Source organism: Vipera berus (assembly GCF_964194415.1).
Source record: "Vipera berus genome assembly, chromosome: 2".
Classification (NCBI taxonomy): Eukaryota; Metazoa; Chordata; class Lepidosauria; order Squamata; family Viperidae; genus Vipera; species Vipera berus.
Window position 1 is genome coordinate 272416207 of NC_138203.1, and position 69905 is coordinate 272486111.

A 69905-nucleotide genomic window follows, 5' to 3' on the forward strand; every position below is an offset into this window, starting at 1 on the left:
AGGACAGGCACAGTATTGTATTTATATTTCCTAACTGAGTTTTCAAATTCAGACAATGGCACAAGGACTATTCAATCCATTCTGCATTACCCGGCTTAATGGGTCAAACTACGTATCCTGGTCTACACAATGTAGTTTGCTATTACAAAATCAAGGTCTTTGGAAAATAGTCCATAATCCTCCTGATGTAACTGCCTGGGATCCAACTAATGAAGAAGATAACAAGAAGATTGTAGACTTCAATAAAGACAATGATAAGGCTTTATCTATCATTGGGCTAACATTAGGAGACCAACAGCTAGTCCATGTGCGTGGAGAAGAATCTGCTGCTAAATGTTGGGCTAAGTTGAAAAAGATTTTTGTTCGGGACAGTGTTGGTGCTCATATAAATCTTACCAGAAAGCTATTTAGAGCTAGACTGGAAAAGAATGGCGATATGTTAGCTCACCTTAACTTTATAAAAGCAACTTTGTTGGAACTGCAAGAAAAAGAACTTATTTTCTCAGAGCTTCACCAGGTTTACATCATTTTATCATCATTGGATGAGAGCTACGATGCCTTTGTATCGTCCTTGGAGGTTTTGTCCAAAGAAGACCTAACTGTTTCTTCAATAACTGGAAGGTTGTTGGAAGAATCAAGATGTCGTATGGAGAGAAAACAGTTGAGAGAGCCATTGCAACAAGAAATAAAGAAGACTGAATCTGCTTATATTTTAAGGAAATGCTTTAATTGTGGGTTAAAGGGACATATTGCTAAGTTTTGTCAGAATAGTAATTGTCAGAGAAAGGAAAGCCATAGAAAGAATAAAAAGCTGATTAATGTAGCTGTAGCTAATAGAACTACTAATAACCACAATTGGTGGGTGGTAGATAGTGGAGCTACACACTGTATTTCAAAAATAAAAAGGGATTTTGAGAATATAAGGTCTAGTAAAAAATATATTTCTATGGCTAATGACTGGAGAGTCAAGGTCTCTGGAGAGGGTAAGGTTTACTGTTCATTTTTAAAACAAAATTTGGAAATGCTATATGTTCCCAGATGTGATTATAATCTATTATCAGTTAAGGCATTATTGGAAGCAGGTTTTAAAGTTACTTTCCAAGGGGAGGAATGTCTTATTCAAAAGAATGAAGTGAACTTAATAGCTAATATGAAAGATGGTTTGTTTGTAATTAGCAATGATCCTATTATAATGGCTACTACTTGTACAAATCAAAAACCACATGATGAATGTATTCATTTATTACATAGAAGATTGGGTCATGTGAATTTTAATACACTAAAAAGAACTGTAGCTTTGTCTAATGGGTTTAAGTTAAAGGCTTGTAAGAAATATCTGCAGTGTAACGTATGTGGTAGAGAAAAGAGCAGGGCAGCACCAGCTAATAGGTTAGATGGATTTAAAACCACAACTCCATTAGAACTGGTATTTATGGATTTGATAGGTCCTATGAAACCCAGTTTAGGGGGTGCTTGCTACATATTAAATATTCTAGACCATTATAGCAGATATGGGTTCTGTTATCTCCTTACGTCAAAAACTGAAACTATACAAACAATATCTAATTGGCTCAAGTTTGTACAAAGGAAAACTCAGTTAAATGTAAAAACCATAATAACAGACAATGGAACTGAGTTTGTTAATAAACAGTTTAATGAGCTGTTAGTTTCAGAGGGAATAGAGCATAGACGTACAGCTCCTTATAGACCTCAGCATAATGCATTTGTTGAACGGAGGGGCCAAACATTGCAAGCTATGATTAGATCTATGATTGAAGATTCTGGTTTACCTGATAGCTTATGGGGAGAAGCAGCAAAATGTGCTAATCATATTTTAAACAATGTGGTTAGTTCAGCTACAGGTAAAATTCCTTATACCTTATGGTATAAGAGAAAACCAAATCTTAGTTATATTCACACATTTGGGACACCTGCTTGGGTACATATTCCAAGTTCAATAAGAAATAAAGGAGAACATAGAGCTAAACAATTATTTTTTGTTGGCTATGAGTTAAACCATAAGTCTTATCGGTTCTGGGAGAAAGGTACTAAAAACATTTATTGTAGTTCTAGCGCTGTTTTTCAAGAACAGTCAGGCTGGGAAAGGGTAGAAGATATTGTATATATTCCTCAACAAGATTTAACTAACTCCTCAAATGAAAGTAATAAAGAAGAGGAGGAACCTGCTAGAGAGATCAAACAAGAACCACTGATAGTGGAGACAGGAGAGGAAGAAGATAATAATGTAAATGTACCTATAAGTCCAATAATTCTCAGAAGGTCTAACAGGGAAAGACGACAGCCTGATCGTTTCGAGGCAGGTTTAATTTGTCAAATAGACATTGAACCTTCTAATGTTGAAGAAATAAAAATGTATCCTGAGAATGAAAGAAAGAATTGGAAAGTAGCTATGGATAAAGAAATAAAGTCTTTGCAAGATCTTAATGTTTATCAAGAGGTTAAAATACCTAAAACAGAAAAGTTAATTGGATGTAAATGGGTTTTTAAACTGAAAGAAAGTGTTACAGGAGAGGTAATACATAAAGCAAGATTAGTTGCTCAAGGATTTGCACAGAATAATAGTGATTATGATGTAGTATTTTCCCCAACGTTAAGAGCTTCCACTCTTAGGGCTGCTTTAGTTTGGGCAGCAAATAAGAATTATAGTATAAAACATGTAGATATTGAAACTGCTTATTTGCATGCAACATTAAACCATGATATATATATGAAAGTTCCATCAGGAATAGAAAGTAAGGTAGGGTACTGTTGGAAACTGAATAAGAGTTTGTATGGTTTAAAACAGTCAGGTTATGAGTGGAATAGATGTTTAGTAAAAGAGTTAAATAGTTTGGGATTTAAAGCTAGTATTGCAGATCCTTGTTTATTTATAAAACAGCAAAATAGTGAATTATCATTGTTATTATTATTCACTGATGATATTGCTATTATAGCAAAAGATGAAACAGAAACTGAAAGAATAATTTCAGGGTTAAAAAGAAAATTTAGAGTAAAAGATCTAGGAGCTATTAGTCATTATCTAGGGCTGGATATTGTCAGGACTAGTAAAGGATTTAAACTGTCTCAATATTGTGCAACTGAAGATAATATTGCTGACCAGTTTACAAAAGCTCAGGGTGCTATAAAGCATAAATCTGTTTGTGATATGTGTAATTTGAGATTGTAAAAATATATGTATAATATGCCACCCAAAAGGGGAGATTGTTAGAGATTAAACTTGATTTGGGTGACAATATTATATAATGGAGTAAAAGCACCTTTAAGGAGTTAAACGGCCTAAGGGTGTGGCTGTAATTATTCCACATAAAAGAGAGTTAGATGTTACACATAGTTGCTCTTGTATATGTGTTTGATGTTAGTGTTTGGATACCTCTTGTTCTCTTGTTTGCTAACTTGATATTTATTCTCTCAAGAATCAACTGCTTGCTACAGTGTATATTGTTTTTGATATTGGTAAGCAGCTTTTGTATTTTGATACTATGTTTTTATGGACTGACTTTTATGTGCATGATACTGGATTGATACTTGGACTATTTCTTACTGTGTTTCTTTTTGTTGTCTGAGTAAAAATAAGTTATAAAACTCGTGTTAGTGCATTACTGTTTGCCTAAAAGTCCCAGTACAACTTCCACTGTGTATTAATAATACTCTGTTAAACAAACCATTTTTTCAACAACATATTCTAACAGCTTCTGCATGTTTTCATTGTGAAGGACAACTCTAGGCTGGGGCCCAAAATGCTGACCCCAGGGACCTCTTGCTGTCCCTAGAACTACCCAGAAGGATGGGATGGATGGATGGATGGATGGATGGATGGACAATGAGAGATAATTCTGCCCTTTCTCTGCACACAGACATATATCAAGGCTGAAACGGGCTACTTCCTGGAACTTACCACCAGTTGCTGAATAGCCTCAGAGCATAATAAGATATGCTGTGTCTCTGGATCCACCTTGTACTGTAACAATGAATATGAGACACTTGGAGGAATCAAGAACTGGATTGGATTTTAAAAGGCTCCATCTCTGGATATGGGAATACCCTTGAAATTGATTGTGATAAATTGATTGGAGGGAATATCGGTCCTTGGAATATATCCTTTTGTATCCTTGAATTTTTCTATGTATTACACTGCAGCATTGACTCCTCCGGAAATGAAAACTGAGATTCGGGAGAGGATGATGAAGTGGGGGTCCCAGTGGGAAGATTCCCAAGGCAAGAAAACAGAATTTGGGGCAGATCCTCTTCCAACCGTACAATGAGCAAACTGGGCTGCCATTAATAAACTCATCCCTCATTTCTTCATTTCAGATATGTGCAATTCAAGATGGAGGTTTACATTTTCAAAGGATCCCACATTGAGTAGATCCACTGAAAGGAGTGAGATTTACCTGAGTCTTGTCAGAGTCTTACCCCAACCCAGAAATACCTCCCAAACTCAAATTTGCTTACCATTGCAAGAGACAATTGAAGTTCCAAGCAAGCAGAGATCCCCCTTGATCTGTGAAGAAACAGACATCAGAGAGTTGTGACAGTTTGAGGAAAGCTGACCGCAAAAATCACCTTTCCTCCGTGGGAATACCAATTTTTCTCCAGGGACTCAGCTGTGCCTCAGAGCTCTCTTTGAATCCTCTGGATCTTTCCCTTAGCTGTAGAATATCCAGCACTCTTTTTGTATTTGTGAGATCCTGTGGCTCCCCAAAATCACAGATGGGGGGGAGCGTCTGTGCAAGGAGCCATCATGAAGATAACCCCAATTGTTCCTTGCTCTAGGCAATGCCTCTGCAGGAGTGGCTGTCAGAGCATCCTCCCCACTTCTCCCCCATACTCACCTCCTATCCCATGATTCCCAACTTGGATCTGAAGATGGGCTGCAGTTTGGAATCCACCATGAGCTACAAGAACACCAAAGAAGCCCCTTCAGGCAGTTGATCACCATCACCCTTCACGAAACAGCTGTGCCACATGGGCCACCCGGGGGCCCCATGAACTGCCCTGCCACAGCATTCTGCACCAGTTCTACCTTCCAAATTGTCTTCAAGGGTAGGCCCAAGCAGAGCCCATGGCAATAGTCAAAACCTGAGATGACCAGGGCACGGTTTTAAAAAATGTTCACTTTTTCTGCATTTTTGTTTAGCCATCAGACATACAGGTTGTGGTCAAATAAAGTCCGTAGATAAAGGACTTTACTGACAATTTCTTCCTTGCTACTTTTCCTCCCTTTCTGAATTGTAACTCTTTGTTTTGGGAAGGGGGAGGGTCTCTTCCGAAGGAGCCTTACCGGCTCTGCAAAAGATCTGACCCTGTTTTGGCCTTCTCTCTTCCTCAAGTAGAGACTGCAAAGGTCTCTCCAGGATGCTTTCATCTGGAGGGCGACTCTGAGCAGCCACCAAATTTGGGGGGGCCTAAAAAGCTTCCTCTAGGATTCTGTGGCCGGACAGTGGGGGTCAGTCCGGGTGGGGGAGGGCTGGGCTCAGCTACCTTCCCAGGGGCAGCTCCTCCCTTTCAGGGGCAGCCAAAATCCAGCTTTTCCCCAAAGGTTTCCCTGGAAGATCCCTCAAAAAGGGTGGATTTAGGGAAGCTGGATTCCATCCCCTGCCAAGAGTGTCTTTTTCCTCTTGTTTTTCTCTTGTCAGCCCTACTTTTTCCATCCAGGGGAGATTTATTTATTTTATTTTTATTTTAATTCTATTTATATCCCGCCCTTCTCCGAAGACTCAGGGCGGCTTACAATTTAAGCACAAACCAATGGGCTTAGCAATAGCCTTCATTCTATGTATATGCCTGCTTATTAGGGCTTTCGGGGGGGGCCCCAAGCGGCATTATTACAAAGTCAGCTTAATTGCCCCCAACAATCTGGGTCCTCATTTTACCTACCTCGGAAGGATGGAAGGCTGAGTCAACCTTGAGCCTGGTGGGACTCGAACCTGCACTAATTGCAGGCAGCTGGTGTTACTTAAGGACGCATTAGCCCACTGCTCCACCAAGGCTCCTTGCACGTTCAATATGTAAAATGTCTGTGTGTTTTTCTGAAAAAGGTTCTAGTCCCTTCACCTTTTGTAGAAAACCCTGGGAGTTTGTGAGAATGTCGGGGCCTCTGGCAGGAGCTTTTTACAAAGCCTGTCTAGCAGAGGGAGGAAGGAGAGAGATTGGATTGGGGCAATCTGGTTTCAAGCCCCCCAGGGCTCCTGGGCAAATTGGGGGCATTCGGTCTCCCTCCAGTTTCTTTCCCAAGGTTGTTACTGATAACCTCCTGGGACAGGTGCCCGGACAACCTGGAGAAAGGGCAAAGGATGTTAATGCCTTAAGCCAGTGATGGCGAACGTTTTAGAGACCAAGTGCCCAAACTGCAATCCCAAACCCACTTATGTATCATTGGGTGCCGGGCAGGAGTGGCTCGTTGGGGGTGTGTGGCCCATTGGGTTGTCCTGGCCAGTTGGGTGTGTGTGGGTGCGGTGGTAAAGGCAGACTAGGTGGGACTAAAAACTTCAATCAATTCCAACTATGGGAGATCTTTTTTCTGCAAGAAGTTGAAATTGATTTATTTAAAAAAAAATTTGCACACAGTGGTGGAGGCCTAGTGAAAAGATTTTATAAAACCCAGCTGAAGGCCTAGGACTGGGGTGAGGGCATGCGTGCTCACAGAGAGGGCTCTGCGCGCCACAGGTTTGCCACCATGGCCTTAAGCAATAAATAAAGCCACAAATACAGGGAGGGCAGAGGCTGACCTGAGACTAGAGAAAGGCCCAGTTGCATCCTCAGATACAATCCTCTCCGGACTTCGTTTTGATCTGCAAGAGAAGAATTGATCAGAGATGAAAATAAAGGTAAAGGTTTCCCCCGCACACATATGTGCTAGTTGTTTCCACCTCTAGGGGTCGGTGCCTTTCAAAGCCAAAGAGCCAGCACTTGTCCGAAGACGTCTCCGTGGTCATGTGGCCGGCATGACTAGACGCCAAAGGCGCACGGAACGCTGTTACCTTCCCACCTTAGTGGTCCCTATTTTCCCAGTTGCATTTTTACGTGCTTTCGAACTGCTAGGTTGGCAGAAGCTGGGACGAGTAACAGGCGCTCACTCTGTTACGTGGCACTCGGGATTCGACCCGCCAAACTGCTGACCTTCTGATCAACACGCTCAGCGTCCTAACCCACTGAGCCACTGCATCCCTTGAGATGAAAATACATACACACAAACATCAAGATGCTCCCCCCCTCTAAACCCCTGAGAGAGCCAAGACAGAAGCAGCCAGCAGAAAACAGACCAAGAGGATTTTGGCTTCTCTGCCAACTGACCTCCGAATGTGGGGGGTCCTGGTGGGAGAGCCAGGGACAGGGACACCTCCAGTCTCCTTGGTCCTGCAACAAGGAACAGAGTAGGAATGACCCAGTTGATCCCACAGGAAGATTCATCCAAAATCCACAGGACTGTTTGGAGGTTCCCAGAAGTCCCTCCAGACCAGTCTAGATTCCCCTTCCGCCTTTCAAGGGGTTTTGATCTCCGATGGAGGGGGGAGAGCTGCAGGGAAGAAGGTGGAAAGAGAGATCAAGGTGGGGCCCTGGAGCCGGCTTCTGGCCAGGAGAAAACCATCAATGGCAGGAGGGGCATCTTTTACGTCCCCAGGATGCTTTGTTTGCTGCTCTCAGAGCTTCCTCGTTTTCATGTGGACTAGCACTGATGCTGTTACCAAGTCTAAGGAATGAAGCGTCTGCAGGGAAAAAAACCAAGCTCCGAGACCACCAAGGACCCCCTCATTTTCTCCCTGAGTCACAAATATTCTCCCTTATTCTTGAATGCCCCTCTCCCAGCGGGGGTGGGGGGTGCAGCTGCCATGCCACGGCTGGAGTTGTGCGCAGGAAAATGTGGTGACTTTTTCTGTATTTGGGGAAGACGGAGAAGGAGGGGTGGTCTCTCATGGGGAGGGTGGAAGGGAAGGCCCAGCCCCATTCCAGAGGGGCTCAGTCAGGGACCAACTTGCTCCCTGTCCTTCTTACAACCCCGAGTCAACCCTGGCTTGGCGCACAAGGTTTTCGCTAAGTCTAATCCTAGCGCCAGTGATTCACACGTTCCTGCCGGCCACTCCCTCCCCTTTCTGCTAGCGGGGAAAGAGAGTCCAAGCGGAGCGGGAGGGAGCAGCTGCAGCGGCGGCCCCTTCTCTGAATGCGGCCAGAATGGCTCAGTCAGGGACTCGCTGCCCCAACTTCCTCCCTGTCCTCTTTACAACCGCTGGACTTGGCACACCAGGCTTTCTCGAAGTCTTCGCCTTTCGCCAGTTATTCACAGCTTCACTTCCCTTTCGGCTAGTGGCGAAAAAGAGTGTCCAGGCGGAACGATAGCGCCACTTCTGTAAACGAAGCCCGAAAGCGCCAAGCCGGGGAACGGGACGAGAAAGCGCTTAAGTTCCCCGCGACGTTTTCAGCACCGCGGAAAATGCAAAAATCGCTCGAGACCAAACTCGACGGAATCAGCTGTAGGTCAGCCTAGTAGGGGTTGAGGGGCAGCAACCTCGCCAGAGGCCGCGCACAAGCCATTAGGTAAGGCGCGCGAGCCCTTGGGGAGGCAGGGCGGGAGCGCGGTCCGGCCGCTGGGCTTCCTTTCCATCTTGTCCGCATCGCTGCAAGGAATTGCGTTGTTTGGGGACGGCGACGCTCGCCCATTCACACGCTGTCCAAACGCTGGTCATTTGCTACGGGGCTCCCGCTGGGAAGGGAAGAGAAGGGAAGATTTGTGAGGGGAAGATGCCCTATCGGGGTGGACATAAGGATCCTCCTCCTGAAAAGTGTTACCCCAAGTATTCGAGCCAGTCTGTCCCAATAACCTGCGAAGCCTTTCCAAATCCCAGGCTGGTTGTAGTCAGGGTGACCTTCGCGCATCTGGAAGGCACCGAGAGAGCGTTTTTTGTTGAATTGGAGGCATGGGCTAGTCGTGGTTAAGGCACTTGTAGGCGAAGCAAATCACAAAAGCCCCCAAATCCTTCTAAATGCAGCCCACGGGCGAGCTTCCCAAGTTGGTTTAATTTAGTTTGGACGTGGCAATAGAAATAAGCTTTTTTCCTCCTCAGCGGATCGGTGCCGTGAAGAGGCTGGGCTTCCCTCGGGGGAGGGGCCTTTCATTCCTGTACAAGGGGGAAGGGGAACTCTGTGCTTTTGTGTGCGCGTGTGTATGTGTGTGTGTGTGTGGCCCATCTGCAAAGCTGCCGAGGAAGGAGAAGCGGGATACTGGTTGGGTGGGGGAGCGGCAAAAGCGGGGGGGGGGGAGAGAGAAACGGCTCCGCCTTTGGTTCCCCCTCCTAAAGCACAGGGGCGCTAGAGAAAGTTTGGAGTTGGGTAAGGAAGCGCAAAATTCAGGAAGGAAAGCGGGGCGGCGGGCGAACGGGAGACCTGCCGACGTTTGGGGAGGTGCGCGCCGGGGAAAAGGCCGGGAGAGGAGGGGGTCCGGGCTGGGGGGGGGAGGGATGGGGTGGTGGAGAAGGACGCTGTTGCTTTCCGCTTCTCTCCCCTGCCCTGCCCCCCCCGCCTGCCCTCCTTCCTGCCTTCCTCCCCTCCGCCTCGCCTTCCCCGCTCCCGCGTTTTCCCTCTCCCCGCCTCGGATTCGGGGTGATTCCCCGGGAGAGGGCGATGGGATTCCGGCGAGCTTTCAAGCCTTCTCGGCGGTCTCCGGCACGGCTCAGGAAGCGTTTCTGCGCCGCCCGGCCGGAGCCTTTGCCTCCTTTCCTCCCCCAAGCAAGGCGTCCATTTTCAAGTTGCAAAACCAAGCGGGGTGAAGCGGGCTGTCGGGAAAGACATTCAAGAGGGTCACCCTGGAGAGGAGCGGGAGCGGGAGGAGGAGGAGGAGGTGATCGACTCGCCCGACCCAGTCCGGGCCGGCCAGCCCCGTAAAGTCCGAGCTCGCACCGCGGGCGGAGAGGCAGGAAGCCGATAGGAAGACGACGCCAGGAAGCTCCGCCTCCTCCTCCTCCAGCGGCGACACCCCCGGTCGGGCCCCAGTGGTGGAGGAGGCAGTGGCGGCGGCGGAAGGCGGCCGCAGCACAGGCAGCCTTCCTAGCAGCGGCAGAGACAGAGGCGGTGGCGGCGGCGGCGGCGGCGGCGGCGGAGCGATCGGGGAGCCGGTAACTCAAGTTCCCCGAGAGGTTTTCAGCACTGGAGAAAATGCAAAATCGCTCGAGACCAAACTCGATGGAATCAGCTGTAGGTCAGCCTAGTAGGGGTTGAGGGCTACTTTGTGGCACACACACACCCCATCCCCGGCTTAACCCCCCCCCCCCGGCCAGACTCGCTCCCTAGGTAGCGCTCTGCTTCCTCCGTCCCTCGTGGGAACTGATCACTCCCCACTCCTCCAACGCCCATCGTCATGCGGGCAGAGATCCGCGGTGCAGGGATTTCTCTGGGCTCTCGTGCAGCCCTCCAAGGGGGCGCCCAGCCCCACTGCTCGGGCGGCTCCATCCGCGGGTGGGTTCTGGCGGAGTGGATCCCGCCGCTTACATTAACTTCATTTTCTCCATGGAAGTTTTAAATCCCCCGCCCGTCAGGGGCAGAGGGACCCTGGCCGGTGCCTAATTTAAAGGTAGGAACTCAACCGTCTAAAAGCGCAGCAGAGCCATCAAAGGACCCGCTTGGGGTCCGCTTCCCCTTCCGAAGGTCCCTCTCCCCGTCCGTGACTAGACCCCCACCTCTGCCCTCAACCCCCACAGCACGTTGGGCCCTCCAGAGCCCCGCCCTGCCCTCCTGCTCCCCGTCTGAGCGCGGCAGATAGCAGCCTCCCCTCGCTCAGGGTCTCACCGCGATGCATCACGGCTGCCTCGCCCGACCGAAAGCCTGGAAGAAGAACCGGAGAACCGCCTCGCAGCTGCCGACTGCAACGACTCCACGCTTCCCGGTGCCACAGAGCTCGAAAGTGCTCTGATCTTCGCGAAGTTGTAGGCGTTTTTAGGCGTCGGCTCACAAGAAGCGGTGGGGCTCCTGCGCAATTGGCCAGAACCGGCGAACTTCTCGACAGCTCCACGCCGCAACAATAAAGCCCTGCCGCTCTTCCCTTGGGTTGGCCGTCTGTCAGATTGGCTTGTCTGGATCCGTGTGGAAGGACTCAAAACTGTTCGGCGTTTTATAGAGCTCCTCAAGCTCCTCCCCCTCGTTGCGAGACGAGAGACGGTGAAAGTGGAGAGCGAGAGAAGAGAAGCAGGACCAGCTCCGTTCTGCTGCCACTGGCACCGCCCGGCCGGAGTTTTTGCTTTCAAGCCTTCTCGGCGGTCTCCGGCACGGCTCAGGAAGCGTTTCTGCGCCGCCCGGCCGGAGTTTATGCTTTCAAGCTTTCTCGGCGGTCTCCCGCACGGCTCAGGAAGCGTTTCTGTGATTCCCCGGGTGAGGGCGATGGGATTCCGGCGAGCTTTCAAGCCTTCTCGGCGGTCTCCGGCACGGCTCAGGAAGCGTTTCTGCGCCGCGCGGCCGGAGCCTTTGCTTTCAAGCCTTCTCGGCGGTCTCCGGCACGGCTCAGGAAGCGTTTCTGTGATTCCCCGGGAGAGGGCGATGGGATTCCGGCGAGCTTTCAAGCCTTCTCGGCCACTTCGGCGCCGCGCGGCCGGAGTTTTTGCTTTCAAGCCTTCTCGGCGGTCTCCGGCACGGCTCAGGAAGCGTTTCTGCGCCGCGCGGCCGGAGCCTTTGCTTTCAAGCCTTCTCGGCGGTCTCCGGCACGGCTCAGGAAGCGTTTCTGCGCCGCGCGGCCGGAGTTTTTGCTTTCAAGCTTTCTCGGCGGTCTCCCGCACGGCTCAGGAAGCCTCCCGCACGGCTCAGGAAGCCTTTCTGTGATTCCCCGGGAGAGTGCGATGGGATTCCGGCGAGCTTTCAAGCCTTCTCGGCGGTCTCCGGCAAGTTCGGCGCCGCGCGGCCGGAGTTTTTGCTTTCAAGCTTTCTCGGCGGTCTCCCGCACGGCTCAGGAAGCGTTTCTGTGATTCCCCGGGAGAGGGCGATGGGATTCCGGCGAGCTTTCAAGCCTTCTCGGCGGTCTCCGGCACGGCTCAGGAAACGTTTCGGCGCCGCGCGGCCGGAGTTTTTGCTTTCAAGCCTTCTCGGCGGTCTCCGGCACGGCTCAGGAAGCGTTTCTGCGCCGCGCGGCCGGAGCCTTTGCTTTCAAGCCTTCTCGGCGGTCTCCGGCACGGCTCAGGAAGCGTTTCTGCGCCGCACGGCCGGAGCCTTTGCTTTCAAGCCTTCTCGGTGGTCTCCGCCACGGCTCAGGAAGTGTTTCTGCGCCGCGCGGCTGGAGTTTTTGCTTTCAAGCTTTCTCGGCGGTCTCCCGCACGGCTCAGGAAGCCTTTCTGTGATTCCCCGGGAGAGGGCGATGGGATTCCGGCGAGCTTTCAAGCCTTCTCGGCGGTCTCCGGCACGGCTCAGGAAGCGTTTCGGCGCCGCGCGGCCGGAGTTTTTGCTTTCAAGCTTTCTTGGCAGTCTCCGGCACGGCTCAGGAAGCGTTTCTGCGCCGCGCGGCCGGAGTTTTTGCTTTCAAGCTTTCTCGGCGGTCTCCCGCACAACTCAGGAAGCGTTTCTGTGATTCCCCGGGAGAGGACGATGGGATTCCGCCGAGCTTTCAAGCCTTCTCGGCGGTCTCCGGCACGGCTCAGGAAGCGTTTCGGCGCCGCGCGGCCGGAGTTTTTGCTTTCAAGCTTTCTCGGCGGTCTCCCGCACGGCTCAGGAAGCGTTTCTGTGATTCCACGGGAGAGGGCGATGGGATTCCGCCGAGCTTTCAAGCCTTCTCGGCGGTCTCTGGCACGGCTCAGGAAGCGTTTCGGCGCCGCGCGGCCGGAGTTTTTGCTTTCAAGCTTTCTCTGCGGTCTCCGGCACGGCTCTGGAAGCGTTTCTGCGCCGCGCGGCCGGAGCCTTTGCTTTCAAGCCTTCTCGGCGGTCTCCGGCCCGGCTCAGGAAGCGTTTCTGCGCCGCGCGGCCGGAGCCTTTGCTTTCAAGCCTTCTCGGTGGTCTCCGGCACGGCTCAGGAAGCGTTTCTGCGCCGCGCGGCCGGAGTTTTTGCTTTCAAGCTTTCTCGGCGGTCTCCCGCACGGCTCAGGAAGCGTTTCTGTGATTCCCCGGGAGAGGGCGATGGGATTCCGCCGAGCTTTCAAGCCTTCTCGGCGGTCTCCGGCACGGCTCAGGTAGCGTTTCGGTGCCGCGCGGCCGGAGTTTTTGCTTTCAAGCTTTCTCGGCGGTCTCCCGCACGGCTCAGGAAGCGTTTCTGTGATTCCCCGGGAGAGGGCGATGGGATTCCGCCGAGCTTTCAAGCCTTCTCGGCGGTCTCTGGCACGGCTCAGGAAGCGTTTCGGCGCCGCGCGGCCGGAGTTTTTGCTTTCAAGCCTTCTCGGCGGTCTCCGGCACGGCTCAGGAAGCGTTTCTGCGCCGCGCGGCCGGAGCCTTTGCTTTCAAGCCTTCTCGGCGGTCTCCGGCATGGCTCAGGAAGCGTTTCTGCGCCGCGCGGCCGGAGCCTTTGCTTTCAAGCCTTCTCGGCGGTCTCCGGCATGGCTCAGGAAGCGAGGAGGTGATCGACTCGGCCTACGCAGTCCGGGCGGCCAGCCCCGTAAAGTCCGAGCTCGCACCGCGGGCGGAGAGGCAGGAAGCCGAGAGGAAGACGACGCCAGGAAGCTGCCTCTGCAGCCGCTGCCTCCTCCTCCTCCAGCGGCGACACCCCCGGTCGGGCCCCGGTGGCGGCGGCGGCAGTGGCGGCGGCGGAGGCGGCCGCAGCACCGGCAGCCTTCCTAGCATCGGCAGAGACAGAGGCGGCGGAGGAGGAGGAGGAGCGATTGGGGAGTTTCGATTGCTGTCAAACGATCCCGTGACAGCCAGTAGGACAGCAACGAGAAGAGCTGGAGCTCCCCCTCCCCCTCAACCTCCCCTCCCTCCCCTCCCCCCCACTTCCTAGAGCTGAATACAGGGTATTAACCGGTAATCGGTAATTACCGGTAATCGGTAATTAGCCGGTAACTCAAGTTCCCCGAGTGTTTTCAGCACTGGAGAAAATGCAAAATCGCTCGAGACCAAACTCGAAGGAATCCGCTGCCGGTCGGAGCAAGGCGATCTGTGGGGGGGGGGCCGGGGGTGGAAAACGCCGGCGGCAGCGAAGAGATCCGATCACGCGACGAGGGGGAGGAGCCCTGGAAGGCGTGGTTAGCCTTGGTATAAAAGGCAGAACAGTTTCGATTCCTTTCAAACGGTCCCGTGACAGCCAGTCGGACAAGCAACGCGAAGAGCGGCAGGGATTTATTTTTGCACTGTGGAGCTGCCGAGCAGTTCGCCGGTTCCGGCCAATGGCGCAGGAGCCCCACCGCGTCTTGTGAGCCGACGCCTGAAAACGCCTACAACTTTCCGAAGCTCAGAGCAATTTCGAGCTCTTTGGCACCGGCCAGCCTGGAATCGTTGCAGCCGGCAGCTGCGAGGCGGTTCGCCGGTTCTTCTTCCAGGCTTTCACTCGGGCGAGGCAGCCGTGATGCAGCGCGGTGAGTCCCTGGGCGAGGGGCGGCTGCTGTCTGCCGCGCTCAGACGGGGAGCAGGAGGGCAGGGCGAGGGGGCTCTTGGAGCTCCTCGGAGCGGCCCCTAAGCGGATCCTTCTTTCAGGGCTGCCGTCCACTTTTCTACCGCTTTCACCTTTGATGTTTCAATTCTATCCCGCCGGGGATCCCCCTGGGACCCAGGAAAACGCCGACGTGGAGAGGAAAACTTGCAGCCATCTGCTCCCTTGGGTTATAACTATGGTGTTTTGGAAACATAACCGCAGGAGTTTATTGGATTATAAAAGCTGGCCATTTGGCTACCCTGTGGATTACAATATAAGATATAGAGACAAAGATGAGACATTTCTTATCTAAGACCTTGAAACCTTTCTGAGAAAACATTGCCTTTCCTTTATTTGGCCTCAGAAGACAGGCTATATTGATAAATCAATGGTTCCTGGAGCCATCTGCTCCCTTGGATTAAAACGGCGGGGGAGGGGGAGAAGCCGGTGAAAGGGAGGTGATCCGTGCGGGGGGGGGGATGGATCCGTGGGAGGGGAGGAAAACGCCGACATAGGCGGGGAAGCGGGGGAACAGGTACTATAGGTTTCGCCTTCTGCACTTGGAGCAGCCCTGCCAGGCAGTGGAGAAGGGATACCTCTAGGGCAGGGGTCTTCAAACTTGGCCCTTTGATGACTTGTGGACTTCAACTACCAGAATTCCTCAGCCAGCGTGCCTGGCTGAGGAATTCTGGGAGTTGAAGTCCACAAGTCATCAAAGGGCCAAGTTTGAAGACCCCTGCTCTAGGGACTCAACTCACCCTTATCTGCCCTGTCAAGATAAGAGACTGCCTCCTCTTCAATTCAAAAATAAAAATAAAAATAAATTGCCCGCATCGCCGGAGGCAGCGAGGGCGAGAGGAGGAAAAGGCCGGAGGGAGCGAGGCGATCCGGTCCCTCGACGAGGGGAGGAGCATGAGGAGCTCTGGAAGGCGTGGTTAGCCTTGCTATGAAAGGCCGAACAGTTTCGATTCCTCTCTAAAGGCCTCGCAGCAGCCAGTCTGAATAAAGTGGCAGGAGGGGAGAAATACTTGCAAGATTCTGCATTCTAACCGTCCTTTAAGAGATAGAGCTAGTAGTAATTCTCAAGTTTGTTGTCTGGACTACTTTGAAGGGCTGACAAATGCCTCTTCCAATCAGGATTCCCGGACCAGAGATATAAAGCACACTGTGCCTGAATCCAAGATGGCTTCTGTACCCACCAAACACAAACACACACACACACACAGACAGGCACACATACTTGTCCACATACCATTTGGTACATTCAGGTTCTGTGATCATTTTAAAGAGGACGTGTACTAAAGTAATTGTGAAACAAATGTATCCTTGTCCTAAGGACAGATGCTGACCAAAATAGCCATAAGGACCCAGATTGTTGGGGGCAATAAGCTGACTTTGTAATAATGCCGCTGGGGGGGGCGAAAGCCCATAATAAGCAGGCATATACATAGAATGAAGGCTATTGCTAAGCACATTTGATTTGTGCTTAAACTGTAAGCCGCCCTGAGTCTTCGGAGAAGGGCGGGATATAAATTTATTTTATTACATTTATATACCGCCCTTTCCCTGAGGACTCCGGGCGGTTTACAGGGAGTTAAAAAACCAGCAATACAAAAGTTAAAACCAATTTAAAAAAGATTAAACTAGCCCTGTGCAATTAAAACCCCGATTAAAATAAATTACTCCTCAGCCTGGGCCAGAGAGCTCGAAGAGCCAGGTCTTCAGGCCCCAGCGGAATGACCGGAGGTTGGGGGCAGTCCTCAGCTCCACTGGCAGCTGGTTCCAGAGGGCAGGCGCCCCCACTGAGAAGGCCCTATCCCTGGGTATCACCCCCCGGCAATCTCTTACCGGTGGGACCCTGAGCTGACCCTCCCTGTGGGAGCGCACTGTGTGAAGGGCATTTGATGCTGGCAGCAGGTGTTCCCTCAGATACCCCGGACCCAGGCCATGTAGGGCTTTATAGGTGAAAACCAGCACCTTGAATTTCACCCGGAGGGCAACCGGAAGCCAATGCAGCTCGCGGAGTAGAGGTGTTACATGGGAGTATCGGGAGACCCCCATTACAACTTGCGCGGCCACATTCTGCACCAGTTGAAGCCTCTGAGTGGTCTTCAAGGGCAGCCCCAGGTAGAGAGCGTTACAGTAGTCCAAACGGGAGGTCACGAGCGCATGAGTAACTGTGCGTAGGGCGTCTCGGTCCAGATAGGGATGCAACTGGCGCACCAGGCGAACCTGTGCAAAAGCCCCCCTGGTCACGGCTCCTATGTGGTCTTCAAAATTGAGTCGTGAATCCAGCAGGACGCCCAAGTTGCGAGCCCTATCAACGGGGGGTAACACCTCACCCCCCATCGTTAGATGGTTCGGGGTGGAAAGAAAAAGTTGGGTATCATCAGCGTACCCCGAAAGGGCGGGATATAAATGGGATTAAAATAAATAAAAATAAATAAATAATCCTGTTAGCGCTGCACTATACCCGGCGACTGTCTTAAAGAGGAATGTACTAAAGTCCTTGTTTAAGCAAACATAGTCTTGTCCTTAAGGCAGATGATTGGGATAACTATATCCTGTCTGTGAAATAACATGTACTTCATGTAATTTTCTTCTGTAAACTGTTGTCTGATAAGAATGTGCAGGATGTAACCATATAAGGAACAATGTATAACAGTGTATAACTAGGAATAGGACCCTATTTTTCTTTATGTCTTCATATCAAAATACTTTAATTGTAGTACATTCACATTTCAAGTAAAAGCAAATCTCAGTAGAAAAATATTCATTATTAAAGTAATATTTTCTATGTATGGAATCCCTGAGGTCATTTAAATTCATTCATAAAAATAATGCCATTTTTCAAGTGCAAAGTATTTCTAAAAGCAGAATAAAAATGACGGGACTTCAATTTAACAATACTCTGAATTCTAACAGTGCAAATTCAAGTAGCCCCAAAGAATGCTGCTGCGTTGCTAATTTTTTTTTGGGGGGGGGCGTGCTGCCACCATGTGGCTGTTTTGGGGAAAATTACAATGTGGGCAGCCAGACCCTCCTACCCTATGATGTATTTCCTCTCTCCTCCACTTTTTTAGGATGGACTTCCTCCTCCCTGGAGACTCTCTTCCTCCGTAACCAGGAGACACACATGTGCTCCATAACCAGCAGACACACGTGCAGATGCTGTGAGTAATTACCATCTTCTGACCTTGGGAATACTGTCCAAATATCATCTTAACACAACCCATCTGCTGTAATCTACTCTACATGCAAATAAAGGTATTTCTAGATGATAAAAGGTGTTTCCACGAGTTCTGCTATCTGGAAAAGGGCTGTTAACTGTAATAGCATCTGTTTATATAGACCAAGCGCAGAGGTCTTGATAAGGGATTAATCACAATACATCAGCTTGATCCAGAATAGGGGGTTATAAACCTTTCACAGTAAAAAGGCAGGTAAACATCCTGATTACAGATAATCCTTTTGTTCCTACGTTATGGTTGTTGCTTCTTTTTACGACCTTTCTTGCCACCGTTGTTAAGTGAATCACTGCAGTTGTTAAGTTAAAAACACAATTGTGAAGTGAATCTGGCTTCCCCCTTTACTTTGCTTGTCGAAAGGTTACAAAAGGAGATCACATGACCCCGGGACACAGCAACTGTCATAAATACTAGTCAGTTGCCAAGCGTCTGAATTTTGATCCCAGGACCGTGAGGATGCTGCAACCGTTATAGGTCTCTTTTTCCCCCCTGCCAAAGTAGCATTGAATGGCCAAATGTTTCAAAGAGGAAAGTATTAACATAGTCTTCTTTTTGTTGACTCCCTGCTGATAGAGGAGCAGAAAAAAAACCTAGTTCGATACCAGCTGGATCCGGCCATGAAGAAGTGTGTGATTCCCTAGAATTCAATTTGGAAAAACCTTCATTAGAATGGAGCTGAGTTCCCATCATCACTCATTAAAAGAACAAGAATTGCATTAACTTAAGGTTGGTAAAAGAGAGAATTATGGGAAAAAGAGGAAACTGAGTAAAGTTATTGTGTGGATTATAGATTATAGAAATCAACTGTTAGTGAATGTTTCTTAAATGTAAACCCAGACAACACACCGTTTACGGAATATTAAGGTGATTATGTTAAAAAAATAATAAAACATATCTTTTTTTAAAAAGGGAGTTGAGTTCCTTTTGTAATCCCCAGGCATCCTCTGTCCTCTTTGGCATATATGTTAAGTTCTGAATGCGGTATAGACCTAGGCCTAAGATGAATTCCCTGTGAAAGCTACAAAAGTTGCTTTGCCTTTGCTCAACACTAGGTCCTCATAGCTATTTGTTCAACTAGACAATTGGCTATTTATTTATTTATTATTAGGACTTATATTGCCAACCTTGATCTCATTCTCCCTGAATCCTGGAATCTCTGCGGAAGAGAATCAACCGAGGGTCAATCTTTGTGGTTCAAAAGGACTTACCAACAAAGTTGGGGAATCTTCCTTGAAAGTCAGAAGATAACTGGAGGCCTCCTGGAATTCTCCTTTGGATGCAAGAAAACGAGAAAGCAGCATGAGGAACATTTTGAACTCCAAAAGGAGAATATCCAGGATTGATTGAACGGCAAATATTGTTCATATATTTTCCTGGATACAAGCAATCCCCGGAATTAAAAAAATCAGTTGGCTTCTGCATGTTTTCATTGTGAAGGACAACTCTAGGCTGGGGCCCAAAATGCTGACCCCAGGGACCTCTTGCTGTCCCTAGAACTACCCAGAAGGATGGGATGGATGGATGGATGGATGGATGGATGGATGGATGGATGGATGGATGGACAATGAGAGATAATTCTGCCCTTTCTCTGCACACAGACATATATCAAGGCTGAAATGGGCTACTTCCTGGAACTTACCACCAATTGCTGAATAGCCTCAGAGCATAATAAGATATGCTGTGTCACTGGATTCACCTTGTCCTGTAACAATGAATATGAGACATTTGGAGGAATCAAGAACTGGATTGGATTTTAAAAGGCTCCATCTCTGGATATGGGAATACCCTTGAAATTCATTATGATAAATTGATTGTAGGGAATATCGGTCCTTGGAATATATCCTTTTTTATCCTTGATTTTTTCTATGTATTACACTGCAGCATTGACTCCTCCGGAAATGAAAACTGAGATTTGGGAGAGGATGATGAAGTGGGGGTCCCAGTGGGGAGATTCCCAAGGCAAGAAAACAGAATTTGGGGCAGATCCTCTTCCAACCCTACAATGAGCAAACTGGGCTGCCATTAATAAACTCATCCCTCCTTTCTTCATTTCAGATATGTGCAATTCAAGATGGAGGTTTACATTTTCAAAGGATCCCACATTGAGTAGATCCACTGAAAGGAGTGAGATTTATTTATTTATTTATTTATTTAGATTTATATACCGCCCTTTCCCGAAGGACTCAGGGCGGTTTACAGGGCATTTAAAAAACAGTCAATACAAACGTTAAAACAAATTAAAAGAGATTAAATAGAACCCTGAGAAAATTAAAACCCAGTTAAAATTAAAATTAAAAATATTCTCAGCCTGGGCCAGAGCGTTCGAAGAGCCAGGTCTTCAGGTCCCGGCGGAATGAACGGAGGTTGGGGGCAGTCCTAAGCTCCGCAGGCAGCTGGTTCCACAGGGCAGGCGCACCCACTGAGAAGGCCCTACCCCTGGGTGTTACCCGCCGGCAGTCATTAACCGGCGGCACCCTGAGGAGACCCTCCCTGTGGGAGCGCACTGGACGAAGGGAAATTGATGCTGGCAGCAGGTGTTCCCTCAGATATCCCGGACCCAAGCCATTTCGGGCTTTATTGGTCATCACCAGCACCTTGAATCTCACCCAAAGGGCAACTGGAAGCCAATGCAGCTCGCGGAGTAGAGGTGTTACATGGGAGTATCGGGAGACCCCCATCACGACTCGCGCTGAGTCTTGTCAGATTCTTACCCCAAACCAGAAATACCTCCCAAACTCAAATTTGCTTACCATTGCAAGAGACAATTGAAGTTCCAAGCAAGCAGAGATCCCCCTTGATCTGTGAAGAAACAGACATCAGAGAGTTGTGACAGTTTGAGGAAAGCTGACCGCAAAAATCATCTTTCCTCCGTGGGGATACCAATTTTTCTCCAGGGACTCAGCTGTGCCTCAGAGCTCTCTTTGAATCCTCTGGATCTTTCCCTTAGTTGTAGAATATCCAGCACTCTTTTTGTATTTATGAGACCCTGTGGCTCCCCAAAATCACGGGGGGGGGGAGCTTCTGTGCAAGCAGCCATCATGAAGATAACCCCAATTGTTCCTTGCTCTAGGCAATGCCTCTGCAGGAGTGGCTGTCAGAGCATCCTCCCCACTTCTCCCCCACACTCACCTCCTATCCCATGATTCCCAGCTTGGATCTGAAGATGGGCTGCAGTTTGGAATCCACCACGAGCTACAAGAACACCAAAGAAGCCCCTTCAGGCAGTTGATCACCATCACCCACGAAACAGCTGTGCCAGATGGGCCACCCGGGGGCCCCATGAACTGCCCTGCCACAGCATTCTGCACCAGTTCTACCTTCCAAATTGTCTTCAAGGGTAGGCCCAAGCAGAGCCCATTGCAATAGTCAAAACCTGAGATGACCAGGGCACGGTTTTAAAAAATGTTCACTTTTTCTGCATTTTTGTTTAGCAACCCGTGGCTCCGGAGCCGCATGCGGCTCTTTCAGCCGTCTCCTGCGGCTTCCAGTCCTCTGCCATGTGCAGTCCAAAAAAAAAAAAAAAGTGGGACTAAAAAAGTTTAACCAATCAATTCAAATATGCAGGGTAGGTGCATATCTCGCCTTCAGTCAAACCCTGTTCTGCACATTCACGCATGTACACACATGCGCCCACATTTTTTGCGGCTCCCAGTTTTTCCTTTTGTGAGGGAACCGGTTCCGAGTGGCTCTTTCACTGTTTCAGGTTGCTGACCCCTGCTCTAGGCTATGCCTCTGCAGGAGTGGCTGTCAGAGCATCCTCCCCACTTCTCCCCCACACTCACCTCCTATCCCATGATTCCCAGCTTGGATCTGAAGATGGGCTGCAGTTTGGAATCCACCACGAGCTACAAGAACACCAAAGAAGCCCCTTCAGGCAGTTGATCACCATCACCCTTCACGAAACAGCTGTGCCAGATGGGCCACCCGGGGGCCCTATGAACTGCCCTGCCACAGCATTCTGCACCAGTTCTAGCTTCCAAATTGTCTTCAAGGGTAGGCCCAAGCAGAGCCCATTGCAATAGTCAAAACCTGAGATGACCAGATGACCAGATGAACACTTTAAAAAATGTTCACTTTTTCTGCATTTTTGTTTAGCCATCAGATATACAGGTTGTGGTCAAATTAAGTCCGTAGATAAAGGACTTTACTGACAATTTCTTCCTTGCTACTTTTCCTCCCTTTCTGAATTGTAACTCTTTGTTTTGGGAAGGGGGACGGTCTCTTCCGAAGGAGCCTTACCGGCTCTGCAAAAGATCTCACCCTGTTTTGGGCTCCTCTCTTCCTCAAGTAGAGACTGCAAAGGTCTCTCCAGGATGCTTTCATCTGGAGGGCGACTCTGAGCAGTCACCAAATTTGGGGGGCCTAAAAAGCTTCCTCTAGGATTCTGTGGCCGGACAGTGGGGGTCAGTCCGGGTGGGGGAGGGCTGGGCTCAGCTACCTTCCCAGGGGCAGCTCCTCCCTTTCAGGGGCAGCCAAAATCCAGCTTTTCCCCAAAGGTTTCCCTGGAAGATCCCTCAAAAAGGGTGGATTTAGGGAAGCTGGATTCCATCCCCTGCCAAGAGTGTCTTTTTCCTCTTGTTTTTCTCTTGTCAGCCCTACTTTTTCCATCCAGGGGAGATTTATTTATTTTATTTTTATTTTAATTCTATTTATATCCCACCCTTCTCCGAAGACTCAGGGCGGCTTACAATTTAAGCACAAACCAATGGGCTTAGCAATAGCCTTCATTCTATGTATATGCCTGCTTATTAGGGCTTTCGGGGGGGGGCAAGCGGCATTATTACAAAGTCAGCTTATTGCCCCCAACAATCTGGGTCCTCATTTTACCTACCTCGGAAGGATGGAAGGCTGAGTCAACCTTGAGCCTGGTGGGACTCGAACCTGCACTAATTGCAGGCAGCTGGTGTTACTTAAGGACGCATTAGCCCACTGCTCCACCAAGGCTCCTTGCACGTTCAATATGTAAAATGTCTGTGTGCTTTTCTGAAAAAGGTTCTAGTCCCTTCACCTTTTGTAGAAAACCCTGGGAGTTTGTGAGAATGTCGGGGCCTCTGGCAGGAGCTTTTTACAAAGCCTGTCTAGCAGAGGGAGGAAGGAGAGAGATTGGATTGGGGCAATCTGGTTTCAAGCCCCCCAGGGCTCCTGGGCAAATTGGGGGCATTCGGTCTCCCTCCGGTTTCTTTCCCAAGGTTGTTACTGATAACCTCCCGGGACAGGTGCCCGGACAACCTGGAGAAAGGGCAAAGGATGTTAATGCCTTAAGCCAGTGATGGCGAACGTTTTAGAGACCAAGTGCCCAAACTGCAATCCCAAACCCACTTATGTATCATTGGGTGCCGGGCAGGAGTGGCCCGTTGGGGGTGTGTGGCCCATTGGGTTGTCCTGGCCAGTTGGGTGTGTGTGGCTGCGGTGGTAATGGCAGACTAGGTGGGACTAAAAACTTCAATCAATTCCAACTATGGGAGATCTTTTTTCTGCAAGAAGTTGAAATTGATTTATTTAAAAAAAATTTTGCACACAGTGGTGGAGGCCTAGTGAAAAGATTTTATAAAACCCAGCTGAAGGCCTAGGACTGGGGTGAGGGCGTGCGTGCCCACAGAGAGGGCTCTGCGCGCCACAGGTTTGCCACCATGGCCTTAAGCAATAAATAAAGCCACAAATACAGGGAGGGCAGAGGCTGACCTGAGACTAGAGAAAGGCCCAGTTGCATCCTCAGATACAATCCTCTCCGGACTTCGTTTTGATCTGCAAGAGAAGAATTGATCAGAGATGAAAATAAAGGTAAAGGTTTCCCCCGCACACATATGTGCTAGTTGTTTCCACCTCTAGGGGTCGGTGCCTTTCAAAGCCAAAGAGCCAGCACTTGTCCGAAGACGTCTCCGTGGTCATGTGGCCGGCATGACTAGATGCCAAAGGCGCACGGAACGCTGTTACCTTCCCACCTTAGTGGTCCCTATTTTCCCAGTTGCATTTTTACGTGCTTTCGAACTGCTAGGTTGGCAGAAGCTGGGACGAGTAACAGGCGCTCACTCTGTTACGTGGCACTCGGGATTCGACCCGCCAAACTGCTGACCTTCTGATCAACAAGCTCAGCGTCCTAACCCACTGAGCTACTGCATCCCTTGAGATGAAAATACATACACACAAACATCAAGATGCTCCCCCCCTCTAAACCCCTGAGAGAGCCAAGACAGAAGCAGCCAGCAGAAAACAGCCCAAGAGGATTTTGGCTTCTCTGCCAACTGACCTCCGAATCTGGGGGGTCCTGGTGGGAGAGCCAGGGACAGGGACACCTCCAGTCTCCTTGGTCCTGCAACAAGGAACAGAGTAGGAATGACCCAGTTGATCCCACAGGAAGATTCATCCAAAATCCACAGGACTGTTTGGAGGTTCCCAGAAGTCCCTCCAGACCAGTCTAGATTCCCCTTCCGCCTTTCAAGGGGTTTTGATCTCCGATGGAGGGGGGAGAGCTGCAGGGAAGAAGGTGTAAAGAGAGATCAAGGTGGGGCCCTGGAGCCGGCTTCTGGCCAGGAGAAAACCATCAATGGCAGGAGGGGCATCTTTTACTCCCCAGGATCACACAACGCCCCCCCCCCGCTGCTTTGTTTGCTGCTCTCAGAGCTTCCTCGTTTTCATGTGGACTAGCACTGATGCTGTTACCAAGTCTAAGGAATGAAGCGTCTGCAGGGAAAAAAAACCAAGCTCCGAGACCACCAAGGACCCCCTCATTTTCTCCCTGAGTCACAAATATTCTCCCTTATTCTTGAATGCCCCTCTCCCAGCGGGGGTGGGGGGTGCAGCTGCCATGCCGCGGCTGGAGTTGTGCGCAGGAAAATGTGGTGACTTTTTCTGTATTTGGGGAAGACGGAGAAGGAGGGGTGGTCTCTCATGGGGAGGGGGGAAGGGAAGGCCCAGCCCCATTCCAGAGGGGCTCAGTCAGGGACCAACTTGCTCCCTGTCCTTCTTACAACCCCGAGTCAACCCTGGCTTGGCGCACAAGGTTTTCGCTAAGTCTAATCCTAGCGCCAGTGATTCACACGTTCCTGCCGGCCACTCCCTCCCCTTTCTGCTAGCGGGGAAAGAGAGTCCAAGCGGAGCGGGAGGGAGCAGCTGCAGCGGCGGCCCCTTCTCTGAATGCGGCCAGAATGGCTCAGTCAGGGACTCGCTGCCCCAACTTCCTCCCTGTCCTCTTTACAACCGCTGGACTTGGCACACCAGGCTTTCTCGAAGTCTTCGCCTTTCGCCAGTTATTCACAGCTTCACTTCCCTTTCGGCTAGTGGCGAAAAAGAGTGTCCAGGCGGAACGATAGCGCCACTTCTGTAAACGAAGCCCGAAAGCGCCAAGCCGGGGAACGGGACGAGAAAGCGCTTAAGTTCCCCGCGACGTTTTCAGCACCGCGGAAAATGCAAAAATCGCTCGAGACCAAACTCGACGGAATCAGCTGTAGGTCAGCCTAGTAGGGGTTGAGGGGCAGCAACCTCGCCAGAGGCCGCGCGCAAGCCATTAGGTAAGGCGCGCGAGCCCTTGGGGAGGCAGGGCGGGAGCGCGGTCCGGCCGCTAGGCTTCCTTTCCATCTTGTCCGCATCGCTGCAAGGAATTGTGTTGTTTGGGGACGGCGACGCTCGCCCATTCACACGCTGTCCAAACGCTGGTCATTTGCTGCGGGGCTCCCGCTGGGAAGGGAAGGGAAGGGAAGATTTGTGAGGGGAAGATGCCCTATAGGGGTGGACATAAGGATCCTCCTCCTGAAAAGTGTTACCCCAAGTATTCGAGCCAGTCTGTCCCAATAACCTGCGAAGCCTTTCCAAATCCCAGGCTGGTTGTAGTCAGGGTGACCTTCGCGCATCTGGAAGGCACCGAGAGAGCGTTTTTTGTTGAATTGGAGCCATGGGCTAGTCGTGGTTAAGGCACTTGTAGGCGAAGCAAATCACAAAAGCCCCCAAATCCTTCTAAATGCAGCCCACGGGCGAGCTTCCCAAGTTGGTTTAATTTAGTTTGGACGTGGCAATAGAAATAAGCTTTTTTCCTCCTCAGCGGATCGGTGCCGTGAAGAGGCTGGGCTTCCCTCGGGGGAGGGGCCTTTCATTCCTGTACAAGGGGGAAGGGGAACTCTGTGCTTTTGTGTGCGCGTGTGTGTGTATGTGTGTGTGTGGCCCATCTGCAAAGCTGCCGAGGAAGGAGAAGCGGGATACTGGTTGGGTGGGGGAGCGGCAAAAGCGGGGGGGGGGGAGAGAGAAACGGCTCCGCCTTTGGTTCCCCCTCCTAAAGCACAGGGGCGCTAGAGAAAGTTTGGAGTTGGGTAAGGAAGCGCAAAATTCAGGAAGGAAAGCGGGGCGGCGGGCGAACGGGAGACCTGCCGACGTTTGGGGAGGTGCGCGCCGGGGAAAAGGCCGGGAGAGGAGGGGGTCCGGGCTGGGGGGGGGAGGGATGGGGTGGTGGAGAAGGACGCTGTTGCTTTCCGCTTCTCTCCCCTGCCCTGCCCCCCCCCCGCCTGCCCTCCTTCCTGCCTTCCTCCCCTCCGCCTCGCCTTCCCCGCTCCCGCGTTTTCCCTCTCCCAGCCTCGGATTCGGGGTGATTCCCCGGGAGAGAGCGATGGGATTCCGGCGAGCTTTCAAGCCTTCTCGGCGGTCTCCGGCACGGCTCAGGAAGCGTTTCTGCGCCGCCCGGCCGGAGCCTTTGCCTCCTTTCCTCCCCCAAGCAAGGCGTCCTTTTTCAAGTTGCAAAACCAAGCGGGGTGAAGCGGGCTGTCGGGAAAGACATTCAAGAGGGTCACCCTGGAGAGGAGCGGGAGCGGGAGAAGGAGGAGGAGGAGGTGATCGACTCGCCCGACCCAGTCCGGGCCGGCCAGCCCCGTAAAGTCCGAGCTCGCACCGCGGGCGGAGAGGCAGGAAGCCAATAGGAAGACGACGCCAGGAAGCTCCGCCTCCTCCTCCTCCAGCGGCGACACCCCCGGTCGGGCCCCAGTGGTGGAGGAGGCAGTGGCGGCGGCGGAAGGCGGCCGCAGCACAGGCAGCCTTCCTAGCAGCGGCAGAGACAGAGGCAGAGGCGGCGGCGGCGTCGGCGGCGTCGGCGGCGACGGCGGCGGCGGCGACGGCGGCGGCGGAGCGATCGGGGAGCCGGTAACTCAAGTTCCCCGAGAGGTTTTCAGCACTGGAGAAAATGCAAAATCGCTCGAGACCAAACTCGATGGAATCAGCTGTAGGTCAGCCTAGTAGGGGTTGAGGGCTACTTTGTGGCACACACACACCCCATCCCCGGCTTAACCCCCCGGCCAGACTCGCTCCCTGGGCAGCGCTCTGCTTCCTCCGTCCCTCGTGGGAACTGATCACCCCCCACTCCTCCAACGCCCATCGTCATGCGGGCAGAGATCCGCGGTGCAGGGATTTCTCTGGGCTCTCTTGCAGCCCTCCAAGGTGGCCCCCAGCCCCACTGCTCGGGCGGTTCCATCCGCGGGTGGGTTCTGGCGGAGTGGATCCCGCCGCTTACATTAACTTCATTTTCTCCATGGAAGTTTTAAATCCCCCGCCCGTCAGGGGCAGAGGGACCCTGGCCGGTGCCTAATTTAAAGGTAGGAACTCAACCGTCTAAAAGCGCAGCAGAGCCATCAAAGGACCCGCTTGGGGTCCGCTTCCCCTTCCGAAGGTCCCTCTCCCCGTCCGTGACTAGACCCCCACCTCTGCCCTCAACCCCCACGGCACGTTGGACCCGCCAGAGCCCCGCCCTGCCCTCCTGCTCCCCGTCTGACCGAGGCAGATAGCAGCCTCCCCTCGCTCACGGTCTCACGGCGCTGCATCACGGCTGCCTCGCCCGACCGAAAGCCTGGAAGAAGAACCGGAGAACCGCCTCGCAGCTGCCGACTGCAACGATTCCACGCTTCCCGGTGCCACAGAGCTCGAAAGTGCTCTGATCTTCGCAAAGTTGTAGGCGTTTTTAGGCGTCGGCTCACAAGAAGCGGTGGGGCTCCTGCGCAATTGGCCAGAACCGGCGAACTGCTCGACAGCTCCACGCCGAAACAATAAAGCCCTGCCGCTCTTCCCTTGGGTTGGCCGTCTGTCAGATTGGCTTGTCTGGATCCGTGTGGAAGGACTCAAAACTGTTCGGCGTTTTATAGAGCTCCTCAAGCTCCTCCCCCTCGTTGCGAGACGAGAGACGGTGAAAGTGGAGAGCGAGAGAAGAGAAGCAGGACCAGCTCCGTTCTGCTGCCACTGGCACCGCCCGGCCGGAGTTTTTGCTTTCAAGCTTTCTCGGCGGTCTCCCGCACGGCTCAGGAAGCGTTTCTGTGATTCCCCGGGTGAGGGCGATGGGATTCCGGCGAGCTTTCAAGCCTTCTCGGCGGTCTCCGGCACGGCTCGTTTCGGCGCCGCGCGGCCGGAGTTTTTGCTTTCAAGCCTTCTCGGCGGTCTCCCGCACGGCTCAGGAAGCGTTTCTGTGATTCCCCGGGAGAGGGCGATGGGATTCCGGCGAGCTTTCAAGCCTTCTCGGCGGTCTCCGGCACGGCTCGTTTCGGCGCCGCGCGGCCGGAGTTTTTGCTTTCAAGCCTTCTCGGCGGTCTGCGGCACGGCTCAGGAAGCGTTTCTGCACCGCGCAGCCGGAGCCTTTGCTTTCAAGCCTTCTTGGCAGTCTCCGGCACGGCTCAGGAAGCGTTTCTGCGCCGCGCGGCCGGAGCCTTTGCTTTCAAGCTTTCTCGGTGGTCTCCCGCACGGCTCAGAAAGCGTTTCTGTGATTTTCCGGGAGAGGGCGATGGGATTCCGGCGAGCTTTCAAGCCTTCTCGGTGGTCTCCAGCACGGCTCAGGAAGCGTTTCTGTGCCGCCGGAGCCTTTGCTTTCAAGCCTTCTCGGCGGTCTCCGGCATGGCTCAGGAAGCGAGGAGGTGATCGACTCGCCCGACGCAGTCCGGGCGGCCAGCCCCGTAAAGTCCGAGCTCGCACCGCACCGCGGGCGGAGAGGCAGGAAGCCGAGAGGAAGACGACGCCAGGAAGCTGCCTCTGCAGCCGCCGCTGCCGCTGCCTCCTCCTCCTCCAGCGGCGACACCCCCGGTCGGGCCCCGGTGGCGGAGGAGGCAGTGGCGGCGGCGGAGGCGGCCGCAGCACCGGCAGCCTTCCTAGCAGCGGCAGAGACAGAGGCGGCGGCGGAGGAGGAGGAGGAGGAGCGATTGGGGAGTTTCGATTGCTGTCAAACGATCCCGTGACAGCCAGTAGGACAGCAACGAGAAGAGCGGCAGGGCTTTATTTTTTCACCGTGGAGCTCCCCCTCCCCCTCAACCTCCCCTCCCTCCCCTCCCCCCCACTTCCTAGAGCTGAATACAGGGTATTAACCGGTAACCGGTAATCGGTAATTAGCCGGTAACTCAAGTTCCCCGAGTGTTTTCAGCACTGGAGAAAATGCAAAATCGCTCGAGACCAAACTCGAAGGAATCCGCTGCCGGTCGGAGCGAGGCGATCTGTGGGGGGGGGGCGGGGGTGGAAAACGCCGGCGGCAGCGAAGAGATCCGATCACGCGACGAGGGGGAGGAGCCCTGGAAGGCGTGGTTAGCCTTGGTATAAAAGGCAGAACAGTTTCGATTCCTTTCAAACGGTCCCGTGACAGCCAGTCGGACAAGCAACGCGAAGAGCGGCAGGGATTTATTTTTGCACTGTGGAGCTGCCGAGCAGTTCGCCGGTTCCGGCCAATGGCGCAGGAGCCCCACCGCGTCTTGTGAGCCGACGCCTGAAAACGCCTACAACTTTCCGAAGCTCAGAGCAATTTCGAGCTCTTTGGCACCGGCCAGCCTGGAATCGTTGCAGCCGGCAGCTGCGAGGCGGTTCGCCGGTTCTTCTTCCAGGCTTTCACTCGGGCGAGGCAGCCGTGATGCAGCGCGGTGAGTCCCTGGGCGAGGGGCGGCTGCTGTCTGCCGCGCTCAGACGGGGAGCAGGAGGGCAGGGCGAGGGGGCTCTTGGAGCTCCTCGGAGCGGCCCCTAAGCGGATCCTTCTTTCAGGGCTGCCGTCCACTTTTCTACCGCTTTCATCTTTGATGTTTCAATTCTATCCCGCCGGGGGTCCCCCTGGGACCCAGGAAAACGCCGACGTGGAGAGGAAAACTTGCAGCCATCTGCTCCCTTGGGTTATAACTATGGTGTTTTGGAAACATAACCGCAGGAGTTTATTGGATTATAAAAGCTGGCCATTTGGCTACCCTGTGGATTACAATATAAGATATAGAGACAAAGATGAGACATTTCTTATCTAAGACCTTGAAACCTTTCTGAGAAAACATTGCCTTTCCTTTATTTGGCCTCAGAAGACAGGCTATATTGATAAATCAATGGTTCCTGGAGCCATCTGCTCCCTTGGATTAAAACGGCGGGGGAGGGGGAGAAGCCGGTGAAAGGGAGGTGATCCGTGCGGGGGGGGGGGGGTGGATCCGTGGGAGGGGAGGAAAACGCCGACATAGGCGGGGAAGCGGGGGAACAGGTACTATAGGTTTCGCCTTCTGCACTTGGAGCAGCCCTGCCAGGCAGTGGAGAAGGGATACCTCTAGGGCAGGGGTCTTCAAACTTGGCCCTTTGATGACTTGTGGACTTCAACTACCAGAATTCCTCAGCCAGCGTGCCTGGCTGAGGAATTCTGGGAGTTGAAGTCCACAAGTCATCAAAGGGCCAAGTTTGAAGACCCCTGCTCTAGGGACTCAACTCACCCTTATCTGCCCTGTCAAGATAAGAGACTGCCTCCTCTTCAATTCAAAAATAAAAATAAAAATAAATTGCCCGCATCGCTGGAGGCAGCGAGGGCGAGAGGAGGAAAAGGCCGGAGGGAGCGAGGCGATCTGGTCCCTCGAGGAGGGTAGGAGCATGAGGAGCTCTGGAAGGCGTGGTTAGCCTTGCTATGAAAGGCCGAACAGTTTCGATTCCTCTCTAAAGGCCTCGCAGCAGCCAGTCTGAATAAAGTGGCAGGAGGGGAGAAATACTTGCAAGATTCTGCATTCTAACCGTCCTTTAAGAGATAGAGCTAGTAGTAATTCTCAAGTTTGTTGTCTGGACTACTTTGAAGGGCTGACAAATGCCTCTTCCAATCAGGATTCCCGAACCAGAGATATAAAGCACACTGTGCCTGAATCCAAGATGGCTTCTGTACCCACCAAACACAAACACACACACACACACAAACAGACAGGCACACGTACTTGTCCACCTTCCATTTGGTACATTCAGGTTCTGTGATCATTTTAAAGAGGACGTGTACTAAAGTAATTGTGAAACAAATGTATCCTTGTCCTAAGGACAGACGCTGACCAAAATAGCCATAAGGACCCAGATTGTTGGGGGCAATAAGCTGACTTTGTAATAATGCCGCTGGGGGGGGCGAAAGCCCATAATAAGCAGGCATATACATAGAATGAAGGCTATTGCTAAGCACATTTGATTTGTGCTTAAACTGTAAGCCGCCCTGAGTCTTCGGAGAAGGGCGGGATATAAATTTATTTTATTACATTTATATACCGCCCTTTCCCTGAGGACTCTGGGCGGTTTACAGGGAGTTAAAAAACCAGCAATACAAAAGTTAAAACCAATTTTAAAAAGATTAAACTAGCCCTGTGCAATTAAAACCCCGATTAAAATAAATTACTCCTCAGCCTGGGCCAGAGAGCTCGAAGAGCCAGGTCTTCAGGCCCCGGCGGAATGACCGGAGGTTGGGGGCAGTCCTCAGCTCCACTGGCAGATGGTTCCAGAGGGCAGGCGCCCCCACTGAGAAGGCCCTATCCCTGGGTATCACCCGCCGGCAATCTCTTACCGGTGGGACCCTGAGCAGACCCTCCCTGTGGGAGCGCACTGGGCGAAGGGCATTTGATGCCGGCAGCAGGTGTTCCCTCAAATACCCCGGACCCAGGCCATGTAGGGCTTTATAGGTGAAAACCAGCACCTTGAATTTCACCCGGAGGGCAACCGGAAGCCAATGCAGCTTGCGGAGTAGAGGTGTTACATGGGAGTATCGGGAGACCCCCATTACAACTTGCGCGGCTGCATTCTGCACCAGTTGAAGCCTCCGAGTGGTCTTCAAGGGCAGCCCCAGGTAGAGAGCGTTACAGTAGTCCAAACGGGAGGTCACGAGCGCATGAGTAACTGTGCGTAGGGCGTCTCGGTCCAGATAGGGATGCAACTGGCGCACCAGGCGAACCTGTGCAAAAGCCCCCCTGGTCACGGCTCCTATGTGGTCTTCAAAATTGAGTCGTGAATCCAGGAGGACGCCCAAGTTGCGAGCCCTATCAACGGGGGGGTAACACCTCACCCCCCATCGTTAGATGGTTCGGGGTGGAAAGAAAAAGTTGGGTATCATCAGCGTACTGATGATACCCCACCCCGAAAGGGCGGGATATAAATGGGATTAAATTAAATAAAAATAAATAAATAATCCTGTTAGCGCTGCACTATACCCGGTGACTGTCTTAAAGAGGAATGTACTAAAGTCCTTGTTTAAGCAAACATAGTCTTGTCCTTAAGGCAGATGATTGGGATAACTATATCCTGTCTGTGAAATAACATGTACTTCATGTAATTTTCTTCTGTAAACTGTTGTCTGATAAGAATGTGCAGGATGTAACCATATAAGGAACAATGTATAACAGTGTATAACTAGGAATAGGTCCCTATTTTTCTTTATGTCTTTATATCAAGATACTTTAATTGTAGTACATTCACATTTCAAGTAAAAGCAAATCTCAGTAGAAAAATATTCATTATTAAAGTAATATTTTCTATGTATGGAATCCCTGAGGTCATTTAAATTCATTCATAAAAATAATGCCATTTTTCAAGTGCAAAGTATTTCTAAAAGCAGAATAAAAACCGACGGGACTTCAATTTAACAATACTCTGAATTCTAACAGTGCAAATTCAAGTAGCCCCAAAGAATGCTGCTGCGTTGCTAATTTTTTTTGGGGGGGGGCGTGCTGCCACCATGTGGCTGTTTTTGGGAAAATTACAATGTGGGCAGCCAGACCCTCCTACCCTATGATGTATTTCCTCTCTCCTCCCCTTTTTTGGGATGGACTTCCTCCTCCCTGGAGACTCTCTTCATCTGTAACCAGGAGACACACATGTGCTCCATAACCAGCAGACACACGTGCAGATGCTGTGAGTAATTACCATCTTCTGACCTTGGGAATACTGTCCAAATATCATCTTAACACAACCCATCTGCTGTAATCTACTCTACATGCAAATAAAGGTATTTCTAGATGATAAAAGGTGTTTCCACGAGTTCTGCTATCTGGAAAAGGGCTGTTAACTGTAATAGCATCTGTTTATATAGACCAAGCGCAGAGGTCTTGATAAGGGATTAATCACAATACATCAGCTTGATCCAGAATAGGGGGTTATAAACCTTTCACAGTAAAAAGGCAGGTAAACATCCTGATTACAGATAATCCTTTTGTTCCTACGTTATGGTTGTTGCTTCTTTTTACGACCTTTCTTGCCACCGTTGTTAAGTGAATCACTGCAGTTGTTAAGTTAAAAACACAATTGTGAAGTGAATCTGGCTTCCCCCTTTACTTTGCTTGTCGAAAGGTTACAAAAGGAGATCACATGACCCCGGGACACAGCAACTGTCATAAATACTAGTCAGTTGCCAAGCGTCTGAATTTTGATCCCAGGACCGTGAGGATGCTGCAACTGTTATAGGTCTCTTTTTTCCCCCTGCCAAAGTAGCATTGAATGGCCAAATGTTTCAAAGAGGAAAGTATTAACATAGTCTTCTTTTTGTTGACTCCCTGCTGATAGAGGAGCAGAAAAAAAACCTAGTTTGATACCAGCTGGATCCGGCCATGCAGAAGTGTGTGATTCCCTAGAATTCAATTTGGAAAAACCTTCATTAGAATGGAGCTGAGTTCCCATCATCACTCATTAAAACAACAAGAATTGCATTAACTTAAGGTTGGTAAAAGAGAGAATTATCGGAAAAAGAGGAAATTGAGTACAGTTATTGTGTGGATTATAGATTATAGAAATCAACTGTTAGTGAATGTTTCTTAAATGTAAACCCAGACAACACACCGTTTACGGAATATTAAGGTGATTATGTTAAAAAAATAATAAAACATATCTTTTTTTAAAAAGGGAGTTGAGTTCCTTTTGTAATCCCCAGGCATCCTCTGTCCTCTTTGGCATATATGTTAAGTTCTGAATGCGGTATAGACCTAGGCCTAAGATGAATTCCCTGTGAAAGCTACAAAAGTTGCTTTGCCTTTGCTCAACACTAGGTCCTCATAGCTATTTGTTCAACTAGACAATTGGCTATTTATTTATTTATTATTAGGACTTATATTGCCAACCTTGATCTCATTCTCCCTGAATCCTGGAATCTCTGCGGAAGAGAATCAACCGAGGGTCAATCTTTGTGGTTCAAAAGGACTTACCAACAAAGTTGGGGAATCTTCCTTGAAAGTCAGAAGATAACTGGAGGCCTCCTGGAATTCTCCTTTGGATGCAAGAAAACGAGAAAGCAGCATGAGGAACATTTTGAACTCCAAAAGGAGAATATCCAGGATTGATTGAACGGCAAATATTGTTCATATATTTTCCTGGATACAAGCAATCCCCGGAATTAAAAAAATCAGTTGGCTTCTGCATGTTTTCATTGTGAAGGACAACTCTAGGCTGGGGCCCAAAATGCTGACCCCAGGGACCTCTTGCTGTCCCTAGAACTACCCAGAAGGATGGGATGGATGGATGGATGGATGGATGGATGGATGGATGGATGGATGGACAATGAGAGATAATTCTGCCCTTTCTCTGCACACAGACATATATCAAGGCTGAAATGGGCTACTTCCTGGAACTTACCACCAATTGCTGAATAGCCTCAGAGCATAATAAGATATGCTGTGTCACTGGATTCACCTTGTCCTGTAACAATGAATATGAGACATTTGGAGGAATCAAGAACTGGATTGGATTTTAAAAGGCTCCATCTCTGGATATGGGAATACCCTTGAAATTCATTATGATAAATTGATTGTAGGGAATATCGGTCCTTGGAATATATCCTTTTTTATCCTTGATTTTTTCTATGTATTACACTGCAGCATTGACTCCTCCGGAAATGAAAACTGAGATTTGGGAGAGGATGATGAAGTGGGGGTCCCAGTGGGGAGATTCCCAAGGCAAGAAAACAGAATTTGGGGCAGATCCTCTTCCAACCCTACAATGAGCAAACTGGGCTGCCATTAATAAACTCATCCCTCCTTTCTTCATTTCAGATATGTGCAATTCAAGATGGAGGTTTACATTTTCAAAGGATCCCACATTGAGTAGATCCACTGAAAGGAGTGAGATTTATTTATTTATTTATTTATTTAGATTTATATACCGCCCTTTCCCGAAGGACTCAGGGCGGTTTACAGGGCATTTAAAAAACAGTCAATACAAACGTTAAAACAAATTAAAAGAGATTAAATAGAACCCTGAGAAAATTAAAACCCAGTTAAAATTAAAATTAAAAATATTCTCAGCCTGGGCCAGAGCGTTCGAAGAGCCAGGTCTTCAGGTCCCGGCGGAATGAACGGAGGTGGGGGGCAGTCCTAAGCTCCGCAGGCAGCTGGTTCCACAGGGCAGGCGCACCCACTGAGAAGGCCCTACCCCTGGGTGTTACCCGCCGGCAGTCATTAACCGGCGGCACCCTGAGGAGACCCTCCCTGTGGGAGCGCACTGGACGAAGGGAACTTGATGCTGGCAGCAGGTGTTCCCTCAGATATCCCGGACCCAAGCCATTTCGGGCTTTATTGGTCATCACCAGCACCTTGAATCTCACCCAAAGGGCAACTGGAAGCCAATGCAGCTCGCGGAGTAGAGGTGTTACATGGGAGTATCGGGAGACCCCCATCACGACTCGCGCTGAGTCTTGTCAGATTCTTACCCCAAACCAGAAATACCTCCCAAACTCAAATTTGCTTACCATTGCAAGAGACAATTGAAGTTCCAAGCAAGCAGAGATCCCCCTTGATCTGTGAAGAAACAGACATCAGAGAGTTGTGACAGTTTGAGGAAAGCTGACCGCAAAAATCATCTTTCCTCCGTGGGAATACCAATTTTTCTCCAGGGACTCAGCTGTGCCTCAGAGCTCTCTTTGAATCCTCTGGATCTTTCCCTTAGTTGTAGAATATCCAGCACTCTTTTTGTATTTATGAGACCCTGTGGCTCCCCAAAATCACGGGGGGGGGAGCTTCTGTGCAAGCAGCCATCATGAAGATAACCCCAATTGTTCCTTGCTCTAGGCAATGCCTCTGCAGGAGTGGCTGTCAGAGCATCCTCCCCACTTCTCCCCCACACTCACCTCCTATCCCATGATTCCCAGCTTGGATCTGAAGATGGGCTGCAGTTTGGAATCCACCACGAGCTACAAGAACACCAAAGAAGCCCCTTCAGGCAGTTGATCACCATCACCCACGAAACAGCTGTGCCAGATGGGCCACCCGGGGGCCCCATGAACTGCCCTGCCACAGCATTCTGCACCAGTTCTACCTTCCAAATTGTCTTCAAGGGTAGGCCCAAGCAGAGCCCATTGCAATAGTCAAAACCTGAGATGACCAGGGCACGGTTTTAAAAAATGTTCACTTTTTCTGCATTTTTGTTTAGCAACCCGTGGCTCCGGAGCCGCATGCGGCTCTTTCAGCCGTCTCCTGCGGCTTCCAGTCCTCTGCCATGTGCAGTCCAAAAAAAAAAAAGTGGGACTAAAAAAGTTTAACCAATCAATTCAAATATGCAGGGTAGGTGCATATCTCGCCTTCAGTCAAACCCTGTTCTGCACATTCACGCATGTACACACATGCGCCCACATTTTTTGCGGCTCCCAGTTTTTCCTTTTGTGAGGGAACCGGTTCCGAGTGGCTCTTTCACTGTTTCAGGTTGCTGACCCCTGCTCTAGGCTATGCCTCTGCAGGAGTGGCTGTCAGAGCATCCTCCCCACTTCTCCCCCACACTCACCTCCTATCCCATGATTCCCAGCTTGGATCTGAAGATGGGCTGCAGTTTGGAATCCACCACGAGCTACAAGAACACCAAAGAAGCCCCTTCAGGCAGTTGATCACCATCACCCTTCACGAAACAGCTGTGCCAGATGGGCCACCCGGGGGCCCCATGAACTGCCCTGCCACAGCATTCTGCACCAGTTCTACCTTCCAAATTGTCTTCAAGGGTAGGCCCAAGCAGAGCCCATTGCAATAGTCAAAACCTGAGATGACCAGATGACCAGATGAACACTTTAAAAAATGTTCACTTTTTCTGCATTTTTGTTTAGCCATCAGATATACAGGTTGTGGTCAAATTAAGTCCGTAGATAAAGGACTTTACTGACAATTTCTTCCTTGCTACTTTTCCTCCCTTTCTGAATTGTAACTCTTTGTTTTGGGAAGGGGGACGGTCTCTTCCGAAGGAGCCTTACCGGCTCTGCAAAAGATCTCACCCTGTTTTGGCCTTCTCTCTTCCTCAAGTAGAGACTGCAAAGGTCTCTCCAGGATGCTTTCATCTGGAGGGCGACTCTGAGCAGCCACCAAATTTGGGGGGGCCTAAAAAGCTTCCTCTAGGATTCTGTGGCCGGACAGTGGGGGTCAGTCCGGGTGGGGGAGGGCTGGGCTCAGCTACCTTCCCAGGGGCAGCTCCTCCCTTTCAGGGGCAGCCAAAATCCAGCTTTTCCCCAAAGGTTTCCCTGGAAGATCCCTCAAAAAGGGTGGATTTAGGGAAGCTGGATTCCATCCCCTGCCAAGAGTGTCTTTTTCCTCTTGTTTTTCTCTTGTCAGCCCTACTTTTTCCATCCAGGGGAGATTTATTTATTTTATTTTTATTTTAATTCTATTTATATCCCACCCTTCTCCGAAGACTCAGGGCGGCTTACAATTTAAGCACAAACCAATGGGCTTAGCAATAGCCTTCATTCTATGTATATGCCTGCTTATTAGGGCTTTCGGGGGGGGGGGCAAGCGGCATTATTACAAAGTCAGCTTATTGCCCCCAACAATCTGGGTCCTCATTTTACCTACCTCGGAAGGATGGAAGGCTGAGTCAACCTTGAGCCTGGTGGGACTCGAACCTGCACTAATTGCAGGCAGCTGGTGTTACTTAAGGACGCATTAGCCCACTGCTCCACCAAGGCTCCTTGCACGTTCAATATGTAAAATGTCTGTGTGCTTTTCTGAAAAAGGTTCTAGTCCCTTCACCTTTTGTAGAAAACCCTGGGAGTTTGTGAGAATGTCGGGGCCTCTGGCAGGAGCTTTTTACAAAGCCTGTCTAGCAGAGGGAGGAAGGAGAGAGATTGGATTGGGGCAATCTGGTTTCAAGCCCCCCAGGGCTCCTGGGCAAATTGGGGGCATTCGGTCTCCCTCCGGTTTCTTTCCCAAGGTTGTTACTGATAACCTCCCGGGACAGGTGCCCGGACAACCTGGAGAAAGGGCAAAGGATGTTAATGCCTTAAGCCAGTGATGGCGAACGTTTTAGAGACCAAGTGCCCAAACTGCAATCCCAAACCCACTTATGTATCATTGGGTGCCGGGCAGGAGTGGCCCGTTGGGGGTGTGTGGCCCATTGGGTTGTCCTGGCCAGTTGGGTGTGTGTGGCTGCGGTGGTAATGGCAGACTAGGTGGGACTAAAAACTTCAATCAATTCCAACTATGGGAGATCTTTTTTCTGCAAGAAGTTGAAATTGATTTATTTAAAAAAAATTTTGCACACAGTGGTGGAGGCCTAGTGAAAAGATTTTATAAAACCCAGCTGAAGGCCTAGGACTGGGGTGAGGGCGTGCGTGCCCACAGAGAGGGCTCTGCGCGCCACAGGTTTGCCACCATGGCCTTAAGCAATAAATAAAGCCACAAATACAGGGAGGGCAGAGGCTGACCTGAGACTAGAGAAAGGCCCAGTTGCATCCTCAGATACAATCCTCTCCGGACTTCGTTTTGATCTGCAAGAGAAGAATTGATCAGAGATGAAAATAAAGGTAAAGGTTTCCCCCGCACACATATGTGCTAGTTGTTTCCACCTCTAGGGGTCGGTGCCTTTCAAAGCCAAAGAGCCAGCACTTGTCCGAAGACGTCTCCGTGGTCATGTGGCCGGCATGACTAGATGCCAAAGGCGCACGGAACGCTGTTACCTTCCCACCTTAGTGGTCCCTATTTTCCCAGTTGCATTTTTACGTGCTTTCGAACTGCTAGGTTGGCAGAAGCTGGGACGAGTAACAGGCGCTCACTCTGTTACGTGGCACTCGGGATTCGACCCGCCAAACTGCTGACCTTCTGATCAACAAGCTCAGCGTCCTAACCCACTGAGCTACTGCATCCCTTGAGATGAAAATACATACACACAAACATCAAGATGCTCCCCCCCTCTAAACCCCTGAGAGAGCCAAGACAGAAGCAGCCAGCAGAAAACAGCCCAAGAGGATTTTGGCTTCTCTGCCAACTGACCTCCGAATCTGGGGGGTCCTGGTGGGAGAGCCAGGGACAGGGACACCTCCAGTCTCCTTGGTCCTGCAACAAGGAACAGAGTAGGAATGACCCAGTTGATCCCACAGGAAGATTCATCCAAAATCCACAGGACTGTTTGGAGGTTCCCAGAAGTCCCTCCAGACCAGTCTAGATTCCCCTTCCGCCTTTCAAGGGGTTTTGATCTCCGATGGAGGGGGGAGAGCTGCAGGGAAGAAGGTGTAAAGAGAGATCAAGGTGGGGCCCTGGAGCCGGCTTCTGGCCAGGAGAAAACCATCAATGGCAGGAGGGGCATCTTTTACTCCCCAGGATCACACAACGCCCCCCCCCACGCTGCTTTGTTTGCTGCTCTCAGAGCTTCCTCGTTTTCATGTGGACTAGCACTGATGCTGTTACCAAGTCTAAGGAATGAAGCGTCTGCAGGGAAAAAAAACCAAGCTCCGAGACCACCAAGGACCCCCTCATTTTCTCCCTGAGTCACAAATATTCTCCCTTATTCTTGAATGCCCCTCTCCCAGCGGGGGTGGGGGGTGCAGCTGCCATGCCGCGGCTGGAGTTGTGCGCAGGAAAATGTGGTGACTTTTTCTGTATTTGGGGAAGACGGAGAAGGAGGGGTGGTCTCTCATGGGGAGGGGGGAAGGGAAGGCCCAGCCCCATTCCAGAGGGGCTCAGTCAGGGACCAACTTGCTCCCTGTCCTTCTTACAACCCCGAGTCAACCCTGGCTTGGCGCACAAGGTTTTCGCTAAGTCTAATCCTAGCGCCAGTGATTCACACGTTCCTGCCGGCCACTCCCTCCCCTTTCTGCTAGCGGGGAAAGAGAGTCCAAGCGGAGCGGGAGGGAGCAGCTGCAGCGGCGGCCCCGTCTCTGAATGCGGCCAGAATGGCTCAGTCAGGGACTCGCTGCCCCAACTTCCTCCCTGTCCTCTTTACAACCGCTGGACTTGGCACACCAGGCTTTCTCGAAGTCTTCGCCTTTCGCCAGTTATTCACAGCTTCACTTCCCTTTCGGCTAGTGGCGAAAAAGAGTGTCCAGGCGGAACAATAGCGCCACTTCTGTAAACGAAGCCCGAAAGCGCCAAGCCGGGGAACGGGACGAGAAAGCGCTTAAGTTCCCCGCGACGTTTTCAGCACCGCGGAAAATGCAAAAATCGCTCGAGACCAAACTCGACGGAATCAGCTGTAGGTCAGCCTAGTAGGGGTTGAGGGGCAGCAACCTCGCCAGAGGCCGCGCGCAAGCCATTAGGTAAGGCGCGCGAGCCCTTGGGGAGGCAGGGCGGGAGCGCGGTCCGGCCGCTAGGCTTCCTTTCCATCTTGTCCGCATCGCTGCAAGGAATTGCGTTGTTTGGGGACGGCGACGCTCGCCCATTCACACGCTGTCCAAACGCTGGTCATTTGCTGCGGGGCTCCCGCTGGGAAGGGAAGGGAAGGGAAGATTTGTGAGGGGAAGATGCCCTATAGGGGTGGACATAAGGATCCTCCTCCTGAAAAGTGTTACCCCAAGTATTCGAGCCAGTCTGTCCCAATAACCTGCGAAGCCTTTCCAAATCCCAGGCTGGTTGTAGTCAGGGTGACCTTCGCGCATCTGGAAGGCACCGAGAGAGCGTTTTTTGTTGAATTGGAGCCATGGGCTAGTCGTGGTTAAGGCACTTGTAGGCGAAGCAAATCACAAAAGCCCCCAAATCCTTCTAAATGCAGCCCACGGGCGAGCTTCCCAAGTTGGTTTAATTTAGTTTGGACGTGGCAATAGAAATAAGCTTTTTTCCTCCTCAGCGGATCGGTGCCGTGAAGAGGCTGGGCTTCCCTCGGGGGAGGGGCCTTTCATTCCTGTACAAGGGGGAAGGGGAACTCTGTGCTTTTGTGTGCGCGTGTGTGTGTATGTGTGTGTGTGGCCCATCTGCAAAGCTGCCGAGGAAGGAGAAGCGGGATACTGGTTGGGTGGGGGAGCGGCAAAAGCGGGGGGGGGGGGGGGGAGAGAGAAACGGCTCCGCCTTTGGTTCCCCCTCCTAAAGCACAGGGGCGCTAGAGAAAGTTTGGAGTTGGGTAAGGAAGCGCAAAATTCAGGAAGGAAAGCGGGGCGGCGGGCGAACGGGAGACCTGCCGACGTTTGGGGAGGTGCGCGCCGGGGAAAAGGCCGGGAGAGGAGGGGGTCCGGGCTGGGGGGGGGAGGGATGGGGTGGTGGAGAAGGACGCTGTTGCTTTCCGCTTCTCTCCCCTGCCCTGCCCCCCCCCGCCTGCCCTCCTTCCTGCCTTCCTCCCCTCCGCCTCGCCTTCCCCGCTCCCGCGTTTTCCCTCTCCCAGCCTCGGATTCGGGGTGATTCCCCGGGAGAGAGCGATGGGATTCCGGCGAGCTTTCAAGCCTTCTCGGCGGTCTCCGGCACGGCTCAGGAAGCGTTTCTGCGCCGCCCGGCCGGAGCCTTTGCCTCCTTTCCTCCCCCAAGCAAGGCGTCCTTTTTCAAGTTGCAAAACCAAGCGGGGTGAAGCGGGCTGTCGGGAAAGACATTCAAGAGGGTCACCCTGGAGAGGAGCGGGAGCGGGAGAAGGAGGAGGAGGAGGTGATCGACTCGCCCGACCCAGTCCGGGCCGGCCAGCCCCGTAAAGTCCGAGCTCGCACCGCGGGCGGAGAGGCAGGAAGCCAATAGGAAGACGACGCCAGGAAGCTCCGCCTCCTCCTCCTCCAGCGGCGACACCCCCGGTCGGGCCCCAGTGGTGGAGGAGGCAGTGGCGGCGGCGGAAGGCGGCCGCAGCACAGGCAGCCTTCCTAGCAGCGGCAGAGACAGAGGCGGCGTCGGCGTCGGCGGCGTCGGCGGCGACGGCGTCGACAGCGTCGGCGGCGGCGGAGCGATCGGGGAGCCGGTAACTCAAGTTCCCCGAGAGGTTTTCAGCACTGGAGAAAATGCAAAATCGCTCGAGACCAAACTCGATGGAATCAGCTGTAGGTCAGCCTAGTAGGGGTTGAGGGCTACTTTGTGGCACACACACACCCCATCCCCGGCTTAACCCCCCGGCCAGACTCGCTCCCTGGGCAGCGCTCTGCTTCCTCCGTCCCTCGTGGGAACTGATCACCCCCCACTCCTCCAACGCCCATCGTCATGCGGGCAGAGATCCGCGGTGCGGGGATTTCTCTGGGCTCTCTTGCAGCCCTCCAAGGTGGCCCCCAGCCCCACTGCTCGGGCGGTTCCATCCGCGGGTGGGTTCTGGCGGAGTGGATCCCGCCGCTTACATTAACTTCATTTTCTCCATGGAAGTTTTAAATCCCCCGCCCGTCAGGGGCAGAGGGACCCTGGCCGGTGCCTAATTTAAAGGTAGGAACTCAACCGTCTAAAAGCGCAGCAGAGCCATCAAAGGACCCGCTTGGGGTCCGCTTCCCCTTCCGAAGGTCCCTCTCCCCGTCCGTGACTAGACCCCCACCTCTGCCCTCAACCCCCACGGCACGTTGGACCCGCCAGAGCCCCGCCCTGCCCTCCTGCTCCCCGTCTGACCGAGGCAGATAGCAGCCTCCCCTCGCTCACGGTCTCACGGCGCTGCATCACGGCTGCCTCGCCCGACCGAAAGCCTGGAAGAAGAACCGGAGAACCGCCTCGCAGCTGCCGACTGCAACGATTCCACGCTTCCCGGTGCCACAGAGCTCGAAAGTGCTCTGATCTTCGCAAAGTTGTAGGCGTTTTTAGGCGTCGGCTCACAAGAAGCGGTGGGGCTCCTGCGCAATTGGCCAGAACCGGCGAACTGCTCGACAGCTCCACGCCGAAACAATAAAGCCCTGCCGCTCTTCCCTTGGGTTGGCCGTCTGTCAGATTGGCTTGTCTGGATCCGTGTGGAAGGACTCAAAACTGTTCGGCGTTTTATAGAGCTCCTCAAGCTCCTCCCCCTCGTTGCGAGACGAGAGACGGTGAAAGTGGAGAGCGAGAGAAGAGAAGCAGGACCAGCTCCGTTCTGCTGCCACTGGCACCGCCCGGCCGGAGTTTTTGCTTTCAAGCTTTCTCGGCGGTCTCCCGCACGGCTCAGGAAGCGTTTCTGTGATTCCCCGGGTGAGGGCGATGGGATTCCGGCGAGCTTTCAAGCCTTCTCGGCGGTCTCCGGCACGGCTCAGGAAGCGTTTCTGCGCCGCGCGGCCGGAGCCTTTGCTTTCAAGCCTTCTCGGCGGTCTCCCGCACGGCTCAGGAAGCGTTTCTGTGATTCCCCGGGAGAGGGCGATGGGATTCCGGCGAGCTTTCAAGCCTTCTCGGCGGTCTCCGGCACGGCTCGTTTCGGCGCCGCGCGGCCGGAGTTTTTGCTTTCAAGCCTTCTCGGCGGTCTGCGGCACGGCTCAGGAAGCGTTTCTGCACCGCGCAGCCGGAGCCTTTGCTTTCAAGCCTTCTCGGCAGTCTCCGGCACGGCTCAGGAAGCGTTTCTGCGCCGCGCGGCCGGAGCCTTTGCTTTCAAGCTTTCTCGGTGGTCTCCCGCACGGCTCAGAAAGCGTTTCTGTGATTTTCCGGGAGAGGGCGATGGGATTCCGGCGAGCTTTCAAGCCTTCTCGGTGGTCTCCAGCACGGCTCAGGAAGCGTTTCTGTGCCGCCGGAGCCTTTGCTTTCAAGCCTTCTCGGCGGTCTCCGGCATGGCTCAGGAAGCGAGGAGGTGATCGACTCGCCCGACGCAGTCCGGGCGGCCAGCCCCGTAAAGTCCGAGCTCGCACCGCACCGCGGGCGGAGAGGCAGGAAGCCGAGAGGAAGACGACGCCAGGAAGCTGCCTCTGCAGCCGCCGCTGCCGCTGCCTCCTCCTCCTCCAGCGGCGACACCCCCGGTCGGGCCCCGGTGGCGGAGGAAGCAGTGGCGGCGGCGGAGGCGGCCGCAGCACCGGCAGCCTTCCTAGCAGCGGCAGAGACAGAGGCGGCGGCGGAGGAGGAGGAGGAGGAGGAGCGATTGGGGAGTTTCGATTGCTGTCAAACGATCCCGTGACAGCCAGTAGGACAGCAACGAGAAGAGCGGCAGGGCTTTATTTTTTCACCGTGGAGCTCCCCCTCCCCCTCAACCTCCCCTCCCTCCCCTCCCCCCCACTTCCTAGAGCTGAATACAGGGTATTAACCGGTAACCGGTAATCGGTAATTACCGGTAATCGGTAATTAGCCGGTAACTCAAGTTCCCCGAGTGTTTTCAGCACTGGAGAAAATGCAAAATCGCTCGAGACCAAACTCGAAGGAATCCGCTGCCGGTCGGAGCGAGGCGATCTGTGGGGGGGGGGGGGGCGGGGGTGGAAAACGCCGGCGGCAGCGAAGAGATCCGATCACGCGACGAGGGGGAGGAGCCCTGGAAGGCGTGGTTAGCCTTGGTATAAAAGGCAGAACAGTTTCGATTCCTTTCAAACGGTCCCGTGACAGCCAGTCGGACAAGCAACGCGAAGAGCGGCAGGGATTTATTTTTGCACTGTGGAGCTGCCGAGCAGTTCGCCGGTTCCGGCCAATGGCGCAGGAGCCCCACCGCGTCTTGTGAGCCGACGCCTGAAAACGCCTACAACTTTCCGAAGCTCAGAGCAATTTCGAGCTCTTTGGCACCGGCCAGCCTGGAATCGTTGCAGCCGGCAGCTGCGAGGCGGTTCGCCGGTTCTTCTTCCAGGCTTTCACTCGGGCGAGGCAGCCGTGATGCAGCGCGGTGAGTCCCTGGGCGAGGGGCGGCTGCTGTCTGCCGCGCTCAGACGGGGAGCAGGAGGGCAGGGCGAGGGGGCTCTTGGAGCTCCTCGGAGCGGCCCCTAAGCGGATCCTTCTTTCAGGGCTGCCGTCCACTTTTCTACCGCTTTCATCTTTGATGTTTCAATTCTATCCCGCCGGGGGTCCCCCTGGGACCCAGGAAAACGCCGACGTGGAGAGGAAAACTTGCAGCCATCTGCTCCCTTGGGTTATAACTATGGTGTTTTGGAAACATAACCGCAGGAGTTTATTGGATTATAAAAGCTGGCCATTTGGCTACCCTGTGGATTACAATATAAGATATAGAGACAAAGATGAGACATTTCTTATCTAAGACCTTGAAACCTTTCTGAGAAAACATTGCCTTTCCTTTATTTGGCCTCAGAAGACAGGCTATATTGATAAATCAATGGTTCCTGGAACCATCTGCTCCCTTGGATTAAAACGGCGGGGGAGGGGGAGAAGCCGGTGAAAGGGAGGTGATCCGTGCGGGGGGGGGGTGGATCCGTGGGAGGGGAGGAAAACGCCGACATAGGCGGGGAAGCGGGGGAACAGGTACTATAGGTTTCGCCTTCTGCACTTGGAGCAGCCCTGCCAGGCAGTGGAGAAGGGATACCTCTAGGGCAGGGGTCTTCAAACTTGGCCCTTTGATGACTTGTGGACTTCAACTACCAGAATTCCTCAGCCAGCGTGCCTGGCTGAGGAATTCTGGGAGTTGAAGTCCACAAGTCATCAAAGGGCCAAGTTTGAAGACCCCTGCTCTAGGGACTCAACTCACCCTTATCTGCCCTGTCAAGATAAGAGACTGCCTCCTCTTCAATTCAAAAATAAAAATAAAAATAAATTGCCCGCATCGCTGGAGGCAGCGAGGGCGAGAGGAGGAAAAGGCCGGAGGGAGCGAGGCGATCTGGTCCCTCGAGGAGGGTAGGAGCATGAGGAGCTCTGGAAGGCGTGGTTAGCCTTGCTATGAAAGGCCGAACAGTTTCGATTCCTCTCTAAAGGCCTCGCAGCAGCCAGTCTGAATAAAGTGGCAGGAGGGGAGAAATACTTGCAAGATTCTGCATTCTAACCGTCCTTTAAGAGATAGAGCTAGTAGTAATTCTCAAGTTTGTTGTCTGGACTACTTTGAAGGGCTGACAAATGCCTCTTCCAATCAGGATTCCCGAACCAGAGATATAAAGCACACTGTGCCTGAATCCAAGATGGCTTCTGTACCCACCAAACACAAACACACACACACACACAAACAGACAGGCACACGTACTTGTCCACCTTCCATTTGGTACATTCAGGTTCTGTGATCATTTTAAAGAGGACGTGTACTAAAGTAATTGTGAAACAAATGTATCCTTGTCCTAAGGACAGACGCTGACCAAAATAGCCATAAGGACCCAGATTGTTGGGGGCAATAAGCTGACTTTGTAATAATGCCGCTGGGGGGGGGCGAAAGCCCATAATAAGCAGGCATATACATAGAATGAAGGCTATTGCTAAGCACATTTGATTTGTGCTTAAACTGTAAGCCGCCCTGAGTCTTCGGAGAAGGGCGGGATATAAATTTATTTTATTACATTTATATACCGCCCTTTCCCTGAGGACTCTGGGCGGTTTACAGGGAGTTAAAAAACCAGCAATACAAAAGTTAAAACCAATTTTAAAAAGATTAAACTAGCCCTGTGCAATTAAAACCCCGATTAAAATAAATTACTCCTCAGCCTGGGCCAGAGAGCTCGAAGAGCCAGGTCTTCAGGCCCCGGCGGAATGACCGGAGGTTGGGGGCAGTCCTCAGCTCCACTGGCAGATGGTTCCAGAGGGCAGGCGCCCCCACTGAGAAGGCCCTATCCCTGGGTATCACCCGCCGGCAATCTCTTACCGGTGGGACCCTGAGCAGACCCTCCCTGTGGGAGCGCACTGGGCGAAGGGCATTTGATGCCGGCAGCAGGTGTTCCCTCAAATACCCCGGACCCAGGCCATGTAGGGCTTTATAGGTGAAAACCAGCACCTTGAATTTCACCCGGAGGGCAACCGGAAGCCAATGCAGCTCGCGGAGTAGAGGTGTTACATGGGAGTATCGGGAGACCCCCATTACAACTTGCGCGGCTGCATTCTGCACCAGTTGAAGCCTCCGAGTGGTCTTCAAGGGCAGCCCCAGGTAGAGAGCGTTACAGTAGTCCAAACGGGAGGTCACGAGCGCATGAGTAACTGTGCGTAGGGCGTCTCGGTCCAGATAGGGATGCAACTGGCGCACCAGGCGAACCTGTGCAAAAGCCCCCCTGGTCACGGCTCCTATGTGGTCTTCAAAATTGAGTCGTGAATCCAGGAGGACGCCCAAGTTACGAGCCCTATCAACGGGGGGGTAACACCTCACCCCCCATCGTTAGATGGTTCGGGGTGGAAAGAAAAAGTTGGGTATCATCAGCGTACTGATGATACCCCACCCCGAAAGGGCGGGATATAAATGGGATTAAATTAAATAAAAATAAATAAATAATCCTGTTAGCGCTGCACTATACCCGGTGACTGTCTTAAAGAGGAATGTACTAAAGTCCTTGTTTAAGCAAACATAGTCTTGTCCTTAAGGCAGATGATTGGGATAACTATATCCTGTCTGTGAAATAACATGTACTTCATGTAATTTTCTTCTGTAAACTGTTGTCTGATAAGAATGTGCAGGATGTAACCATATAAGGAACAATGTATAACAGTGTATAACTAGGAATAGGTCCCTATTTTTCTTTATGTCTTTATATCAAGATACTTTAATTGTAGTACATTCACATTTCAAGTAAAAGCAAATCTCAGTAGAAAAATATTCATTATTAAAGTAATATTTTCTATGTATGGAATCCCTGAGGTCATTTAAATTCATTCATAAAAATAATGCCATTTTTCAAGTGCAAAGTATTTCTAAAAGCAGAATAAAAACCGACGGGACTTCAATTTAACAATACTCTGAATTCTAACAGTGCAAATTCAAGTAGCCCCAAAGAATGTTGCTGCGTTGCTAATTTTTTTTGGGGGGGGGCGTGCTGCCACCATGTGGCTGTTTTTGGGAAAATTACAATGTGGGCAGCCAGACCCTCCTACCCTATGATGTATTTCCTCTCTCCTCCCCTTTTTTGGGATGGACTTCCTCCTCCCTGGAGACTCTCTTCATCTGTAACCAGGAGACACACATGTGCTCCATAACCAGCAGACACACGTGCAGATGCTGTGAGTAATTACCATCTTCTGACCTTGGGAATACTGTCCAAATATCATCTTAACACAACCCATCTGCTGTAATCTACTCTACATGCAAATAAAGGTATTTCTAGATGATAAAAGGTGTTTCCACGAGTTCTGCTATCTGGAAAAGGGCTGTTAACTGTAATAGCATCTGTTTATATAGACCAAGCGCAGAGGTCTTGATAAGGGATTAATCACAATACATCAGCTTGATCCAGAATAGGGGGTTATAAACCTTTCACAGTAAAAAGGCAGGTAAACATCCTGATTACAGATAATCCTTTTGTTCCTACGTTATGGTTGTTGCTTCTTTTTACGACCTTTCTTGCCACCGTTGTTAAGTGAATCACTGCAGTTGTTAAGTTAAAAACACAATTGTGAAGTGAATCTGGCTTCCCCCTTTACTTTGCTTGTCGAAAGGTTACAAAAGGAGATCACATGACCCCGGGACACAGCAACTGTCATAAATACTAGTCAGTTGCCAAGCGTCTGAATTTTGATCCCAGGACCGTGAGGATGCTGCAACTGTTATAGGTCTCTTTTTTCCCCCTGCCAAAGTAGCATTGAATGGCCAAATGTTTCAAAGAGGAAAGTATTAACATAGTCTTCTTTTTGTTGACTCCCTGCTGATAGAGGAGCAGAAAAAAAACCTAGTTCGATACCAGCTGGATCCGGCCATGCAGAAGTGTGTGATTCCCTAGAATTCAATTTGGAAAAACCTTCATTAGAATGGAGCTGAGTTCCCATCATCACTCATTAAAACAACAAGAATTGCATTAACTTAAGGTTGGTAAAAGAGAGAATTATCGGAAAAAGAGGAAATTGAGTACAGTTATTGTGTGGATTATAGATTATAGAAATCAACTGTTAGTGAATGTTTCTTAAATGTAAACCCAGACAACACACCGTTTACGGAATATTAAGGTGATTATGTTAAAAAAATAATAAAACATATCTTTTTTTAAAAAGGGAGTTGAGTTCCTTTTGTAATCCCCAGGCATCCTCTGTCCTCTTTGGCATATATGTTAAGTTCTGAATGCGGTATAGACCTAGGCCTAAGATGAATTCCCTGTGAAAGCTACAAAAGTTGCTTTGCCTTTGCTCAACACTAGGTCCTCATAGCTATTTGTTCAACTAGACAATTGGCTATTTATTTATTTATTATTAGGACTTATATTGCCAACCTTGATCTCATTCTCCCTGAATCCTGGAATCTCTGCGGAAGAGAATCAACCGAGGGTCAATCTTTGTGGTTCAAAAGGACTTACCAACAAAGTTGGGGAATCTTCCTTGAAAGTCAGAAGATAACTGGAGGCCTCCTGGAATTCTCCTTTGGATGCAAGAAAACGAGAAAGCAGCATGAGGAACATTTTGAACTCCAAAAGGAGAATATCCAGGATTGATTGAACGGCAAATATTGTTCATATATTTTCCTGGATACAAGCAATCCCCGGAATTAAAAAAATCAGTTGGCTTCTGCATGTTTTCATTGTGAAGGACAACTCTAGGCTGGGGCCCAAAATGCTGACCCCAGGGACCTCTTGCTGTCCCTAGAACTACCCAGAAGGATGGGATGGATGGATGGATGGATGGATGGATGGATGGATGGACAATGAGAGATAATTCTGCCCTTTCTCTGCACACAGACATATATCAAGGCTGAAATGGGCTACTTCCTGGAACTTACCACCAATTGCTGAATAGCCTCAGAGCATAATAAGATATGCTGTGTCACTGGATTCACCTTGTCCTGTAACAATGAATATGAGACATTTGGAGGAATCAAGAACTGGATTGGATTTTAAAAGGCTCCATCTCTGGATATGGGAATACCCTTGAAATTCATTATGATAAATTGATTGTAGGGAATATCGGTCCTTGGAATATATCCTTTTTTATCCTTGATTTTTTCTATGTATTACACTGCAGCATTGACTCCTCCGGAAATGAAAACTGAGATTTGGGAGAGGATGATGAAGTGGGGGTCCCAGTGGGGAGATTCCCAAGGCAAGAAAACAGAATTTGGGGCAGATCCTCTTCCAACCCTACAATGAGCAAACTGGGCTGCCATTAATAAACTCATCCCTCCTTTCTTCATTTCAGATATGTGCAATTCAAGATGGAGGTTTACATTTTCAAAGGATCCCACATTGAGTAGATCCACTGAAAGGAGTGAGATTTATTTATTTATTTATTTATTTAGATTTATATACCGCCCTTTCCCGAAGGACTCAGGGCGGTTTACAGGGCATTTAAAAAACAGTCAATACAAACGTTAAAACAAATTAAAAGAGATTAAATAGAACCCTGAGAAAATTAAAACCCAGTTAAAATTAAAATTAAAAATATTCTCAGCCTGGGCCAGAGCGTTCGAAGAGCCAGGTCTTCAGGTCCCGGCGGAATGAACGGAGGTTGGGGGCAGTCCTAAGCTCCGCAGGCAGCTGGTTCCACAGGGCAGGCGCACCCACTGAGAAGGCCCTACCCCTGGGTGTTACCCGCCGGCAGTCATTAACCGGCGGCACCCTGAGGAGACCCTCCCTGTGGGAGCGCACTGGACGAAGGGAACTTGATGCTGGCAGCAGGTGTTCCCTCAGATATCCCGGACCCAAGCCATTTCGGGCTTTATTGGTCATCACCAGCACCTTGAATCTCACCCAAAGGGCAACTGGAAGCCAATGCAGCTCGCGGAGTAGAGGTGTTACATGGGAGTATCGGGAGACCCCCATCACGACTCGCGCTGAGTCTTGTCAGATTCTTACCCCAAACCAGAAATACCTCCCAAACTCAAATTTGCTTACCATTGCAAGAGACAATTGAAGTTCCAAGCAAGCAGAGATCCCCCTTGATCTGTGAAGAAACAGACATCAGAGAGTTGTGACAGTTTGAGGAAAGCTGACCGCAAAAATCATCTTTCCTCCGTGGGAATACCAATTTTTCTCCAGGGACTCAGCTGTGCCTCAGAGCTCTCTTTGAATCCTCTGGATCTTTCCCTTAGTTGTAGAATATCCAGCACTCTTTTTGTATTTATGAGACCCTGTGGCTCCCCAAAATCACGGGGGGGGGAGCTTCTGTGCAAGCAGCCATCATGAAGATAACCCCAATTGTTCCTTGCTCTAGGCAATGCCTCTGCAGGAGTGGCTGTCAGAGCATCCTCCCCACTTCTCCCCCACACTCACCTCCTATCCCATGATTCCCAGCTTGGATCTGAAGATGGGCTGCAGTTTGGAATCCACCACGAGCTACAAGAACACCAAAGAAGCCCCTTCAGGCAGTTGATCACCATCACCCTTCACGAAACAGCTGTGCCAGATGGGCCACCCGGGGGCCCCATGAACTGCCCTGCCACAGCATTCTGCACCAGTTCTACCTTCCAAATTGTCTTCAAGGGTAGGCCCAAGCAGAGCCCATTGCAATAGTCAAAACCTGAGATGACCAGGGCACGGTTTTAAAAAATGTTCACTTTTTCTGCATTTTTGTTTAGCAACCCGTGGCTCCGGAGCCGCATGCGGCTCTTTCAGCCGTCTCCTGCGGCTTCCAGTCCTCTGCCATGTGCAGTCCAAAAAAAAAAAAAGTGGGACTAAAAAAGTTTAACCAATCAATTCAAATATGCAGGGTAGGTGCATATCTCGCCTTCAGTCAAACCCTGTTCTGCACATTCACGCATGTACACACATGCGCCCACATTTTTTGCGGCTCCCAGTTTTTCCTTTTGTGAGGGAACCGGTTCCGAGTGGCTCTTTCACTGTTTCAGGTTGCTGACCCCTGCTCTAGGCTATGCCTCTGCAGGAGTGGCTGTCAGAGCATCCTCCCCACTTCTCCCCCACACTCACCTCCTATCCCATGATTCCCAGCTTGGATCTGAAGATGGGCTGCAGTTTGGAATCCACCACGAGCTACAAGAACACCAAAGAAGCCCCTTCAGGCAGTTGATCACCATCACCCTTCACGAAACAGCTGTGCCAGATGGGCCACCCGGGGGCCCCATGAACTGCCCTGCCACAGCATTCTGCACCAGTTCTACCTTCCAAATTGTCTTCAAGGGTAGGCCCAAGCAGAGCCCATTGCAATAGTCAAAACCTGAGATGACCAGATGACCAGATGAACACTTTAAAAAATGTTCACTTTTTCTGCATTTTTGTTTAGCCATCAGATATACAGGTTGTGGTCAAATTAAGTCCGTAGATAAAGGACTTTACTGACAATTTCTTCCTTGCTACTTTTCCTCCCTTTCTGAATTGTAACTCTTTGTTTTGGGAAGGGGGACGGTCTCTTCCGAAGGAGCCTTACCGGCTCTGCAAAAGATCTCACCCTGTTTTGGCCTTCTCTCTTCCTCAAGTAGAGACTGCAAAGGTCTCTCCAGGATGCTTTCATCTGGAGGGCGACTCTGAGCAGCCACCAAATTTGGGGGGGCCTAAAAAGCTTCCTCTAGGATTCTGTGGCCGGACAGTGGGGGTCAGTCCGGGTGGGGGAGGGCTGGGCTCAGCTACCTTCCCAGGGGCAGCTCCTCCCTTTCAGGGGCAGCCAAAATCCAGCTTTTCCCCAAAGGTTTCCCTGGAAGATCCCTCAAAAAGGGTGGATTTAGGGAAGCTGGATTCCATCCCCTGCCAAGAGTGTCTTTTTCCTCTTGTTTTTCTCTTGTCAGCCCTACTTTTTCCATCCAGGGGAGATTTATTTATTTTATTTTTATTTTAATTCTATTTATATCCCACCCTTCTCCGAAGACTCAGGGCGGCTTACAATTTAAGCACAAACCAATGGGCTTAGCAATAGCCTTCATTCTATGTATATGCCTGCTTATTAGGGCTTTCGGGGGGGGGGCAAGCGGCATTATTACAAAGTCAGCTTATTGCCCCCAACAATCTGGGTCCTCATTTTACCTACCTCGGAAGGATGGAAGGCTGAGTCAACCTTGAGCCTGGTGGGACTCGAACCTGCACTAATTGCAGGCAGCTGGTGTTACTTAAGGACGCATTAGCCCACTGCTCCACCAAGGCTCCTTGCACGTTCAATATGTAAAATGTCTGTGTGCTTTTCTGAAAAAGGTTCTAGTCCCTTCACCTTTTGTAGAAAACCCTGGGAGTTTGTGAGAATGTCGGGGCCTCTGGCAGGAGCTTTTTACAAAGCCTGTCTAGCAGAGGGAGGAAGGAGAGAGATTGGATTGGGGCAATCTGGTTTCAAGCCCCCCAGGGCTCCTGGGCAAATTGGGGGCATTCGGTCTCCCTCCGGTTTCTTTCCCAAGGTTGTTACTGATAACCTCCCGGGACAGGTGCCCGGACAACCTGGAGAAAGGGCAAAGGATGTTAATGCCTTAAGCCAGTGATGGCGAACGTTTTAGAGACCAAGTGCCCAAACTGCAATCCCAAACCCACTTATGTATCATTGGGTGCCGGGCAGGAGTGGCCCGTTGGGGGTGTGTGGCCCATTGGGTTGTCCTGGCCAGTTGGGTGTGTGTGGCTGCGGTGGTAATGGCAGACTAGGTGGGACTAAAAACTTCAATCAATTCCAACTATGGGAGATCTTTTTTCTGCAAGAAGTTGAAATTGATTTATTTAAAAAAAATTTTGCACACAGTGGTGGAGGCCTAGTGAAAAGATTTTATAAAACCCAGCTGAAGGCCTAGGACTGGGGTGAGGGCGTGCGTGCCCACAGAGAGGGCTCTGCGCGCCACAGGTTTGCCACCATGGCCTTAAGCAATAAATAAAGCCACAAATACAGGGAGGGCAGAGGCTGACCTGAGACTAGAGAAAGGCCCAGTTGCATCCTCAGATACAATCCTCTCCGGACTTCGTTTTGATCTGCAAGAGAAGAATTGATCAGAGATGAAAATAAAGGTAAAGGTTTCCCCCGCACACATATGTGCTAGTTGTTTCCACCTCTAGGGGTCGGTGCCTTTCAAAGCCAAAGAGCCAGCACTTGTCCGAAGACGTCTCCGTGGTCATGTGGCCGGCATGACTAGATGCCAAAGGCGCACGGAACGCTGTTACCTTCCCACCTTAGTGGTCCCTATTTTCCCAGTTGCATTTTTACGTGCTTTCGAACTGCTAGGTTGGCAGAAGCTGGGACGAGTAACAGGCGCTCACTCTGTTACGTGGCACTCGGGATTCGACCCGCCAAACTGCTGACCTTCTGATCAACAAGCTCAGCGTCCTAACCCACTGAGCTACTGCATCCCTTGAGATGAAAATACATACACACAAACATCAAGATGCTCCCCCCCTCTAAACCCCTGAGAGAGCCAAGACAGAAGCAGCCAGCAGAAAACAGCCCAAGAGGATTTTGGCTTCTCTGCCAACTGACCTCCGAATCTGGGGGGTCCTGGTGGGAGAGCCAGGGACAGGGACACCTCCAGTCTCCTTGGTCCTGCAACAAGGAACAGAGTAGGAATGACCCAGTTGATCCCACAGGAAGATTCATCCAAAATCCACAGGACTGTTTGGAGGTTCCCAGAAGTCCCTCCAGACCAGTCTAGATTCCCCTTCCGCCTTTCAAGGGGTTTTGATCTCCGATGGAGGGGGGAGAGCTGCAGGGAAGAAGGTGTAAAGAGAGATCAAGGTGGGGCCCTGGAGCCGGCTTCTGGCCAGGAGAAAACCATCAATGGCAGGAGGGGCATCTTTTACTCCCCAGGATCACACAACGCCCCCCCCCCGCTGCTTTGTTTGCTGCTCTCAGAGCTTCCTCGTTTTCATGTGGACTAGCACTGATGCTGTTACCAAGTCTAAGGAATGAAGCGTCTGCAGGGGAAAAAAACCAAGCTCCGAGACCACCAAGGACCCCCTCATTTTCTCCCTGAGTCACAAATATTCTCCCTTATTCTTGAATGCCCCTCTCCCAGCGGGGGTGGGGGGTGCAGCTGCCATGCCGCGGCTGGAGTTGTGCGCAGGAAAATGTGGTGACTTTTTCTGTATTTGGGGAAGACGGAGAAGGAGGGGTGGTCTCTCATGGGGAGGGGGGAAGGGAAGGCCCAGCCCCATTCCAGAGGGGCTCAGTCAGGGACCAACTTGCTCCCTGTCCTTCTTACAACCCCGAGTCAACCCTGGCTTGGCGCACAAGGTTTTCGCTAAGTCTAATCCTAGCGCCAGTGATTCACACGTTCCTGCCGGCCACTCCCTCCCCTTTCTGCTAGCGGGGAAAGAGAGTCCAAGCGGAGCGGGAGGGAGCAGCTGCAGCGGCGGCCCCGTCTCTGAATGCGGCCAGAATGGCTCAGTCAGGGACTCGCTGCCCCAACTTCCTCCCTGTCCTCTTTACAACCGCTGGACTTGGCACACCAGGCTTTCTCGAAGTCTTCGCCTTTCGCCAGTTATTCACAGCTTCACTTCCCTTTCGGCTAGTGGCGAAAAAGAGTGTCCAGGCGGAACGATAGCGCCACTTCTGTAAACGAAGCCCGAAAGCGCCAAGCCGGGGAACGGGACGAGAAAGCGCTTAAGTTCCCCGCGACGTTTTCAGCACCGCGGAAAATGCAAAAATCGCTCGAGACCAAACTCGACGGAATCAGCTGTAGGTCAGCCTAGTAGGGGTTGAGGGGCAGCAACCTCGCCAGAGGCCGCGCACAAGCCATTAGGTAAGGCGCGCGAGCCCTTGGGGAGGCAGGGCGGGAGCGCGGTCCGGCCGCTAGGCTTCCTTTCCATCTTGTCCGCATCGCTGCAAGGAATTGCGTTGTTTGGGGACGGCGACGCTCGCCCATTCACACGCTGTCCAAACGCTGGTCATTTGCTGCGGGGCTCCCGCTGGGAAGGGAAGGGAAGGGAAGATTTGTGAGGGGAAGATGCCCTATAGGGGTGGACATAAGGATCCTCCTCCTGAAAAGTGTTACCCCAAGTATTCGAGCCAGTCTGTCCCAATAACCTGCGAAGCCTTTCCAAATCCCAGGCTGGTTGTAGTCAGGGTGACCTTCGCGCATCTGGAAGGCACCGAGAGAGCGTTTTTTGTTGAATTGGAGCCATGGGCTAGTCGTGGTTAAGGCACTTGTAGGCGAAGCAAATCACAAAAGCCCCCAAATCCTTCTAAATGCAGCCCACGGGCGAGCTTCCCAAGTTGGTTTAATTTAGTTTGGACGTGGCAATAGAAATAAGCTTTTTTCCTCCTCAGCGGATCGGTGCCGTGAAGAGGCTGGGCTTCCCTCGGGGGAGGGGCCTTTCATTCCTGTACAAGGGGGAAGGGGAACTCTGTGCTTTTGTGTGCGCGTGTGTGTGTATGTGTGTGTGTGTGGCCCATCTGCAAAGCTGCCGAGGAAGGAGAAGCGGGATACTGGTTGGGTGGGGGAGCGGCAAAAGGGGGGGGGGGGAGAGAGAAACGGCTCCGCCTTTGGTTCCCCCTCCTAAAGCACAGGGGCGCTAGAGAAAGTTTGGAGTTGGGTAAGGAAGCGCAAAATTCAGGAAGGAAAGCGGGGCGGCGGGCGAACGGGAGACCTGCCGACGTTTGGGGAGGTGCGCGCCGGGGAAAAGGCCGGGAGAGGAGGGGGTCCGGGCTGGGGGGGGGAGGGATGGGGTGGTGGAGAAGGACGCTGTTGCTTTCCGCTTCTCTCCCCTGCCCTGCCCCCCCCCCCGCCTGCCCTCCTTCCTGCCTTCCTCCCCTCCGCCTCGCCTTCCCCGCTCCCGCGTTTTCCCTCTCCCAGCCTCGGATTCGGGGTGATTCCCCGGGAGAGAGCGATGGGATTCCGGCGAGCTTTCAAGCCTTCTCGGCGGTCTCCGGCACGGCTCAGGAAGCGTTTCTGCGCCGCCCGGCCGGAGCCTTTGCCTCCTTTCCTCCCCCAAGCAAGGCGTCCTTTTTCAAGTTGCAAAACCAAGCGGGGTGAAGCGGGCTGTCGGGAAAGACATTCAAGAGGGTCACCCTGGAGAGGAGCGGGAGCGGGAGAAGGAGGAGGAGGAGGAGGTGATCGACTCGCCCGACCCAGTCCGGGCCGGCCAGCCCCGTAAAGTCCGAGCTCGCACCGCGGGCGGAGAGGCAGGAAGCCAATAGGAAGACGACGCCAGGAAGCTCCGCCTCCTCCTCCTCCAGCGGCGACACCCCCGGTCGGGCCCCAGTGGTGGAGGAGGCAGTGGCGGCGGCGGAAGGCGGCCGCAGCACAGGCAGCCTTCCTAGCAGCGGCAGAGACAGAGGCGGCGGCGGCGGCGGCGGCGGCGGCGGCGGCGGCGACGGCGTCGGCGGCGACGGCGACGGCGGCGGCGACGGCGACGGCGACGGCGACGGCGACGGCGGCGGCGGAGGCGGAGCGATCGGGGAGCCGGTAACTCAAGTTCCCCGAGAGGTTTTCAGCACTGGAGAAAATGCAAAATCGCTCGAGACCAAACTCGATGGAATCAGCTGTAGGTCAGCCTAGTAGGGGTTGAGGGCTACTTTGTGGCACACACACACCCCATCCCCGGCTTAACCCCCCGGCCAGACTCGCTCCCTGGGCAGCGCTCTGCTTCCTCCGTCCCTCGTGGGAACTGATCACCCCCCACTCCTCCAACGCCCATCGTCATGCGGGCAGAGATCCGCGGTGCAGGGATTTCTCTGGGCTCTCTTGCAGCCCTCCAAGGTGGCCCCCAGCCCCACTGCTCGGGCGGTTCCATCCGCGGGTGGGTTCTGGCGGAGTGGATCCCGCCGCTTACATTAACTTCATTTTCTCCATGGAAGTTTTAAATCCCCCGCCCGTCAGGGGCAGAGGGACCCTGGCCGGTGCCTAATTTAAAGGTAGGAACTCAACCGTCTAAAAGCGCAGCAGAGCCATCAAAGGACCCGCTTGGGGTCCGCTTCCCCTTCCGAAGGTCCCTCTCCCCGTCCGTGACTAGACCCCCACCTCTGCCCTCAACCCCCACGGCACGTTGGACCCGCCAGAGCCCCGCCCTGCCCTCCTGCTCCCCGTCTGACCGAGGCAGATAGCAGCCTCCCCTCGCTCACGGTCTCACGGCGCTGCATCACGGCTGCCTCGCCCGACCGAAAGCCTGGAAGAAGAACCGGAGAACCGCCTCGCAGCTGCCGACTGCAACGATTCCACGCTTCCCGGTGCCACAGAGCTCGAAAGTGCTCTGATCTTCGCAAAGTTGTAGGCGTTTTTAGGCGTCGGCTCACAAGAAGCGGTGGGGCTCCTGCGCAATTGGCCAGAACCGGCGAACTGCTCGACAGCTCCACGCCGAAACAATAAAGCCCTGCCGCTCTTCCCTTGGGTTGGCCGTCTGTCAGATTGGCTTGTCTGGATCCGTGTGGAAGGACTCAAAACTGTTCGGCGTTTTATAGAGCTCCTCAAGCTCCTCCCCCTCGTTGCGAGACGAGAGACGGTGAAAGTGGAGAGCGAGAGAAGAGAAGCAGGACCAGCTCCGTTCTGCTGCCACTGGCACCGCCCGGCCGGAGTTTTTGCTTTCAAGCTTTCTCGGCGGTCTCCCGCACGGCTCAGGAAGCGTTTCTGTGATTCCCCGGGTGAGGGCGATGGGATTCCGGCGAGCTTTCAAGCCTTCTCGGCGGTCTCCGGCACGGCTCAGGAAGCGTTTCTGCGCCGCGCGGCCGGAGCCTTTGCTTTCAAGCCTTCTCGGCGGTCTCCCGCACGGCTCAGGAAGCGTTTCTGTGATTCCCCGGGAGAGGGCGATGGGATTCCGGCGAGCTTTCAAGCCTTCTCGGCGGTCTCCGGCACGGCTCGTTTCGGCGCCGCGCGGCCGGAGTTTTTGCTTTCAAGCCTTCTCGGCGGTCTGCGGCACGGCTCAGGAAGCGTTTCTGCACCGCGCAGCCGGAGCCTTTGCTTTCAAGCCTTCTCGGCAGTCTCCGGCACGGCTCAGGAAGCGTTTCTGCGCCGCGCGGCCGGAGCCTTTGCTTTCAAGCTTTCTCGGTGGTCTCCCGCACGGCTCAGAAAGCGTTTCTGTGATTTTCCGGGAGAGGGCGATGGGATTCCGGCGAGCTTTCAAGCCTTCTCGGTGGTCTCCAGCACGGCTCAGGAAGCGTTTCTGTGCCGCCGGAGCCTTTGCTTTCAAGCCTTCTCGGCGGTCTCCGGCATGGCTCAGGAAGCGAGGAGGTGATCGACTCGCCCGACGCAGTCCGGGCGGCCAGCCCCGTAAAGTCCGAGCTCGCACCGCACCGCGGGCGGAGAGGCAGGAAGCCGAGAGGAAGACGACGCCAGGAAGCTGCCTCTGCAGCCGCCGCTGCCGCTGCCTCCTCCTCCTCCAGCGGCGACACCCCCGGTCGGGCCCCGGTGGCGGAGGAGGCAGTGGCGGCGGCGGAGGCGGCCGCAGCACCGGCAGCCTTCCTAGCAGCGGCAGAGACAGAGGCGGCGGCGGAGGAGGAGGAGGAGGAGCGATTGGGGAGTTTCGATTGCTGTCAAACGATCCCGTGACAGCCAGTAGGACAGCAACGAGAAGAGCGGCAGGGCTTTATTTTTTCACCGTGGAGCTCCCCCTCCCCCTCAACCTCCCCTCCCTCCCCTCCCCCCCACTTCCTAGAGCTGAATACAGGGTATTAACCGGTAACCGGTAATCGGTAATTACCGGTAATCGGTAATTAGCCGGTAACTCAAGTTCCCCGAGTGTTTTCAGCACTGGAGAAAATGCAAAATCGCTCGAGACCAAACTCGAAGGAATCCGCTGCCGGTCGGAGCGAGGCGATCTGTGGGGGGGGGGGGGGGGTGGAAAACGCCGGCGGCAGCGAAGAGATCCGATCACGCGACGAGGGGGAGGAGCCCTGGAAGGCGTGGTTAGCCTTGGTATAAAAGGCAGAACAGTTTCGATTCCTTTCAAACGGTCCCGTGACAGCCAGTCGGACAAGCAACGCGAAGAGCGGCAGGGATTTATTTTTGCACTGTGGAGCTGCCGAGCAGTTCGCCGGTTCCGGCCAATGGCGCAGGAGCCCCACCGCGTCTTGTGAGCCGACGCCTGAAAACGCCTACAACTTTCCGAAGCTCAGAGCAATTTCGAGCTCTTTGGCACCGGCCAGCCTGGAATCGTTGCAGCCGGCAGCTGCGAGGCGGTTCGCCGGTTCTTCTTCCAGGCTTTCACTCGGGCGAGGCAGCCGTGATGCAGCGCGGTGAGTCCCTGGGCGAGGGGCGGCTGCTGTCTGCCGCGCTCAGACGGGGAGCAGGAGGGCAGGGCGAGGGGGCTCTTGGAGCTCCTCGGAGCGGCCCCTAAGCGGATCCTTCTTTCAGGGCTGCCGTCCACTTTTCTACCGCTTTCATCTTTGATGTTTCAATTCTATCCCGCCGGGGGTCCCCCTGGGACCCAGGAAAACGCCGACGTGGAGAGGAAAACTTGCAGCCATCTGCTCCCTTGGGTTATAACTATGGTGTTTTGGAAACATAACCGCAGGAGTTTATTGGATTATAAAAGCTGGCCATTTGGCTACCCTGTGGATTACAATATAAGATATAGAGACAAAGATGAGACATTTCTTATCTAAGACCTTGAAACCTTTCTGAGAAAACATTGCCTTTCCTTTATTTGGCCTCAGAAGACAGGCTATATTGATAAATCAATGGTTCCTGGAACCATCTGCTCCCTTGGATTAAAACGGCGGGGGAGGGGGAGAAGCCGGTGAAAGGGAGGTGATCCGTGGGGGGGGGGGGTGGATCCGTGGGAGGGGAGGAAAACGCCGACATAGGCGGGGAAGCGGGGGAACAGGTACTATAGGTTTCGCCTTCTGCACTTGGAGCAGCCCTGCCAGGCAGTGGAGAAGGGATACCTCTAGGGCAGGGGTCTTCAAACTTGGCCCTTTGATGACTTGTGGACTTCAACTACCAGAATTCCTCAGCCAGCGTGCCTGGCTGAGGAATTCTGGGAGTTGAAGTCCACAAGTCATCAAAGGGCCAAGTTTGAAGACCCCTGCTCTAGGGACTCAACTCACCCTTATCTGCCCTGTCAAGATAAGAGACTGCCTCCTCTTCAATTCAAAAATAAAAATAAAAATAAATTGCCCGCATCGCTGGAGGCAGCGAGGGCGAGAGGAGGAAAAGGCCGGAGGGAGCGAGGCGATCTGGTCCCTCGAGGAGGGTAGGAGCATGAGGAGCTCTGGAAGGCGTGGTTAGCCTTGCTATGAAAGGCCGAACAGTTTCGATTCCTCTCTAAAGGCCTCGCAGCAGCCAGTCTGAATAAAGTGGCAGGAGGGGAGAAATACTTGCAAGATTCTGCATTCTAACCGTCCTTTAAGAGATAGAGCTAGTAGTAATTCTCAAGTTTGTTGTCTGGACTACTTTGAAGGGCTGACAAATGCCTCTTCCAATCAGGATTCCCGAACCAGAGATATAAAGCACACTGTGCCTGAATCCAAGATGGCTTCTGTACCCACCAAACACAAACACACACACACACACAAACAGACAGGCACACGTACTTGTCCACCTTCCATTTGGTACATTCAGGTTCTGTGATCATTTTAAAGAGGACGTGTACTAAAGTAATTGTGAAACAAATGTATCCTTGTCCTAAGGACAGACGCTGACCAAAATAGCCATAAGGACCCAGATTGTTGGGGGCAATAAGCTGACTTTGTAATAATGCCGCTGGGGGGGGGCGAAAGCCCATAATAAGCAGGCATATACATAGAATGAAGGCTATTGCTAAGCACATTTGATTTGTGCTTAAACTGTAAGCCGCCCTGAGTCTTCGGAGAAGGGCGGGATATAAATTTATTTTATTACATTTATATACCGCCCTTTCCCTGAGGACTCTGGGCGGTTTACAGGGAGTTAAAAAACCAGCAATACAAAAGTTAAAACCAATTTTAAAAAGATTAAACTAGCCCTGTGCAATTAAAACCCCGATTAAAATAAATTACTCCTCAGCCTGGGCCAGAGAGCTCGAAGAGCCAGGTCTTCAGGCCCCGGCGGAATGACCGGAGGTTGGGGGCAGTCCTCAGCTCCACTGGCAGATGGTTCCAGAGGGCAGGCGCCCCCACTGAGAAGGCCCTATCCCTGGGTATCACCCGCCGGCAATCTCTTACCGGTGGGACCCTGAGCAGACCCTCCCTGTGGGAGCGCACTGGGCGAAGGGCATTTGATGCCGGCAGCAGGTGTTCCCTCAAATACCCCGGACCCAGGCCATGTAGGGCTTTATAGGTGAAAACCAGCACCTTGAATTTCACCCGGAGGGCAACCGGAAGCCAATGCAGCTCGCGGAGTAGAGGTGTTACATGGGAGTATCGGGAGACCCCCATTACAACTTGCGCGGCTGCATTCTGCACCAGTTGAAGCCTCCGAGTGGTCTTCAAGGGCAGCCCCAGGTAGAGAGCGTTACAGTAGTCCAAACGGGAGGTCACGAGCGCATGAGTAACTGTGCGTAGGGCGTCTCGGTCCAGATAGGGATGCAACTGGCGCACCAGGCGAACCTGTGCAAAAGCCCCCCTGGTCACGGCTCCTATGTGGTCTTCAAAATTGAGTCGTGAATCCAGGAGGACGCCCAAGTTGCGAGCCCTATCAACGGGGGGGTAACACCTCACCCCCCATCGTTAGATGGTTCGGGGTGGAAAGAAAAAGTTGGGTATCATCAGCGTACTGATGATACCCCACCCCGAAAGGGCGGGATATAAATGGGATTAAATTAAATAAAAATAAATAAATAATCCTGTTAGCGCTGCACTATACCCGGTGACTGTCTTAAAGAGGAATGTACTAAAGTCCTTGTTTAAGCAAACATAGTCTTGTCCTTAAGGCAGATGATTGGGATAACTATATCCTGTCTGTGAAATAACATGTACTTCATGTAATTTTCTTCTGTAAACTGTTGTCTGATAAGAATGTGCAGGATGTAACCATATAAGGAACAATGTATAACAGTGTATAACTAGGAATAGGTCCCTATTTTTCTTTATGTCTTTATATCAAGATACTTTAATTGTAGTACATTCACATTTCAAGTAAAAGCAAATCTCAGTAGAAAAATATTCATTATTAAAGTAATATTTTCTATGTATGGAATCCCTGAGGTCATTTAAATTCATTCATAAAAATAATGCCATTTTTCAAGTGCAAAGTATTTCTAAAAGCAGAATAAAAACCGACGGGACTTCAATTTAACAATACTCTGAATTCTAACAGTGCAAATTCAAGTAGCCCCAAAGAATGTTGCTGCGTTGCTAATTTTTTTTTGGGGGGGGCGTGCTGCCACCATGTGGCTGTTTTTGGGAAAATTACAATGTGGGCAGCCAGACCCTCCTACCCTATGATGTATTTCCTCTCTCCTCCCCTTTTTTGGGATGGACTTCCTCCTCCCTGGAGACTCTCTTCATCTGTAACCAGGAGACACACATGTGCTCCATAACCAGCAGACACACGTGCAGATGCTGTGAGTAATTACCATCTTCTGACCTTGGGAATACTGTCCAAATATCATCTTAACACAACCCATCTGCTGTAATCTACTCTACATGCAAATAAAGGTATTTCTAGATGATAAAAGGTGTTTCCACGAGTTCTGCTATCTGGAAAAGGGCTGTTAACTGTAATAGCATCTGTTTATATAGACCAAGCGCAGAGGTCTTGATAAGGGATTAATCACAATACATCAGCTTGATCCAGAATAGGGGGTTATAAACCTTTCACAGTAAAAAGGCAGGTAAACATCCTGATTACAGATAATCCTTTTGTTCCTACGTTATGGTTGTTGCTTCTTTTTACGACCTTTCTTGCCACCGTTGTTAAGTGAATCACTGCAGTTGTTAAGTTAAAAACACAATTGTGAAGTGAATCTGGCTTCCCCCTTTACTTTGCTTGTCGAAAGGTTACAAAAGGAGATCACATGACCCCGGGACACAGCAACTGTCATAAATACTAGTCAGTTGCCAAGCGTCTGAATTTTGATCCCAGGACCGTGAGGATGCTGCAACTGTTATAGGTCTCTTTTTTCCCCCTGCCAAAGTAGCATTGAATGGCCAAATGTTTCAAAGAGGAAAGTATTAACATAGTCTTCTTTTTGTTGACTCCCTGCTGATAGAGGAGCAGAAAAAAAACCTAGTTCGATACCAGCTGGATCCGGCCATGCAGAAGTGTGTGATTCCCTAGAATTCAATTTGGAAAAACCTTCATTAGAATGGAGCTGAGTTCCCATCATCACTCATTAAAACAACAAGAATTGCATTAACTTAAGGTTGGTAAAAGAGAGAATTATCGGAAAAAGAGGAAATTGAGTACAGTTATTGTGTGGATTATAGATTATAGAAATCAACTGTTAGTGAATGTTTCTTAAATGTAAACCCAGACAACACACCGTTTACGGAATATTAAGGTGATTATGTTAAAAAAATAATAAAACATATCTTTTTTTAAAAAGGGAGTTGAGTTCCTTTTGTAATCCCCAGGCATCCTCTGTCCTCTTTGGCATATATGTTAAGTTCTGAATGCGGTATAGACCTAGGCCTAAGATGAATTCCCTGTGAAAGCTACAAAAGTTGCTTTGCCTTTGCTCAACACTAGGTCCTCATAGCTATTTGTTCAACTAGACAATTGGCTATTTATTTATTTATTATTAGGACTTATATTGCCAACCTTGATCTCATTCTCCCTGAATCCTGGAATCTCTGCGGAAGAGAATCAACCGAGGGTCAATCTTTGTGGTTCAAAAGGACTTACCAACAAAGTTGGGGAATCTTCCTTGAAAGTCAGAAGATAACTGGAGGCCTCCTGGAATTCTCCTTTGGATGCAAGAAAACGAGAAAGCAGCATGAGGAACATTTTGAACTCCAAAAGGAGAATATCCAGGATTGATTGAACGGCAAATATTGTTCATATATTTTCCTGGATACAAGCAATCCCCGGAATTAAAAAAATCAGTTGGCTTCTGCATGTTTTCATTGTGAAGGACAACTCTAGGCTGGGGCCCAAAATGCTGACCCCAGGGACCTCTTGCTGTCCCTAGAACTACCCAGAAGGATGGGATGGATGGATGGATGGATGGATGGATGGATGGATGGACAATGAGAGATAATTCTGCCCTTTCTCTGCACACAGACATATATCAAGGCTGAAATGGGCTACTTCCTGGAACTTACCACCAATTGCTGAATAGCCTCAGAGCATAATAAGATATGCTGTGTCACTGGATTCACCTTGTCCTGTAACAATGAATATGAGACATTTGGAGGAATCAAGAACTGGATTGGATTTTAAAAGGCTCCATCTCTGGATATGGGAATACCCTTGAAATTCATTATGATAAATTGATTGTAGGGAATATCGGTCCTTGGAATATATCCTTTTTTATCCTTGATTTTTTCTATGTATTACACTGCAGCATTGACTCCTCCGGAAATGAAAACTGAGATTTGGGAGAGGATGATGAAGTGGGGGTCCCAGTGGGGAGATTCCCAAGGCAAGAAAACAGAATTTGGGGCAGATCCTCTTCCAACCCTACAATGAGCACACTGGGCTGCCATTAATAAACTCATCCCTCCTTTCTTCATTTCAGATATGTGCAATTCAAGATGGAGGTTTACATTTTCAAAGGATCCCACATTGAGTAGATCCACTGAAAGGAGTGAGATTTATTTATTTATTTATTTATTTAGATTTATATACCGCCCTTTCCCGAAGGACTCAGGGCGGTTTACAGGGCATTTAAAAAACAGTCAATACAAACGTTAAAACAAATTAAAAGAGATTAAATAGAACCCTGAGAAAATTAAAACCCAGTTAAAATTAAAATTAAAAATATTCTCAGCCTGGGCCAGAGCGTTCGAAGAGCCAGGTCTTCAGGTCCCGGCGGAATGAACGGAGGTGGGGGGCAGTCCTAAGCTCCGCAGGCAGCTGGTTCCACAGGGCAGGCGCACCCACTGAGAAGGCCCTACCCCTGGGTGTTACCCGCCGGCAGTCATTAACCGGCGGCACCCTGAGGAGACCCTCCCTGTGGGAGCGCACTGGACGAAGGGAACTTGATGCTGGCAGCAGGTGTTCCCTCAGATATCCCGGACCCAAGCCATTTCGGGCTTTATTGGTCATCACCAGCACCTTGAATCTCACCCAAAGGGCAACTGGAAGCCAATGCAGCTCGCGGAGTAGAGGTGTTACATGGGAGTATCGGGAGACCCCCATCACGACTCGCGCTGAGTCTTGTCAGATTCTTACCCCAAACCAGAAATACCTCCCAAACTCAAATTTGCTTACCATTGCAAGAGACAATTGAAGTTCCAAGCAAGCAGAGATCCCCCTTGATCTGTGAAGAAACAGACATCAGAGAGTTGTGACAGTTTGAGGAAAGCTGACCGCAAAAATCATCTTTCCTCCGTGGGAATACCAATTTTTCTCCAGGGACTCAGCTGTGCCTCAGAGCTCTCTTTGAATCCTCTGGATCTTTCCCTTAGTTGTAGAATATCCAGCACTCTTTTTGTATTTATGAGACCCTGTGGCTCCCCAAAATCACGGGGGGGGGGAGCTTCTGTGCAAGCAGCCATCATGAAGATAACCCCAATTGTTCCTTGCTCTAGGCAATGCCTCTGCAGGAGTGGCTGTCAGAGCATCCTCCCCACTTCTCCCCCACACTCACCTCCTATCCCATGATTCCCAGCTTGGATCTGAAGATGGGCTGCAGTTTGGAATCCACCACGAGCTACAAGAACACCAAAGAAGCCCCTTCAGGCAGTTGATCACCATCACCCACGAAACAGCTGTGCCAGATGGGCCACCCGGGGGCCCCATGAACTGCCCTGCCAAAGCATTCTGCACCAGTTCTACCTTCCAAATTGTCTTCAAGGGTAGGCCCAAGCAGAGCCCATTGCAATAGTCAAAACCTGAGATGACCAGGGCACGGTTTTAAAAAATGTTCACTTTTTCTGCATTTTTGTTTAGCAACCCGTGGCTCCGGAGCCGCATGCGGCTCTTTCAGCCGTCTCCTGCGGCTTCCAGTCCTCTGCCATGTGCAGTCCAAAAAAAAAAAAAGTGGGACTAAAAAAGTTTAACCAATCAATTCAAATATGCAGGGTAGGTGCATATCTCGCCTTCAGTCAAACCCTGTTCTGCACATTCACGCATGTACACACATGCGCCCACATTTTTTGCGGCTCCCAGTTTTTCCTTTTGTGAGGGAACCGGTTCCGAGTGGCTCTTTCACTGTTTCAGGTTGCTGACCCCTGCTCTAGGCTATGCCTCTGCAGGAGTGGCTGTCAGAGCATCCTCCCCACTTCTCCCCCACACTCACCTCCTATCCCATGATTCCCAGCTTGGATCTGAAGATGGGCTGCAGTTTGGAATCCACCACGAGCTACAAGAACACCAAAGAAGCCCCTTCAGGCAGTTGATCACCATCACCCTTCACGAAACAGCTGTGCCAGATGGGCCACCCGGGGGCCCTATGAACTGCCCTGCCACAGCATTCTGCACCAGTTCTACCTTCCAAATTGTCTTCAAGGGTAGGCCCAAGCAGAGCCCATTGCAATAGTCAAAACCTGAGATGACCAGATGACCAGATGAACACTTTAAAAAATGTTCACTTTTTCTGCATTTTTGTTTAGCCATCAGATATACAGGTTGTGGTCAAATTAAGTCCGTAGATAAAGGACTTTACTGACAATTTCTTCCTTGCTACTTTTCCTCCCTTTCTGAATTGTAACTCTTTGTTTTGGGAAGGGGGACGGTCTCTTCCGAAGGAGCCTTACCGGCTCTGCAAAAGATCTCACCCTGTTTTGGCCTTCTCTCTTCCTCAAGTAGAGACTGCAAAGGTCTCTCCAGGATGCTTTCATCTGGAGGGCGACTCTGAGCAGCCACCAAATTTGGGGGGGCCTAAAAAGCTTCCTCTAGGATTCTGTGGCCGGACAGTGGGGGTCAGTCCGGGTGGGGGAGGGCTGGGCTCAGCTACCTTCCCAGGGGCAGCTCCTCCCTTTCAGGGGCAGCCAAAATCCAGCTTTTCCCCAAAGGTTTCCCTGGAAGATCCCTCAAAAAGGGTGGATTTAGGGAAGCTGGATTCCATCCCCTGCCAAGAGTGTCTTTTTCCTCTTGTTTTTCTCTTGTCAGCCCTACTTTTTCCATCCAGGGGAGATTTATTTATTTTATTTTTATTTTAATTCTATTTATATCCCACCCTTCTCCGAAGACTCAGGGCGGCTTACAATTTAAGCACAAACCAATGGGCTTAGCAATAGCCTTCATTCTATGTATATGCCTGCTTATTAGGGCTTTCGGGGGGGGGGGCAAGCGGCATTATTACAAAGTCAGCTTATTGCCCCCAACAATCTGGGTCCTCATTTTACCTACCTCGGAAGGATGGAAGGCTGAGTCAACCTTGAGCCTGGTGGGACTCGAACCTGCACTAATTGCAGGCAGCTGGTGTTACTTAAGGACGCATTAGCCCACTGCTCCACCAAGGCTCCTTGCACGTTCAATATGTAAAATGTCTGTGTGCTTTTCTGAAAAAGGTTCTAGTCCCTTCACCTTTTGTAGAAAACCCTGGGAGTTTGTGAGAATGTCGGGGCCTCTGGCAGGAGCTTTTTACAAAGCCTGTCTAGCAGAGGGAGGAAGGAGAGAGATTGGATTGGGGCAATCTGGTTTCAAGCCCCCCAGGGCTCCTGGGCAAATTGGGGGCATTCGGTCTCCCTCCGGTTTCTTTCCCAAGGTTGTTACTGATAACCTCCCGGGACAGGTGCCCGGACAACCTGGAGAAAGGGCAAAGGATGTTAATGCCTTAAGCCAGTGATGGCGAACGTTTTAGAGACCAAGTGCCCAAACTGCAATCCCAAACCCACTTATGTATCATTGGGTGCCGGGCAGGAGTGGCCCGTTGGGGGTGTGTGGCCCATTGGGTTGTCCTGGCCAGTTGGGTGTGTGTGGCTGCGGTGGTAATGGCAGACTAGGTGGGACTAAAAACTTCAATCAATTCCAACTATGGGAGATCTTTTTTCTGCAAGAAGTTGAAATTGATTTATTTTAAAAAAAATTTGCACACAGTGGTGGAGGCCTAGTGAAAAGATTTTATAAAACCCAGCTGAAGGCCTAGGACTGGGGTGAGGGCGTGCGTGCCCACAGAGAGGGCTCTGCGCGCCACAGGTTTGCCACCATGGCCTTAAGCAATAAATAAAGCCACAAATACAGGGAGGGCAGAGGCTGACCTGAGACTAGAGAAAGGCCCAGTTGCATCCTCAGATACAATCCTCTCCGGACTTCGTTTTGATCTGCAAGAGAAGAATTGATCAGAGATGAAAATAAAGGTAAAGGTTTCCCCCGCACACATATGTGCTAGTTGTTTCCACCTCTAGGGGTCGGTGCCTTTCAAAGCCAAAGAGCCAGCACTTGTCCGAAGACGTCTCCGTGGTCATGTGGCCGGCATGACTAGATGCCAAAGGCGCACGGAACGCTGTTACCTTCCCACCTTAGTGGTCCCTATTTTCCCAGTTGCATTTTTACGTGCTTTCGAACTGCTAGGTTGGCAGAAGCTGGGACGAGTAACAGGCGCTCACTCTGTTACGTGGCACTCGGGATTCGACCCGCCAAACTGCTGACCTTCTGATCAACAAGCTCAGCGTCCTAACCCACTGAGCTACTGCATCCCTTGAGATGAAAATACATACACACAAACATCAAGATGCTCCCCCCCTCTAAACCCCTGAGAGAGCCAAGACAGAAGCAGCCAGCAGAAAACAGCCCAAGAGGATTTTGGCTTCTCTGCCAACTGACCTCCGAATCTGGGGGGTCCTGGTGGGAGAGCCAGGGACAGGGACACCTCCAGTCTCCTTGGTCCTGCAACAAGGAACAGAGTAGGAATGACCCAGTTGATCCCACAGGAAGATTCATCCAAAATCCACAGGACTGTTTGGAGGTTCCCAGAAGTCCCTCCAGACCAGTCTAGATTCCCCTTCCGCCTTTCAAGGGGTTTTGATCTCCGATGGAGGGGGGAGAGCTGCAGGGAAGAAGGT

The 69905-nt window shown here is 51.5% G+C and overlaps 6 long non-coding RNA genes across 7 annotated transcripts; 4 read left to right on the top strand and 2 right to left on the bottom strand.

Moving 5' to 3' along the window:
- Positions 1-14217: 14217 nt before the first annotated feature.
- LOC308661425 lies at positions 14218-19206 on the top strand. 2 transcript variants are annotated; one of them, XR_014024949.1, is made up of 3 exons: positions 14218-14489; positions 17629-18519; positions 18902-19206. It is a non-coding gene; the product is annotated as an uncharacterized lncRNA (long non-coding RNA). The 2 variants fall into 2 exon arrangements; XR_014024950.1 differs by lacking the exon at positions 14218-14489 and having other exon boundaries at positions 17024-18519.
- Positions 19207-31831: 12625 nt separating this feature from the next.
- On the top strand, positions 31832-34389 carry LOC308664162. The gene is made up of 2 exons (XR_014025617.1): positions 31832-33702; positions 34085-34389. It is a non-coding gene; the product is annotated as an uncharacterized lncRNA (long non-coding RNA).
- Positions 34390-48062: 13673 nt separating this feature from the next.
- LOC308664173 lies at positions 48063-49595 on the top strand. The gene is made up of 3 exons (XR_014025621.1): positions 48063-48201; positions 48756-48908; positions 49291-49595. It is a non-coding gene; the product is annotated as an uncharacterized lncRNA (long non-coding RNA).
- Positions 48198-50440, bottom strand: LOC308664174. Its single transcript, XR_014025622.1, has 3 exons — positions 49810-50440; positions 49391-49452; positions 48198-48819 (listed from the first exon to the last, which is right to left on the bottom strand). It is a non-coding gene; the product is annotated as an uncharacterized lncRNA (long non-coding RNA).
- A 12870-nt stretch (positions 50441-63310) lies between these two features.
- LOC308660912 lies at positions 63311-64843 on the top strand. Its single transcript, XR_014024840.1, has 3 exons — positions 63311-63449; positions 64004-64156; positions 64539-64843. It is a non-coding gene; the product is annotated as an uncharacterized lncRNA (long non-coding RNA).
- On the bottom strand, positions 63446-66127 carry LOC308660913. The gene is made up of 3 exons (XR_014024841.1): positions 65058-66127; positions 64639-64700; positions 63446-64067 (listed from the first exon to the last, which is right to left on the bottom strand). It is a non-coding gene; the product is annotated as an uncharacterized lncRNA (long non-coding RNA).
- Between the last annotated feature and the right edge of the window lie 3778 nt (positions 66128-69905).